This window comes from Oratosquilla oratoria, chromosome 42, assembly GCF_046742065.1.
Source record: "Oratosquilla oratoria isolate Oo_2021 chromosome 42, ASM4674206v1, whole genome shotgun sequence".
In the NCBI taxonomy this organism is placed as follows: Eukaryota; Metazoa; Arthropoda; class Malacostraca; order Stomatopoda; family Squillidae; genus Oratosquilla; species Oratosquilla oratoria.
The window spans coordinates 29,927,860-29,995,359 of record NC_134818.1 but is presented as its reverse complement, the minus strand read 5'-3'; the positions used below and the strand labels follow the sequence as shown (position 1 = coordinate 29,995,359).

Here is a 67,500-nt window from a genome sequence, read left to right as displayed (position 1 = left end):
CCAAGGCACAAAATAAAACAACACTACAGAGCTACCCATAGACAGTATCGTGTGAGGGATAAGAGTGATACAAGGGTGAAAGAAACCCTCAACATCAAAGATAGTTGTAAACTGACTACAACAACTGGAAGGACTTCTGTAGGACATCTCATTGCTGGTAATGTTCAATAAACTTATTCAAATATTTATTGGTGCAGGATCTGTAGTTAATATTATAACTAGTAGAGTTTTAAACCCATTGAAACCGGGAATGAAAATATTAGAACCAATCTATTATTCGTTGCAAGGAGTAACTGGAAATCAGTTAAAAACATTAGGTAAGGTTGAATTAGAAGTTATCTTATATAAAATGAGCATTTGCACATTCCAATGATAGTTGTAGAAGATTATGTTTTCCCAGGAGATTTATTGATAGGTTTTGCAACTATGAGATAATAGAGCATGATCAAATGTCCTGCTGAGTTAGGGATCTTAGTGAAATTACAGTTAATCTCATTTTTAAATCAACCAGACCTAGAGCCAGTGACAGTAGTCAAAGAATCTCTAGAAATAAATAGGAAATATAACAATTATATTTTAAATAGCGGGGCAGAGCATCCAGATCAACAGAAAATAAAGTCTCATAGTGAATCCAACTCAGTATATTCAAGAAATCCCAGAAATTACTAATTCATCAACTTCAAATGAAGCTTTGCTAATTGTGGAAGGTGACATAATAAAGTCGAAGTTATTACATTCCAGAGCAATCAAGAGGGTAGAGATTGCAGTTGAAAGGAGTCACTGTAGACGCTGAAATTTTAACCATCCCAGAATCAATTAGATTAAAAGGTTTAAAATTGGACTCAGGAATTTATGTCAAACAAGAACATGGTAGAAATATTAGTGATTAGTACTTTCAATAAAGACATAGTCTTAAGAAAAGGTACACAAACAGGATATTTTCAAGTTTGTAGAAAACCCATTAAGATTTTAAATGAGAGTACTGAGGAGGTGGAATCACCAATTTCATCAATCTGTTCAGTTCAGGAAGAAACAGAATTGGGAAAGAAATGCAAGAATCAACTAGAACCTACTAGTTGTCCTGAGTTGGATGAAAGCTTAGTTGGAGCACAATAAATCAATTGCTTTGCCGGGGGACGCCTTAGGCAAAACAACTGTTTTAAAACATCAGATAAAGTTAAAATCAGGGATTCAACCTATCTATATACTTGCCTACAGATTACCACATTCCAAACTAGCCGTGGTAGATAAATTGATCACTGAAATATTATCGCAGGATATCATTGAACATAAAAGTGGAATTTCCCTCTCATTCTGGTGCCAAAATCAGATGGTACCATGCGTCCAGTTATTGATTATAGGGAACTAAATAAGCAAGCCATACGAGACCGATTACCATTACCGATGATAGGGGAAATACTTAAAAGTTTGGGAACTGAGGATAGGTACTTTAGCACTATAGATATCAAGTCTGTTTTTTTTTGTTTTTGTTTTTTGTTTTTTGTTTTTTTTAGAGTTGCATGAAGACTCACGAAAATTCACAGCATTTTCTACTCCAACGGGACACTGAGTTCAAACAAATACCATTTGGGTTATGTAATAGTCCATTAACTTACATGATATTAATGAATACAATTCTAGATGGGTTGTTAGGAAACAGTCAGTGTATTTCTAGATATCTTAATAGTTTCCCAAACAGCGGCTGAGCAGTTTAAGAAATTAGAGTTGGTATTCTCAAGACTAGTTGAAGCAGGATTGAAAGTGAAACTTGAAGAATGTATGTTTTTGCAGAACAGTGTTATCTATTTGGGACATAAAATAGATAGGCATGGACTTAGTACAGTAAATTCAAGGTTGAAGCAGTAAAGAATTTTCCAGTTCCAAACAATGTAGAAAAGAACAAAAGTTTATTGGGATTGACAGGATATTATAGAAAATTTATCCAAGGATATGCAGACATAGCTAATCTATCAAATTCTTTGCTGAGGAAAGACTCAAAGTTCATGTGGGGACCTGCACAACAGCAAGATTTTGACGAGTTGAAAAATAAACTTACGGGTTCTTCAGTTTTAATATTTCCAGACTATGATAAAGAATTCATTCTTTGCACTGATGCGTCTGACATAGGGTTAGAGGCATACTGATGGAAGAGAAAAATGGAACTTTTAAACCGATAGCTTACACATCTGGACTTTGTAATAGTGCAGAAACTACTCTATAAAAATATTAAGCTATCATTAATCCTTCACCTTATGAAAATGTCTTTACCATGATGTGGTAATGAACCAAATTAGTTGCTATTGATTATTTTACAAGATTTTGTATTATAAAACCTACTCCAAATAATAAACCTGAAACAATTCCATCAGTAATCTATGATCAGATAATCTGTAATTTCACTACACCTAGGATCTAACTTTCAGATAATGGAGCTGAATTTAATAACAAAATCTTGAAAGAATTATGTAGATTATTCAAGATTCAAAAGATCAACATTTTAGTGAATCATCCTCAGAGCAATGGAGTTGTAGAGAGGTTAAATAAGAAAATTATTACATGTCTTATAGGTATGACAAGTCCTCATAGTATAACTTGGGATACTTGGATTCCTTGTATTACATATACTCTGAACAACCAAATTCACATAGCTACAAAGAAATCTCATTTTATTATTTTTGGGGAGGACAAGATTCTTCCATATGAAATCTTGATTGCAGAGTACAAACCTGTGTATAATATAGATGGTTATATCTTAAATAGGATACATATATTTCAAGCTATATACAAGAGAGTTAGAAAACACTTGCAGGAGTATACACAAAAGATGAAAAAGCAACAACACAAAATAGCACATGGAATAGAATTAAAAATAGGAGATTTACTCATGGTCCATATAGAATAATTGATTTTGCAGGTGGACATAAATACAAGATCTTACACTTAGAAACTAGGGAAGTATCAGTCACTTAGATGATATAAAGAAGGTTACGATATAAGTTGATGATGAGTATGCATGTGACATTAGTTTTTAAGAAACACTAAGTCCAGAAGAGTATAAGGAATATGTTGATATCACACGGAAATTGAATATTAATCTTGATCATTTTTACAGATAGTATTTATATTGTTGAAATGAATTATGCTACTGACATTTACGCATTTTAGAAGGGTTATTTATTTGTTATGTGTGATACACGTTTTGATGACACCACCCACTGAACGATAATACTTTAAACATTTTTGCCAGTTTATGCATGGTGTGTGTGTGTGTGTTTTAAACACTACCTCCTCTCCTCCTGGATGATGGGTCATCCCTGCACCTTGTCCACTGCCCTGGATCAGAAGCAGTGTCGCAAAACACAGCACATCCACAGCAAGGCCGCTTCGTTAAATCGGCGACCCCCCCTCTCCGTCCCCCCATTGCATAAAAGGAGAAGACGGGGAGAAATCCCTTCGGGCTGCGTCAAATTTTAATCACACATACTACCTCACCCCTCATCCAGGAGGTGCTAAGATAAGAAAGAGGTTGGAGGGGTGTGGAGTGTATTCAGGGATGAAATGGGTGGAAATGATTTTATGCCTTTTCCTTTTTGGCTACCTCCCTTGTAAGGGGGAAAAAGCCTTGGTATATGTATGTGTGTATGTATGTACCTCCTCTCCAGTTCCAGGCATTGTTATGTTACTGGATCTCATCATTATATGCTGGGAGGATTGCCCATTCATGCACCTGCATGTTAATTCATAAAACGGTGTGGCCTTCGCTACACACCACTGACCTCGACAAAACCACACAAGAAATCCCATATAAAACAAATACATAGCACAACAAATATTTACGGACTCAATCCCAAACCTTATCGGTAATACTGACAAATATCAGGTTGATGCTAAAGACTTCAGGTGAATAAAGATCTTAGGTTGATACTGTAGGCATGGGAGAGGCTACATCTGTCGATGATGAAAGCTATGTCATCGCTACTAAATAACATTCACATGAGGGTCCTTTGCTACACTATACGAGACAGGAAACTTCCAGCCAACCTAACAATACCTAGGATTTTTTCCCAACAATCTCTCTCCCACTGCCAATTCCATACGACTTGGGTCATGCAAGGCCCAAAGCTTCAGTCTCCTTAAGGATGCGAGGAAGCTTACAAGATTAATCATGAAATGGAATAACTAAGAAGATTTTTTCTTACAAAAAGTATCCTTTATGGGTTGTATTTGAAATAAGACTTCCTGGCCCTATTGTTGTGCTCTTATCTATAACATATTTTTGGATATTTTCAAACCCGGATGCAATGACATATATTTTTCCTATTTCTTGGTCTCTAAAACATTGCTGGACAACAAATTCTATAAGCTTTCTTTAAAAACATGGATGAAAAAACAGGAAACCTTAGTATTAATATGATGTGTAAGCATAGAAATTGAACCATAAGACAAAACATTGGTGTTGGTTTCCTAAAAATGTCAAACCTAAAACAACTATCTTTTCTAATAATAGAAACAATCTAAAAATGGCAATTTGTTACCTTGTTCAATGGGGTAATTGTTACCTTGTATTTCTCCCCCGTAAAGTCCATCTGGTATCGATATGTCGATGACATTATTTATGTATTTGGCCTTACTGATATTAAATTTTGGGACAATTTTCTTATTAATTTTAAATGACTTAGTGCCTTCTATTAAAATTTAAAATTGAGGTTAGTTGAACAAGGTAACAAATTTTGCCATTTTTAGAGTGTTTTCTATTATTAGAAAAGAATAGATGTTTTAGGTTTGACATTTTTTAGGAAACCAACCAAATGTTTTTGTCATATGTTCATATTCTATACTAACACATCTTATTTAATACTAAGGTTTCTGTTTTTTCATCCATGTTTTTGAAGAGCTGTATAGAATTTGAAGTCCAGAATTTTTTTTGAGACCAAGAACTAGGAAAAATATATGAACATTGCAACGGGTTTGAAAATATCCAAAAATATGTTATAGATAAAGCACAACATAGGGCCAGGAAGTCTTATTTCCCAATACAACCCATAAAGATACTTTTTGTAAGAAAAATCTTTTAGTTTATTCCATTTCATGATAATTCTTGTAAGACTTCCTCGCATCCCTTAAGGAGTTTTAATAATTAATGTTATTTTCAAAAACTGTACCATCAAGAACACCGTATTAAAAATTCCCCTTGTAATAATGTCGGATGTGTTCTATAGTATTCCCTGTAAAAAAGTTCTGTAGCTCCTGTTATATTGGCCAAAACATGTAAAAAGAATTGAATATTAGGATGAAACTACATAAGTACAGTATAAGGAATGGGCCAAATGTCCAGTGGGGTTTTATGTACCATGTTTAGAGACACAAAACCACAACATTGACTGGGACAACGTCTAAGAAAATTGTTGATTGATTGTAATTTAGCTTTAGATAGGAACATCATTGAAATCCTGTTTTCATATTAAGAACAATTTTAGATAATAATATTACCATGAGTTTAGGTTTAATTATAAACTAGGACAATTTTAATAATTAATATAGGATAGTAAAACAGTAACCAAATTTCCTAATGGTTACCAAATGTCCTGTCGGAACCTTTTCAGCCACAAGGTTTTGTTTTCTTTTTATGTATTTTTTTGGTTTGGTTTTACTGTTTACCAAGATTAATTTTCCAATGTGTATATGATTGTGTATGTTTTTATTTGCATATACTGTTACCATTAATATTTCTGTGTATATGGAGTGTGTATGATATGAATAACGTCCGAAAGTTTTATGTGGCATAACCTTTCCAGTTTTTTCTATTTCAGTTAAATATTGTTTTTTCTTTTTCTTTTTTTTACAATTTGAATGATAATATTTACATTTGTTTTGGTTTAACAAAAACAATTATCATAGGATAGTAAAGAAGTAAACTAGTTTTCCTAATTGTACCAATTGTCCTATGGACCTTTCGGCCACATGGTTTTTTTGTTCTTTTTTATTTTAATTTATTTTACTTTATTATTATAATTTTTTTCTTGTTACATATCACCATTTCTATGTGCATATGAAATGTATATTTAATTTTATTAACATTAACATTTCCATTTGTAAATTAAAATGTGTTGTATGTATAATGTCCGAAAGGGTTTTATGTGGGCTATGAACCTCTCCCCAGTTTTCTTTCTTCTGCTATAAAATTGTGGTTCTATTTTTTTCTTTCTTTGTACTCCTGATGAATGTCTCATAGACCGAAAACGTTCAGTATTTCCGACTTTGAATTTCATCTGTGGTTTTCTGCAATATTTTTTTCGTCACGCGTTATTTGTGATTATGTTTGCATCATATATATATATATATAAATATGTACATATATACATATATATATACAATCTATATAGATACATTAGATAATCTATATATATATAGATAAATATATATATGTATATATATACATGATATATAAACTACATATAAGTATATATATATACATATAATATATTATACATATCTCTATATATATATAGATAAATAATTATATTATATACATATATTATATAAACAATTATATTATATATATATATAGACATACACATATATATTACATATATACCTATATTATATATATACACATATATATACATTATATATATATAGATATATGTGTGTGTGTGTGTAAACTGTGTATATATATAATATATATCTAAATAGTATAAAAAAAATACTGAACATATATATTATGATACATATATATGATATATATATATATAATTATATATATTATATATGGTGTACATATATATATATTATATGCAAGAAAGAAATCAACAAATACACATTACGTGATGAATAATATTATTTTTGCAGAAACCACCGGGAAATTGAAAAAACGATACCGAACGTTCTTCGTCCTATTTAACATTTTCAAATGTCCAAAAAAGCAATACAGAAAGAAACAAATAAATACATAAGAAGAACAAGGATACTCGGAGAGGTCCCATGTTACATTTTTATCACACACAATTTTGTCAATAATTTTGAAAAAAATTGGTTTCCAATATTAAACATAAACCCAAACTCAAGTTCATGTTATTTCCAAAATTTCTTTTTATAAAAACAAGGATTCAATAAAATTCCTTTTCAATAATATTAAATACCAAGAAGTAATTATCTTAAAAATTTGCCCCAGTCAATATTATGACCATAATCCCTTTGGTGGACAAATGAAAAATAAATAAAAAAAAAAAAAAGAAAAATCCACTGTACACTTGCCCCGTTTCTAATACGGATAATTTATGTTGGCCTGATTCTCTTATTCTTAAGCATTTTGCCTGTTTGGCCCTATATAAATACAATCACAATTTATACATGGGTATATTATAAATTACATTCCTTCTTTACTTCTTGGGGGAATTTTTTAATTTTAACAGACTTCTTTCATGTTGTTATATTTTTAGAATACTAATCTGGATACCAAATTTTTTCAAAAATGCTAGGAAGATGGATTAAATATTTCGTGGTACGTAAATTCGTTAGCATATTTTTATAATTAAATTGGTTTGACCTGCGACGTAATTTATGAAAACATTTCCTAGCTTTGATTTTTGTTTTTATCAATAAGATGTTTTTGGATATTTTATATTTTCTTCCAATGTCATAGATGAATATGAATTTTCTTGGATCCAAGAAGCCTCAGGGTGAACAAATTCCTATAAAGCTGCTCAGGAACCTTGAAGAAAAAACTGTACAGCTTGGATTTTTGACTGATGATACGAGTAAAATTGACTTACGAGAGGACATTTGGGTCGGCTTCCTGTAAACCGTCCAAATTTAAAGTATCTTCCACATCGGTAAATATTTTACATCTAAAAAATTGGTAACTATTATTTTCTTCAACCTTCTACTGTGAATTTAATGGGAAAGTGCACCAAATTATTTAAATCTGACAAAAAAGTTATCCAAATATGTGATCATTAGGCCAAATGCAATTAATATGCCGTCGTCAACATACCTGTACCAAACTGCATTAATTGGAAGAAGGTTTGGTAATAAACTCTCTTTTCAAAAAACTCCATAATACAAATAGGCTAAGAATTGGAGAACAGACAGTTTCCCCACTGGCCATTACTCAACATGTTTGAGTATAAAAAGTTTTCCATTAAATTCCAAACTTAGAGTCTATTACACATAATTTGATTTACAACTAACTAATAGTATGAGCAGGGAGTGTAAAGTCCATGTTTCTTTAATTCTTTTTCTAGAAAATCGTAACAAATCTAAAACCGGACCTCGGGTGAATAAACTTTTAATATTCGAAAACTAACCAAACTTAAAATCAAATGTGATTATTAATGTCCAATCAGCTTTTCGGTTAAGTCAACATAATCTTTGATATGAGAGTGGGAAATTTGTCCCAACAAAGGACTAAGAAGAGAACACTTAACCATTTTGGACAACTTATATGTGCAAGACCCAATAGAACAAGTAATGGGCCTGAACTGGAATTATTAACTTTATGAGTTTTTAATTAGACCATTACATGTATGGAAGTGACGGAGATATGAGTAACACATTTTTTTATCAGTTCGTCGTTTACCTATAAAATTGTTTTAAGCTTCTTATTAAATTCAACTATTAACATTTTCTAGAGGGTTCTTGCTCAATTTAACCACATGTCTCTTCATGCTCTTAGTAAGATTTCCATTTTTTCTAAGTAATCCTGTGTGTGTGTGTGTGTGTGTGTGATGTGTCAGATGGTGTGTGTAGTGTGCGTGTGTACATAATTATATATATATATATATATATATATGTATATATATATACTGGATATCACTGTTGACCAGTTAAGCATTCTCACTTTGCTAACGTGAATAATAAAGTGAGAATGCTTAACGCTGTCAGCAGCGATATCCAGTTCACAGTAGAAGAGGAACAAAATGGACAATTGCCCTTCCTAGATACACTAATACGACGAGTAGGAAAAACTGTGACTTTTTCAGTGTACAGAAAGAAAACAAAGAGGATTTGGTACATTACTTCTCCGCACATGACGATAGGACAAAGAGTGGTATAGTAATAGGCTTTTATCTTAGGGCGCTACGAATATGTAGCAAAGAATACCTAGAAGAATTTGATTATATTATGAAAACCTTTGACAAACTCAGTTACCCAGAGGGAGTGTTGAGGAGAATAAAAAGAAAAACAATAAATATTTATAATCGTGGAAAGAAAGAGAGAAATGATAAAAATACTGCCAATTTTATATCAGTACCTGGCTCAGAAAATTCACCAATAATAGACAAATATTTAACAAAAACAGGTATAAACATAGCCAAAATAACTAATAAGAGGATAGGTGATTTGGTAAAAACTTCCGAAAAGAGAACCAATTCCGAAAACAGTGTCGTATACAAAATCCCGTGCAATGGTTGCACAATGGCATATTATGGCGAATCATCAAGGGGATTAGATAAAAGAATTTATGAACATAAAAACGACATAAAAGCACATAGGACGTCTAATTCTTTAGTAGTTCATGCGGAAAAAATCAATATTTACCAAACTGGGGAGAAGCCGAAGTACTCCATAAAGGTTTTAATAAATTCACTAGAAGAATTGTAGAATCAGCATATATTTCAACTAAGAATTTATGTGTCATATAATGGCCAATCATCGCACATCAGAAACATTAAGAATGGAGTATCACAGAGCTCTGTTCTATCACCCACGCTCTTTAATCTATACATGCATGACTTACCCACACCAGACACCTCAGAAATACAAATCTCTTCCTACGCAGACGACATAACAATCACATGCACACATCGTAACACAGACAAAGCTGCAGAAATAATCCAGCCATGCCTTGATACACTCAACACGTGGTTCATCACAAACAGACTCAAAATAGCTCCAACCAAATCTACAGCACCACTTCTCACCAACTGGACAAAAGAACACAAATACATACCTCATCTCTACATCAACAACACTCTAATACCACACACAAACACACCGAAAATTCTTGGTGTAACATACGATACATCCATGTCTTTCAAACAACACATCACAAACATAAAAAGCAAATGCACACCTAGACTTAACGCACTTAAGTCAATCACTGGAACAATATTTGGACATAACAAAGAAACTAATACAACAATATACAAACAATGCATACGCTCAGTGATGAATTATGGGAGTCCTGCATGGGCTCCTAATCTCAGTGAGACACACCACAACACCCTTCAAATCATACAAAACAAAGCCCTAAAAACAATTACAGGCTGCACAAATACAACACCTACACACCATTTACACCATGAAACAAAAGTCCTCAAAGTCAAGGACCACCTCGACATGAGAGGCACACAAACACTTGCCGCAGGCACCACAAACACATCACACCCGCAACACTATATAGCAGAACACCCACACACACCAAGAAACATTAAAACAACACCCAAAGACCTGTATCACACACAGATACTCTCTTCTCTTCCTCCACAACCACCAAATACCAGCCTCCGGAAACATATTCATAATCATATCACTCACCGCTCCATTAACACACTGAGAGACAACACACTCCTGCATGCCAGACCCCCTGATGTCCACCCTTCTGAATCCTCTCTCCCACGAAAGGACAGAGTCCACCTGGCCAGACTGCGGTGCGGCCACCACCCAGCACTTCTAAGCTACCAGAAGAGGCTGGATGACCGCATTGTAAACAGCTGCCCAGGATGTAACACTTCACCCAATACCATACAGCACATAATGGAAGACTGCATTATACACAATCATGCACGCAAACAACACAACATACACTCTATAAAGGATTTGTGGGAAAACCCAGTTTCGGCTGTGGCATTCCTTGGGGAGACGGGACTGCCCGGACAGACAGTCTAGGGAACGACAACAACAACTAAGAATTCATCGAACCATCGAGGAGGATTTGTCAATTTAGCAAAACATAATAGTATTTTAATTCTAGAACAGACCAAAAAAAACGACCTTTTCCAAGTATCCGACAAGATAACTAAGTTTAGTACATAAACTTCAATTACAGTTTTCCGCACACACTCTGAAGAAGTTCCACGCGAACGAAACGTTAGAGTGTTAAGTGTTCTGTGCCTTCCCCTGTGTTTATGTTCTCCATCATCCAAATCATATTATATATATATATATATATATATTTATATATACTGTATATATAGTGTAAATATGTACATATATATTGTGTATACTGCATATTTATGCATATATATGCATATTGTGTAAATATGTACATATATATTGTGTATATGTACATATATATATACATATATAAATATATATATATATGTGTGTGTGTGTGTGTGTGTGTGTGTGTGTGTGTGTGTGTGTGTGTGTGTGTGTGTGTGTGTGTGTGTGTGTGTGTGTGTGTGTGTGGATGTGTGTGTGTACATATATAAATATACATGTACACACACACAAATATATATATATATATATATATATATATATATATATATATATATATATATATATACACACATAAACGTCGAGGTTAAAATGTCCACATGCCAAAATGTCCACAAGTCAAAACGTGCACATGTCAAAATGTCCACAAGTCAAAACGGCCACAGATGCAAACGTCCACAATTCAAAACGTCCACATGTCAAAATGTCCACACGCCAAAACGTCCACAGCTCTGGACAAAAGGTCCATTATTTTTACTGCCTGTTATGCCTGTGGCCTCTTTTATTAGAATAATGTTCTTGATGATGTAATGAAAACATGTTGCAGGAATAGACCGTTTCCGCCTGGGCGAAGGACTTCGTGCAAATGAGAAACGTAAGAAGGCCTAGATTACACTTTTACATCATTTAGTTTGAACCCTAATTTACTTTATGCTATTACTTTACATAGCCGGTACTTGATTTTATTTGAATTGATAGGCCTACTATAAACCCAAAAGATGGTCACCAAGACCAACGAAATACGAAAAAATTCAACTCGCAATCAGTTCACAGAGATGAGTTAATTAAAGCAAATTAAATAGAACTCACAATCTGGCCACCAAGTTCAAAGAAGTGTGGGCAAAAATTTGGTCACCAAGATCAAAGAAGTATGAACAAAATGAACGAAAAAGCTGATCACCAAAACAAAAGAAGTATGAACAAAATCCAACTGGAATCAGATCACTATCGATCTGGTCTACCTATGTGACCGAAGGTCAGATCAGATATGTCAGATATGTAACATCCTCACGTCAATGGAATGATGTGGACGACATAGACATTTTGACCGGTGGCTGTGAACATGTGGACGTTTTGACTGTGGACATATGTATGTTTTGACTGTGACCATGCGGACGTTTTGACTGTGGACATGTGGACGTTTTGCCTGTGGAAATCTGGACATTTTGGCTGTGGACATGTGGACGTTTGACTGTGGACGTGAACGTTTTGACCATGGACATGTGGACGTTTTGACTGTGGAAATGTGGCCGTTTTGACTGTGGAAACATGGACGTTTTGATTGTGGACATGTGGACGTTTTGACTGTGGACATGTGGACGTTTTGACCGTGGAAATGTGGCCGTTTTGACTGTAGAAACGTGACCGTTTTGACTGTGGACATGTGAACGTTTTGACTGTGTACACTGTGGACGTTTTGATCGGTCACCCAGAAGAGCACATATTGTAACAGCACACTGGAACATGGCTCTGCATAATGCCGAGGCGAGGCAGTAGAAAAAGAAAGTATGAATATTGTTTGGTAACCTGAAGCGAATTAGTCTTTCGGCAGGTGGAGAGGAGGAATGTCTGCCTTGTCCTTGCTCTGAAATCCTCGCCACTCCGAGGTTTGCTACCGACGAAGCCTAGAAGTGAGGCAAGATTCGGTTGGTGTTCATTGGTGGGGCAAGTAGTGTGGAGCATAAAGGCACGATACAGAACCAAGGCTTACAACTGATTTGTTCCTTTCACCGCAGATCCATGGAGACCAAACGCATGTTATTCAACAATGGCGTAAGTACCCTGGCCCCTAACCCCTCATCCTCTTTCTCCCCCCCCCCCCCACACGGATCCGGGACATTATCCCTCCCGGACACAATCCCCCCGGACAATATCCCTCCTGGACAGAATCCCTCCACAAAAGTGAGCGGGCTGGACAAAATCCCCCCGCATCGTACAAAATCTTCGTTCACCTTCTTATCATCAGTTGAGTAAAAGGATCACAAGGGTGATGCGAACAAGGTTATCATATTAAAACAACAAGACAGAACTCGCAATAATGGTTAGAAACTGGACAAATTTAAATTTAAAAAGGAAATAGGCAAGAATTAGTTTACTAATAGGGTGGTCGACGAATTGAATAAACTTAGTAAGCGCTGAAACTATCAGTTGTTTTTACAAAGGCGGAGCATGCCGACAGGAGACCTTTTGGTCCATATCTAGGTCGGATGCGAAAAAAATCATAATAATAATAAAACAATAAATAAAAACTATAATAAAGTAAATAACAAATAAAATACATAAATAAATGCATAGGTATAGTTCAATAATAAACAAAGAGGTAAATAGTAAATAATAATAAATTGACATATAACTAATAATAAATGAAAATCAGACAGACAAATGATAACAAAACAAAAACAAATAATATGAAATAAATTCTAATCATTACAGCATCTTGCTTAGGTGTTTATCTAAATGATTCTAAGCTTCGAACTGAACTACATTGCACTACCTGTGCAGGAAGTTTATTCCATTCATTAACTACACGGTTGGCAAAGTTGTTTCTACCTACTTCCAAACTGAATCTATTTCCGGACAGTTTGAGACCATTGTTTCTTGTCTGATTCTCATTCAATGTGAAAAGTTTGCCACTTTTGATGTCAATTCCATTTAAAATCTTAAAGACCTGTATCAAGTCACCTCTGAGTCTACGCTTTTTTAGGGAAAACAGATTCATATGTTTTAGTCGATTTTCGTATGATTTATTTTTTATATTTGGAATCAGTTTTATGGCTCGCCGTTGTACTTTTTCCAGTCTGTCAATGTCTTTAATGAGATTCGGTGACGATACAGAAACAGCATATTCCAAATGTGGACGAACTAACGATTTATATAGCTTGTTAATGAGTGATGGACTTTTGAAATCAAAAGATCGTGCAATCAGTCCTAGAAATTTATTTGCTTTCTCAGAGGCTGAAAAACACTGCTTGGATGATTTGAGATCGTTACTGATGATTACGCCGAGATCTTTTTTACTATCCACTTTTGTTAACGAATTTCCAAATAACTTGTAATCGTACTAACTGTTATTTTTACCTATGTGCATTACCTTGCATTTACTTGTGTTAAATTTCATTAGCCACTTTTCAGACTATTGCTGTAAGTTATCTAAATCTTCTTCAATATCTAATTGGTTTAAGTGATCATTTGCCATTCCGCACAGTTTTGTATCATCAGCAAATTTGGAAACAGTAGATTTTAGTTCATGGTCTATATCATTTATATATACTATGAATAGAAGTGGCCCAAGAACGGAACCCTGAGGAACTCCACTTGTAACATTTTTCCATCTAGAAGTTTTTCCATTTGAAACAACTCTCTGTTTTCGATCATTCAACCAATTACTAGTCCAACTTAATAGGCTACCAATTATTCCGTGCGAAGCTAATTTAGTAAGTAGTCTTTCGTGTGGGACGGTATCAAAAACTTTTGCAAAGTCTAGATATATTAAATCTATATTGTTTCTTTTGTCATAATTCGAGATAACTGTGTTGTAGAATTCGAGTAAGTTAGTCACGCAAGAACGTTTCCGTCTGAAACCATGCTGGCTATCATTTATCAAACGGTTACTTTCCAAATGATGTTCGATAGCATCTCTGATGATAGTTTCCATTATTTTTCCTACGATTGAAGTCAAACTTATAGGCCTATAATTATTTGGTTTCTTTTGGTCACCTTTTTTGAATATGGGAGTAACGTTAGCTAGCTTCCATTCTCTTGGGACATCTCCGGATATGATGGATTTCTTGAAAATTTCTAATGGAACAACAATCTCATTTTTCATTTCCTTTAAGATTCTTGGATGCCAACCGTCAGGCCCTGGTGTTTTATTAACTTTGAGTTTCTCTATACACTTTTTCATTTTTTCTTTTGTTATATTTACCGTAGTAAGTTTACCCTAGACTTTTCACAGGTTTCAGTTTGGAGTTCACTTTGAGGTGTTTTGTTTACGAATACCGAGCTAAAATAATTGTTTAAAATATTACACATCCCTTCATTTGAATATTCAAGTTGACCGTCAGCAGATAATAGTGGAGCAGTGTGATTCCTAACAACCTTTTTATCTCTAATGTAACTATAGAATTCTTTGGGATTCTCTTTGGATTTATCAGCGATGTTCATTTCGTATTGTCGTTTTCTCTTTTTTTATTGTCTTTTTTTAAATCTCTCTGTATTGATACATAACTTTCATAGTCATTAGATGCACCCGAGCACTTATATTTCTTATAAGCCTGTCTCTTTTTAGCAATACTTTTTCAGTTTCTTTGTCGAGCCACTTTGGGCGAGCCTGATTTGGGGGACGTCTGTCCTTAAAAGGAATGTAAGTATGAATCATCTTAGTGAGCGTATTTTGAAATATTTCCCACATCTGATCTACAGGTCTTTCGCTTAATTTTGCCTCCCAATCTGTAAGCTGAAGCTCCTGACGTAGTCCTATGAACTGAGCTTTACTGAAATCAGGTATTAGAAACACAAGTATCTATTCTAATTTTTTAGAAGTTTGAATCTAACTAAGTTGTGATGGCTAGTTGCAACAGTTTCACCGACTTCTACATCAGTTGCCATGCTTTTGCGGCTAGTGATCAATAGATCGAGTAAGTTTCCATATCTTGTGGGCTCTTTTACATGCTGAATTAAGTAATTGTCACCAAGAAAATCAATCAAGCGACTACCTATATGGCCACGTTCAAGGGTCATCCAATCAATGTCAGTAAAATTGAAATCACCCATTATCAATAAATCCCGGTTGCAGAAACTAGACAGTTCTTGAAATAACATTTTGTCGTCTGCTAATGATAATGTCTTTGGCCTATATATTACACCTACATTATTGTTTTTGTCCATTTGTTTGGGTTAACTCAACCCACAAACTATCATATGCATCCTGTTTCACTTTCTCTAAAACACAAGCATGAACATTGTTTTTAACGTACAACAGAACGTGGTTTCTCCCACAATATCAAATTTAGCTTCGAACTCTGTACAATTTAACCATGCCTCGGTTATTCCTATCATATCGAGATTTTTGCTTTTGACATACGCCTGTATTTCTTGAAATTTGTTCCTAATACTACGAGCATTAAAGTACATGGTCTTAAGAAACTCGTGATTATTTCTTTTTGACACATTTTGAGTTTCAATATCATGTCTTACATTATTATTTTGTTTTTCATTTATACCTTGCTCTATATTATTATTTGGTCCTTCATTGACATTCAATGCCTCATTAACATTTCTCCCATCAGAATTAACATTTCCCCCATCACGGTCATCCGATCTCTTTTGTACACTTTGACATTCTGTCCGGCATCCCTTCCTAAAATTATATTTTGTCCTCCAGTGACATTATATCCTACCGTGATATTTTTTCCTCCACTATAATTACATCCCATCGCGATCTTTTGTCTTCCACTGTCATTACATACCATCGTGATATTTTGGCCTTCATTGACATTCTGTCCGGCACCCCTTCCTAAAATTATATTTTGTCCTTCACTGACATTATATCCTACCGTGATATTTTCTCCTCCAGTATATTACATCCTATCGTGATATTTTGTCCTCCACTATCATTACATCCCATCGTAATCTTTTGTCCTCCACTGTCATTACATCACATCGTGACATTTTGTCCTTTGACATTACATCCTAATGTAACATTTCGTCCTCTACCGACATTATATCCTAAAATTATATTTTGTCCTATACTAGCATATATTTTTACATTAATGCTATACTCTACACTGTTTTCCCAAGTACACTCTTTTTCCCCTTCCTTTTGGGCTTCTACCCCAAAAAAGGAACTAGTTCATTACAAACTCCCACAATGAGGTTTGTAAGAACATCTTTGCCTCTGCGGGTAAGGTGGATCCCATCAGAAGCGATTAGACAACTTTATGGATGGGGATGACAGGTGGTGATGGATACGGAGCTGCCTAGTGTAGGCCTTATGGTCTCTTGCAGTCTCCTTCATTCTTATGTTCTCTCCCTCCCTCTCTCTCTTTCTCTCACACACTCACATACACATAATTTATAAGTATCTACTGTCAAGTGCAAAACCTTCTTGTTTATATCTCTAACGCCCAAATTTTTTCACGATGCAAACATAATGCTTCATGCGCATTTGTATGTACCCGGAAACACACTGTCTTATAAAATACTAGAGACAATATACAGAAATAATCAGCAATAAATAGTGCACTCTTTGGCTACAACGGAGCACTTTAAACATTTTGTTCTGACTGACACCAAGCGACTTTATTTAGTGGAAGTTCTTGTGCTGAAGAGAGTTGAGGACCATTTCGGTGTAGTCACCACCACACAGCCCCCCCCCCCTTTTTTTTTTTTACCACAGTTAACATGAGGTTCATGCCTCCAGGTGTTCTAGGTTGGGGACCTTATGGATAGCCATTGCCTAGTGCCCTAGCCTATGATTGGGAAATAAACCCAGCCTATATATGGGCCCGTCTGTACAATCGCCAACATCTGTACCGATTTTTTTTTCCAGAATATTTGATAGCAGTGGGAGAAGCTCAGTGTTGAGCCGCATGTACGTGCGCACTTTTGTCGTATCATGGAGTGACGTGACGGCGGTCCGGGTAGGTTAAGGGTGACGCGTGTCATACATCACAGAAAACTCGCCACGTGACGTCACCTGACAGCTGCCCTGACGTGACACTGGGCATGTCCTCCGTGACGTGACACTGGGCATGTCCTCCGCGACGTGACACTGGGCATGTCTTCCGTGAAGTGACACTGGCTGTGTCTTCCGTGATGTGACACTGGTTGTGTCTTCCGTGACGTGACACTGGCTGTCTTCCGTGACGTGACACTGGTTGTGTCCTCCGTGACGTGACACTGGCTGTGTCCTCCGTGACGTGACACTGGTTGTGTTCTCCGTGACGGACGGACGGACGGGCAATCCGCCGAATGAGTGACGACCTGTTTCTTCCCCGGACCACAGGTGATCGCCGGGGTCGCCATAGTCGTGGTCCTGGTCGTGGCGGTCTGTGTCCTGATGTCTCCGGATCAGGCAGAGCCCTGGCCAGGTCTCCCAGATCGGCTGGACCCAGCGTCGTGTCCGGCCGACTACCAGAAGGACGGCGGGCGACCACTGGTGTTGGTCAGTATGGACGGCTTTCGGGCGGACTACCTCTCCCGGGGGCTGACGCCGACGCTCCGACAGCTGCACGAGCGAGGCATCGTGGCGCCGCTCATGAAGCCCAGTTTTCCGACTAAGACCTTCCCCAACCACTATACTATTGTCACGGTGAGTATGTACTCGGAGCGGGCGCATGTTTACTTGCATGGCTTATGCGGCGCTGTTGGCTGTTCGCAGGTCCTCCGCTCTCCGTCGCTAAAAAGATGTTATCTCTTTCTCTCCCTTAACCCTCCAGTGCAATGGTGTCCTCAGGAACAGAAACTCTCTATCCCCACCCCCTGCTAGATCCTACCCTTTCATCCTCTTTCCCTCTTTTCCTTCCACTCATGTTTCTCTCCTCTCTCCTATTCCCCCTTTCTTCCTGCGCTTCCACGTCTCCTTTTTCTCTGGCATTTCCTCCAGATTTGCCTTCTCCTTCCTCCTTCTTTCTATCTCCCTATTCCCCAACCCGGAATATGCCACAACCAATTGATGAAATCTGGCGCCAACTTTAACCATTTTGTTCTGGCCAACACTAGATGACTGATTCATTAGGGAGACCCACTTATGGTTCTTGGGAGATTAAAAGTTCTCAGCCCTCTAACGACCCTGGCGCTGGCTGGCTGGCGCCACACGATTTCATTCCTCGAAACACTAATTAGCTCTCCCTCTTCCTCCTCCTCTTTCTCCGGGGGACAACGACGCCTTCCCCGCCACAGGGTCTGTACCCGGAGAGCCACGGCATCGTGGGCAACAAATTCTTCGACCCGGAGTTCAACGCCACCTTCAAGCTGGGCTCCGACGAGTCCTGCAAGCCCAGGTGGTGGGGCGGCGACCCCATCTGGAACACCGTCATGAAACAGGTGGGTCCCCGGGCCAAGTGGCTCTTGTCGCAGTGTCAGATGGACGGGTCCTTCCCGACCAATGTCGGGACCACCCTCTCTCTCTCTCTGTGTGTGTGTGTGTGTGTGTGTGTGTGTGTGTGTGTGTGTGTGTGTGTGTGTGTGTGTGTGTGTGTGTGTGTGTGTGTGTGTGTGTGTGTGCGTGCGTGCGTGCGTGTGTGTGTGATATTTTTGAAGGTGTATTCTGGTTGGTTTTATTCGCACGGGGAAAGCTGCTGCTTTCTGATGGATGAGCCCACTTTCCGTGAGGACCAAGCCGCGTCCTGTTCCTTCACTCAATTAACTGACGAAGCTCCTCCTCCTCCGCAGGGGAAGAGGAGCGCGACGTACTTCTGGCCCGGGTCGGACGTGGCCATCGAGGGGTTCTACCCGACCTACTACTATAACTACAGCGACCACACGCCCTTCGAGGACCGGGTCGACCAGGTAAGTTCCCTCCGAAAGCGTCTGCGGTCGTCGACTCGGTCGGGCCGACTCGCCACTGTTGCCGTCGTTACCCGACTTTGCGTAGAGGCCCCGCCCCTCGCAGGGATCTCAAAAACTCGGGAGTCTTGGTACTTTTCAGCTTCTCTGCTCCTTTAGACGGGAGACAGTCGGAGTCCATCGACTGACTGACTTCCATCGGGTCCACTACTACTCTCCTCTCACTGATCCCATGCGATTTCACGCTTCGGGAATTATTTCATTATGTATTTAGTTACATATCTATGTATCTCTTTATTCATTCATATATTTATTTATCTACATTGTCATTTGTGTATTTATCTACACATTTCTTTACTTGTGTAATTTTTTGTTTATAAGTGAAGATGTCCTGTCAACGTGAGTAGGGACTAAGATAAAGAAATAAAGGAGATTTTATTCGCCTTGAGGGAAGAGCCCCTTCTCGTGTCTCCTCCACCTCCTTTTCCTCCTTCTCCTCCTCCTCTTGCAGGTGCTGGAGTGGCTGAGTCTTCCGAAGGAGGAGCGGCCGTCATGGATCTGCATGTACCTCAACGAACCTGACCAGACGGGTCATGACAAAGGACCTGAATCCCTCGAGGTAGGGAGAACGACGAGTAGTTTGTGTATTTATTTACCTAGTTGTGTGTGTGTGTGTGTGTGTGTGTGTGTGTGTGTGTGTGTGTGTGTGTGTGTGTGTGTGTGTGTGTGTGTGTGTGTGTGTGTGTGTGTTTTACCTAGTTATATTTTACGGGACGGGAGCTACGCTCTTGTGTCCCGCCTTTGTATCTCGCAGTGTCTAGTTTGCTCTTAAATTCATGAATGTTTTTTGCACACATTATTTTTTCGTCCAGTTTGTTCCAAGTGTCCACCACTCTGTGGAAAATTGTTCTTCTTCAGATCTCTTTTACAACTATGTTTTTTGAGTTTCTTTCCATGTCCTCTTGTGTTTCTCGTCCCAATTTAATAAGTCCTCTCTATCGAGTATTTCTGTGCCCTCCATGATTCTATAAATGGTCAGTAGGTCGCCTCTCTCTCTTCTTTGTACCAGAGTCGATAACTCCAATTTAGCCAGTCTCTCCTCATATGACAAGTTTGAAAGTGCAGGAGCCATTTTTGTGGCTGCTCTCTGGATTCTTTCGATTTTCTTTATATTCTTTTTGGTACTGGGTGACCACAATATCGCCGCATATTCTAGTCTAGGCCTTATCAGTGTGACTAATATTTTTTTAATAATTTCTTCGTCCAAATATGTAAATGCCACTTTTATTGATCTTAGCAAGTTATAGGATTCTCTGACAATTTTGTTTATTTGTTTATCAGAGGACAAGTCGTTTGAGATAATTACTCCCAGATCTTTTTCAGATCCCACTTTCTTTACCTCCTTAGTTCCAATTTTATATTGTCCTGATATTCTATTTTTACTTTTTCCAAGCCCCATTACGTTACACTCCTTAATATTGAAGTCTACTTCCCATTTCTAACTCCACTTCCAAACTTTATTGAGGTCTTCCTGTAGTAATTCGTAATCCGTTTCGGTTTTTACTTTCCTTAACAATTTAGCGTCGTCTGCAAAGAAGTTCATGTAACATTGAACATCATCATCCATGTCATTCACAAAAATAGCAAACATTACTGGAGCCAATACAGACCCTTGCGGAACTCCACTAATCACCTCCTTCCAATCTGAATATTTTTCTGAGTGCTACTCTCACCTTTCTACCATTCAGGAAGTCTCCCATCCATTTTGGCATGTTGTTTTGTATCCCTCCTATATGTTCCATTTTTTTTTTTAATAATCTTGTATGTGGTATCTTGTCGAAAGCTTTTTGTAAGTCCAAGCACAATCAGCCCATCCATCCCTTTCTTGTACTATATCTATTAGTCTTGAGTAAAAACATATTAAGTTTATGGTACATGATCTTCCCTGTCTGAACCCAAATTGTCTCGGGTTTATTATATTATTTTCTTCCAGGTGTTTTACCCATCTATTCTTGATAATTACCTCACAAGTTTTGGCTATAGTGCTTGATAGTGAGACCGGACTATAGTTAGTTGGTTCTTTCTTATTTCCTCCTCTATACATTGGTACAAATTTTTGTTAGCATTTTCCAGTCTTTTGGCATTTTTCCTTTTTTAAGTGAGCAACTTATTATGTTACCGTTATATATTTTGTCCATTAGTTCTTCTTTGCATTCTTTTAGAATCCAATTTGCAATTCCGTCCGGGCCATGCGATTTCCAAACATCAAGGTTTGATAGATGTTCCATTATTTCTTTTTGTGTTATTATTATTTCGCTCATGGGGGGAGATCGCACTTCATTTCCTTTGTCCCAATATTGTGCCTTCTCCCTAGTGAAAACCGACTTGAAGTGATTATTCATGGCTTCGGCCATTTCAAGATCTTCTGTGTATTTTATGTTTCCCTGGCGTAGTTTCACCATTTCCTGTTTATTTTTAAGTTTACCATTCACATATCTATAGAATAGTTTGGGTTGCTCCTTGCATTTTTCTATAATGTCTTTTTCATAGTTCCTTTTTTCCTCTCTTCGCACTTTTACATACTCATTTCTATAGTTTATATATATTTGCCATTTTCCATTTTTTTTAATATTTTCTCCATCTTTTCCAAGCTCTGTCTCTTCTATCTTTTGCCTCACTGCATCTTCTGTTGAACCAGCATTTAATGTACACTCTCTCTTGCTTCTGTCTTGGTACGTGCCTATTCACTCCTTCATTATAATTATCCATCAATATGTAACATTTCTCTTCCACTTTTGTCTCTTCCATGTAGAATTTTTCCCAATTTGCATTCTGGAAGAATTTCTTTAATTTTCCAAAGTACGTTTTGTTATACATCAATCTTCCTTTCCTATGCTTTTCATTTATCTCCATGTATATTTCTTCTTTTAGTTCAGTCTCAGTAAATATATGATCACTCTTTCCAAGTGGTGTCTTGTATTCAATTTCATCCACAATTTTAGGTTCCGTTGTAAATATTAAATCCAGGCTCGACGGCTCCTCATTACATCTGTATCTGATGTTTTCACTGACCCATTGTGCCATTGTATATTCCATGGTCATGTCCAGTAATACATTACCCCACAAGTCTTCTCCGCCTTTTACTGTCATGTCCTCCCAACAAATTTCTCCGCAGTTAAAGTCCCCCATAATTACCAGGTTACCTCCGCCCATTAGTATCTAAGTTAATGAATGCCTTGTATCGTCTAGCATTTTCATATGCTCGTTCTCTTTCCAAGCGCTCGTTTTTGGGGGCACATAAATCACCACAATCTTTCTACTCTTCATGTTCTTGTCTTCGACTTTTATCATGATCAGTTCTACATTGCTTTTGCCCGCCGTAATTTTTGTCATATTCAAGCTTTTCTTGGCCAAGAACATGATTCCTTCTCCCTGTTTCTCGTCTCTGTTTTTAATCCAGTAACTGTACAGCCCTTGTCCAACATTGATGGGTGGTATTGAACCCCTTAATTTAGTTTCCATAATTCCCATTATGTCTGTTTTTTCTTCTAACAGGTAATCATTATATTCATTCAGTCCTGAAATTAATCCGTCAATGTTAGTATAGGCCACTTTTAATTTTTTTCCTTTCTCCATTTTATTTTATTTTTTTCTGTTTTTGCTTCGCCCATTCTGATGTACCATTTTCTCAGTCTCATGTCGATTACCCTCCAATAGAATTCCTTGCCTTCGGTCTCCGTTTTCTTTGCGTTTTTTTTTTTTTTTTTTTTAGCTTCATTTCTTAGTATCTTCTCTTTTTATAATTCCTCAATACTCATTTCTCTTTTTATCCATATCTTATTGTAATGTTCACTCCTTGTCAACTTAGCTACTTTTTCAAATATGTCTTCTACTACCATTTGTGATCTTAGTTTTATCTTTAGGGCTCGATTTCTTTCCTTAGAATAATGCCCTATTCTATACACATCGTCTATGTCTTTCTCTACTTCCTGGTCCCCATCCTTAATTTCTTTTAGGATTTATATTGCTGTTTCTTTTTCTTTTTCTATTTTAGCTCGCCAGACCATATACCACAATACATTTTTTTATCCACTGTATCTCTGACCCAATTTGTCTTTTCTTTAATTACTTGAATGACTGTATCTTTTGCATTTTCCTGCATTTGTTGCTGGACTATTTCTTTAAAGGAAATTTCTTCATTTTCTGTTTCCCTTCAATTTCTTAATCTTTTGGATACTTTCCTCATCTAACTTTCCTTCAATTCTTTCAGTCATTTCTTGTATTTTGTTATTTACCTCTTCTTTTAGGTTTTCACTATTGGTAGTATCATTAATTTTCCTCTTTTCATTTTCACGCTTCACCTCTATTATATAATTTTTCATTACCTTAAGTTCGGTTCTTAGTTCTGAGTTAGTTTTTCTTAGGTCGGAAATTTCAATGTTAGCTTGCGCTAAGCAATCCATTAGTTCTACAATTTCTTTCCTTAGGTCCATGATTTCGTTCTCCCACCATTTTCTATTTTTGCTCATTTCCCTTTCTATGTCTAAGATTCGACTTAAATTCCTTCTTTCGTACTTACCAAATCCTGAGAACGATTTTCATTATATATTCGTCTAGCCGCTGGAGTTTGGTATCGTCTGTTTACATCGTATTTCGGCGTGGCGCCTCTAGATGTCTCTGCTGTCAAGTCGTCATTCGAGTCAAACTTATTGTTGTTTTCCTTCATTTTTACTTATTACGTCTAACTAGCACTGCAGAGACTTAATTGTGGATACCCACAATTGCTCCCCTCCCATTCAATACAAACCAGGTTTCCTTCTTTTGTTGTATAACCAAGAATTTTCCTCTTCTCTGGAGCACAAACGACGAAGATTTTTACGGTTCCGTTGCTTCCAAGCGCGCGCGCGCGTGTGTGTGTGTACGTGCGTCCTTATACATGTATCGATTTTACTATACCTGGCACTTCCTGCTGGCACATCCTCCTCTCAGTTTTCTCTCAACTGCTCTTGACATACCCCCTTGCCGGTATTCTCGCACCCCGCCCACGTTCCTTTTCATTTCCAGTAATCTCCATCGAAGGCTCCCCCCTTACTCTCAACTCACCAGCTGGCACTCCTCCTCCTCCTGGCACTCTTCCTTACTGGCATTCTTCCTCTGCTCCCCCCCCCCAACCCGCCCGCGCCCTGGCACTGCCGGTCCGTGTAGACGAAAGAGATGCTGGTGACGGTGGACCTGGCCATCCAGAGGCTCATCTGGGGCCTTCAGGAGAGGAACCTCCTCAGCTGCGTCAACCTGATCCTGCTGGCCGACCACGGCATGGCCGAGGCCGGCGAAGAACGCATCATCAATCTCGAGTCCTACGTTCCCGATCTCAACAAATTCAACTACTTCGGCGGTGCCTTCGCCCGAATCCAACACACGGACGATGACCCAGGTAGGTCACACGAGATCTTGTGCGTGTTATTGCAAAGATCATACATTCTTAGAGGTGGCAGCACACAAGGCTAGCATACTACTTACTTTTGCTACTTTGAGTAAAAACGACTTCGGTTACAATATTTTAGATTTCTGTAAGAACATCTCAATAATGTGTCTAACCTTCGTGTAGGTTTAACTTCTCTTAGTTCGTCATTCAGCTTTTAAAAAACAAAATACCGTAACCGAAGTCGTTTCTACTCAAACGAAGTAGCAAAAGCAAGTAGCATGCTAGCGAGAAAAGTCTAGTGTGCCACCACCTTAAGTTACCGAAATGGGAGGTGATTGGTGAAATGTAGGTTTTACTAGTCTGTGTGGGAGAGGAACCGTCAAGAATGTCCGGGTGGCGAAGGACTAAGGACCTTTTCTTATTATGCGGTTTCGCATAGTTCGGTTAAACCGCAGAGTGTGAAAGGGTCCTTACGAAAGGTGAGTGTTATTACAGACCACTCGAAGTCGAGGAGAAGGTTAGACGTGCCTAACTCTTGTCACTAACACTTAAACTCACCATCTCACTCCCACGAAGTGGAAAGTAAGAAACACCTGCAAGCCCTGTCAGTTACCTCTTTTTTTTTCCTTTCTTTTTTTTCTGCCAATGTTTGGGTCGCCTCCCCGCCTGACCAGAACTATCGGGGACCAAATAAAAGCAGGTCCCAGGAATCGAACTCACGACCACCTGCTCATGAGTTCGACCCGGTATCCACTGAAAGAGAATGGAAGGGAACTAATGATAACCACCCCATAACTACAGAAACTCTGAAGAACCTTCTGAGGAACCTCACATGCCGTCGCCCGGAGCTACGCGCTTACACGAAGAAGGGCCGTCCGTCCCGGTTCCATTACACCAACAACCGACGCATCGAGGAGGTCGTCTTTGACCTTGATCCGGGGTACACCATCAGCTACTCCTCGAACTCGGCCGACGAGGGCGAGCACGGCTACGATAACTACGCGAAAGAGATGAACGTAGGTGATGGGTATTTCGTAGAGAACGATTTTTTTTAAAGTAATGATTTATTCTTTCTCGCTGCTGCCTCATTCCTCCTTGCCCCCACCAGGCGGTCTTCTTAGCCTACGGCCCAGACTTCAAAGACGGCTTCGAGGTGGAGCCTTTCCAGAACATCGAGCTGTACAACCTCATGTGCCACCTGGTGGGCGTCGACCCCGCCCCCAACAACGGGACCTGGGGCTCTCTCCACCACCTCCTCGTCGACCCACCGCAGGATCCCATCCTATCCCCCGTAAGTTGGGGGGCCCTTCTTCCCCTCAAAGGACTAATTTTCTTGTCCCTTCATTACCATTTTTTTTTCAATCAGTCGAGAAGAAGGTGGGGATGGGGGAGCTGGTCTTGGTGGGGTCTCGACCCTCCTTAAGGCCTCTGTTTGAACAGCCGCCACAGTATTGAAGGGGTGACATGTAGGTTTACTAGCCTGTGTGGGAGAGGAACTGTCAAGATTGTCCGGGTGGCGGAGGACTAAAGACTTTGTCACATTATGGATTTATTACACAATGATCTCAGATTCTTCTACCGCTAACGATCTTTTCTTCCTCCCGTGTGCGTGTGTGCGCGCGTGTGTGTGTGTGTGTGTGTGTGTGTGTGTGTGTGTGTGTGTGTGTGTGTGTGTGTGTGTGTGTGTGTGTGTGTGTGTGTGTGTGTGTGTACGTACTTGCGTACACAGGCGGTCTCGCCCCCCACGGCCGAGTTCCCAGACGCTAACCAGCTTCCGGATCGCCTCGTCGAGTCCGGATGTCCGGGAGACCTGCACGAGTTGGAGGTAAGTCGAGGAGGAGGAGGAGGAGGAGGAGGAGGAGGAGGAGGAGGTTGTTATTGGCGTCCCGGACACCGAGAGGTTCCGGTGCTCGTAACTAGACAGTTGTCTCCGTTATTGGCAGTCTCTCTAATATTCGCAAGCCTAGTATTGGGAACGAGAAGGCCTTCTCCCTCGCCCCCCAAAGGCACACCCCCCAAAGTGCTCGAACGTGAATCCGGTGCCCGGAGCGCCACTCTTCCGAATACCGGGGACTTCCGTCTTCTGGGGACTCCCAACAGCGAGAGTTGTCCGTCTGTATGTACATCTGTTCCCCACATGGGTCTTCAGCTCTTCTTTGGTAGTTGCCAGATGTCACCACTCATGTAAACATCTAATCCCATTAAAGATAATCAATCAAATAAAGGTGAAAAAAGTAGACGAATAGATAAATGGGTAGATGAATAGAGGTCTACCGAATAGCGCAGAGTATCTTGTATTAGACACAAGAGTTCGACAGTGCTGCTTCGCCCCTGGCCGGCCGTTCTCTTCCTCGCCTCCCACCGGCGAGGCGGGACTCGAACCTTGACCGAGGGCCGCAAGGCGAATGCATTGTGAGCAGAGGTACCACTCCCGAAGTGGACATCCCGCGCCGTGCTCCATTTCTGCCCCCCCCCCCTCCCTGTGACCACCCCTTCTATCTCATCCTTCCCTTTCAACTTGCCCTATCTTCTTTCTCTCATCATCGTCTCTTTCCCTTCCCACCTCCTCCTCTATTCCTCTCTCCCCTCCCTTCACCTGGCCTTTCCTTTCCTTTCGTTCTTTTCCCAGTCTCCCTTCCCCAGCTCTCTCCCCCCTACCCTCCCCCCCACATTGCCTTCCCTTGCTTCTCCCCACAGCCGCCCCTTCGCCCCGTCCCATCCCCCCCCCCTGGTCCCTCTCCGTTCCCCTCCCTCGCGCTAGGCGGCAGGACCTCCGGCTCCTCGACTCAGCCGTCCCTCTCTCTCTCTCTCCGCCTTCAGCCCTGGATGCAGTTCCTGAACGTCACAAACGAGCAGCAGAGGGACATCGAGGCCGCCCACCTCCCGTGGGGCCTCCCTCGACACCACCTCGAGGACGACCTCGTCCTCCTCCACCACGAGGACCACGTCACCGGTAGGTCCCAAGTGCCGAGAGAAGGTGTTTGACCTTGTCTGACTCATACTCCGCCCCACGTCTGTCTGTTTGTCTGTGTGTCTATGTGGGTCCTTCCGCCGCCGCACTGTTGAACCGTCTCTCTCTCTCTCCCCCTCCTTCTACAGGATACTCGACCAAGCTCCATATGCCCCTGTGGACCTCCTTCACCCTCAGGGGCGGCGACGAGGCCCCGCCCGGAACCCCGGACTCGGAGTGGAGCAGCGACGTCCGCCTCGAGGCCAACGACAGCGCCACCTGCAGCCAGTTCCAACAACTCCTCACTACAAACGCCTCCATGGAGCCCCTCTTCCCCCCAAGTGAGCACCCCTTGTCCGTGCGTGCGTGCATGCGTGCGTGCATGCGTGCGTGTGTGCGTGTGTGTGTGTGTGTGTGTGTGTGTGTATGTGTGTGTGTACACGGATTGAGTATATACACTGCGTGAGAACGCATGTATGTACGAGTGAGTGTGGATATGCATGAATGCATAATTATAAGGTGGCGAATGTGAAGGAGGATGTGATAGCACACGCATGTGCGTGTGTATACATAGTGTGCGCGCGCGCGCGCGTGTGTGTGTGTGTAAGCCAAGCGCGTCTGCCAAAGCGTGATGCCACATCATCAAGTCCAGCGGCACCCTTGACGACCCTCTCCCCGTCCCGTTCCAGTGTTCTCGCAGAAGGCGCGCGCCCCCCGGGTGCCCTTCCTCGTGTCCAACGCGGTGCCCGTCACCCACCGCCTGCGGGAGCGCTGGCACTGGCTCCTCAACGTGTCACTGCCGGCCTGGGCCGCCACCTCCAACAACGTCAACGTCCTCGCCGGGCCCGTCTTTGACCACAACGCAGACTCCTTCGCCGACTCCGGCGTCGTCTTCACGTAAGCCAAAGACTGACACGGAAACGATAAGTAAATGAATGCACAACTAGGTAAAGAAGTGGATTAATGTCAATGCATGCAGAAAAAATCTTGTATATTTTTTTCCTCGATTTGTAACAGGAGATGTGGCAACGCTGCACTGTGAATGATCATTGTATTCAAATCGACATAATTTCCTTTCTGCTTCTGTCCGTGTAAGTTATGCGACCTGAGCACTGCACTGTGTGCGGATGAGCTTCCCCTGTAGTTACCACAGCACGGGTGGATCTGACCATTCTACATCCTATTACCACAATGTAAACAAACATAGTTATGCCACATCTCACAATGAAAACGACTGTATGTTAGCGTTGGGACTTGTGCCATATTAGGCTCATCCTCCCACCTCACCCTGAATCTATCTTACCCCTACCTTTGCTCCCTCATCCCACACCCTCCTGCACTTAATCCCTTGTTTCCTCATCTCCCTTCTCCACCCTCACATCTCCAAATGTCTCTACTTTTCCTGTAATGTCTCTCGCGAGTCTTAGCCTAAATACAAACTGAGACGCAGGCGACACAGGCGACGCAGCACAGAGCAAAGGCAGACTTCCCGTTGCTGAATTGAAATACAGCTTGAACTTTTTTCTCACTTGAACTGTTTCTAGATGTACTACCTGAGCATATTAAGTGAAAGAGAAGTTCAAATTCATCATCAGGAAATCTGCCTTTGCACTGTGCTTCGTCGCCTATGTCGCCTGCGTCGCAGTTTGCGCTTAGGCTATTTTTGCTATTACCTTACACGAACAAACCCAACAACACAAAATTTCAAGTTTATCTAAACCCAAAACTCTCAACTGCTCACAAACTCCAAACGCCAACACCATCCATTCCCTTCACTCCTTTCATATCACTCATTGCCTCTATTCCCCTTTCCTTCCCCTTCCATCCCCTTTACTTTCCCTTCCATCCCCTTTACTTTCCCTTCCCTTTCCTTCGCTTCCCCTGCCTTCCCTTCCCATTCTTTCCTACTACCATCTTTCTCTTACACCTGTTCCCTCAACTCTCACTCATTTCCTCCACTTTCTTCACCCCACTCCCTCCTCAACATTCCTATCTCCCTCTCCATCTCTCTCTCTCTCTCTCTCTGGGGGTCGGCCATTGCTGGCTCTAAACATACCATCAACTGACCTACTTTTTCGAAGAAATTATAAAGGATCTAGCGAGATAACGTCTTCCAGCCTTAGCAAAGCACAACAGTGAGTACTAGTCTTGTGGTATAAGGGGTTTTGAGGGCTATAGGACTTAGTCAATATTTGCCATAAGAAAATCCTATCCTTGGCCCAAACCCCACTGTCCAGTGCTTCGTCCGTCTGTGCATGCGCAGTGCGAGGAGTATGGTATGTCATATCATCATACCCACGTCACTACCTCCACTGGCACTGATTAACTACATTCTGGACCTGCCACCCTCACCGATATTGATGCCGACCTCGCTCTTAGTGACGACAAGGACATCACTGATCAGTATTGGCCTCCAGTGATTATACTTGAGCAACATGTTGGTACCACACCCTAGCAGCCACTGCTCCCTTCTACCCAGTCTATCACCGCCACCGACGCTACCGACGCCACCACCGCCACCGCAGCCGTTTCCATCAACCCGCCATCAAACGACCCGTGGACCAGACTTCGAACATAAGAGAACCCTATGCTCCAGCTTATAAGTCATTCAGGCACGACGAGAACTCCCACCCCACAGCTTCCAATAATTCCCTTCCCCAGTTTCACCCTCTATTTACTTCCCCTTGTTGTCAATACCTACCCTGCTTTAGCTCCTAGAATTGCTTATGTTCAACTCATATTCCGTGAGAACCCGACCGTGGATACGAAATTTCGCTGGGTTGTTGAAATCCGGAGTTGGCCGAGTTGAAAATGTCTGCAGTCACATTCCGGTATGTCTATAGTTCACAAAGACGTACCGAGGTCATAGAGAGTGCCACGAAAGGCGATTTCTTATCCTTGAAGCCTGATGTTCAAGACTCGATTGATTGGCCACGTAAACCCTCCATGTATCTCGTCAACCGCTACCTTGTGGGCGACGACCCATCCTTCGCAAAAACCCTTCCGGGCGTATACAGCGTGTGCTGCTTCTACAACCACGGCACGCCCACCAACCGTCTTGTTATCATCTAGAGCCTCCCCCACCCACCGACTACAGAATATCACTTCAGCTTCCTTACTTGCCTACCACCGTGTGAGTTTCGAAGGATGAAAGATGAACAGCATTGTTGTTTCAAATACTAGGGTGTGGGACACCTATCTCAGTACTCTTCTGCTTCCATTGACAAGTGTGGCTCGTGCGCAGGCACTCACCCCTCCCGTACTTGCCCACACCGCACACCCTCTAAACCCACCATCACTAATGATGCTTCTACAGTTGACCAGCCTCATACTTCTACTCCAAACTCATTCATGTGGGAGTACTCCCCGCTGTCACGAACCCGGGGTCAATGTATGGCACGGGTGTAAGAAACGCGCCACCACCACCTCGGTTGCACCCAAGAGCCGTCCCAACGTTGTCACCTTCAAACCTACCTGACTGGCCGCAATTGCCCTCCTCGAGGTCGTTGTCAACCTAACGGCACGTTGCATAGCCATTACAACGCATTTTGACGCAATAAAAGCTCACATCGATAGTCTTGCCGCACAGCAAGCCTCCACTGAGTGCACCCTCGTACCGCTTGTCGAATCCCACCAATTTGTCATTACAATTGTCACCACCTTCTCCGAAAAACTGGAGGCCCTCACAAGCTGGTCCGAGAGATTCAGTACCCAAATACCTATCAGTCCACAAAGACATGAGCCTCAGAGCTGCACCACTTCTATGTCTTCATCTCCGCCAGCCACCTGTAAACCCAAAGGCAGACTAATCTAGCGAGATGAAACTTCAAAACATTTCTTGGAATACCTGTGGCATCAAGAATTATCCGATAATTATTTCTCTCAAGACTTATGTAGGTCACCACCAACCACAAGTTATATTTATCCAAGAAGCTTTAGTTGGCCGCCATGTTCCTGGGACAGAGGCACCCTCGCTCTGAGGCTACTTCTCGTATGTCCACCAGGTCAGGAGTGACCTTCTGAGTTAAATTCACTCTTCCATCCCCCATCAACTCCTGCGCTGCTTTACCAATAATGCCATGACATATCAGTTCTGAGATATCCATAGGCAATGGGAAGCTGGGACTCTACGTTTACTCTGATACAGGAAAAATCAATCTATGCTCTCCCCTCACCCACGTCTCACAGCATGATCTACGTGGAAGACTTCAACGCCCGGCACCATGACCTACTCGGGTAGATGTCTCCCCCTCCCCGAACCGTAGTGGGCTACCTCTCCTCGAGTACATCCACCGCCACTGCCTCATTGGACCACTGGGGGTGCCACGCACTCCTGGGGAGGCACGCTCGACTACATTTTATCTGGTCCAGTAGCAACACACATTAAGTGTTTTCCCCTACAGACACTCTTGTCTGACCACATCGCATTTAGACTCCTGTACTCTCTACTAAGTAGACCTTCCCCTCTTCACACCGGCCTCCGCATTGCCACCCCTCCGAAGTACTGCCCCAACTACGTCTTTGACATCTCCACTCTCCTACCAACATTTTATTTCCAGTCACCTGAGAACCTGAACTCCTCCCTCGTTGCTTCAACACTATTTTTACACCCGTTACGTCACAATGCCACATATCAAAATATGCCGCGAACTCCAAACCTGGATGCTGGACCAATGCATCCTACAGGCGGAAAAGAAGTCTGAAAGAGATGGTCTCGTCTTTCAAAGGCAGCCAACACATACTAATCTCTTTCAGTACCAGACATCCAGAGATGACCTCGTTGCCCTGCAGCACTGTGCCCATACCGAGTCGTGGAAGAAATATATCGACAACATCAACCACCAGACCAGCGTTGGGTCCATGTGGCACGTGATAAACAAAGTCATCAAAAAGAAAACATCGAGTGCTTTCCACCACAGCCCAGCCCAATATGCACAGGACTCGCTAAGTAATTGGTTTGAATAAGCACAGGCAAACAATCTTCCCGCCCCCATTCAAGAGGCACTCTCCACCCATAAGAATATCCATACCCTGCGTCTAATGGCTGCATTATTACGGACGGGTGAAGATGACGTGCCCATCACTGAGGACGAACTGCGTCGTGCTCTTGTCACAAGCAAAACAACAGCTCTCGGAGATGATGGCCTCACCTATACAGTCCTCCGCCTACTCCTTAACGTCCCTCGTAATCCTTTGTTGCAACTCTATAAACATTTGCTTTAGCAAGGGATATGTACCTCGTGCCTGAACATCTAGTACCGTTGTGCCTAGTGCCTATCCCCAAGCTTGCCACAGACAAATTAAACCCCATGTCACTCACCTCCTGTTTCTGCAAAGTCCTTGAACGTATATTTCTCACTCGCGTTACGTTTCGACTACAGGACAAGCTATCACTGCAGCTGTATGGCTTCCTACCACAGAGGAGCACACACCATTGCCTAATGGACCTATATGCCCGCCTCTCCCTGCCAGTGTGGTAGCATTTCTTGATCTCAAAAGTGCTCTTGGCTTGACCAACAGGGAGGTTATTCTCGACCAGCTCGTTGTATTTGACGTCCAATGCAATCTTATGAGGTGGATTCGTGGCTATTCCTCCAACAGGACCTCAGGTGTGCTATTCCAGGGAAAATGCAGTACCTCCAGGGAATTCGAACTTGGTATCTTATAGGACGGGGTTTTAAGTCCCTTCCTCTTTAACATCTTGATGTACCTTCGCTCGACATTTCCGGCTTAACTATCACCTGCTACGCTGACGATATCTGTGTGGACTCCACCTCTGCTACCGACATACAGCGCTTCCTTCACGCCCTCTACGAGTCGACATCCACCTGTGGCCTCATCCTTTCCCGAGAAAAGATTCGAGTATTCTCTCCATAGGGCCCCGAAACTCCTCCAGTGTTTACTGCAGGACATTGTCATCCCGCCCTACGCACAGTACCTGTATCTGGGAGCGCCGGTACGCATCACTTCAGCCATACCTGCTCGGCAGCGCATCTACCCAATCATCCAAAAATTCCTCCACCGGCTACAACAACGCTTTATTCTTTTTGAATAATTCACCAACAATGCCGCTGGACTATCCATCCCTTTGGCGAGAACCATCAATGTTGCCTTCATTCGGTCAGTCATAGACTCTCTCAACAGCCCTTAGTCAACTCTTCAAGACCTCCTTGGTGCCCTTAGAAATATTCCGGAACACTGATGGGGTACATTCTTGGATGTTCCACCTCCACTAGAGTAGCAAACATGCAGAATTAACTTAATCTTCATTCAATTATTGAGAGAATACATGCCAACATCTCCTCCTTCGGCGCCAAGTGCCTCCACTCACCCTATATGGCCCCGCATTATTCCCATGACCTAAAAGCCTCACTATACCACGCCGCACCCCACCCTCCGCTGCGTTCCGGCGTCCACACCCTCGTTAACATAGTGGTCCACCCTGCAGCGCCTTCACATCGACGTCCCTATGGCCGGGGTTGATCACGGACCAACTCCATGGAGGATTCCACAACCTCATGTCACTTTCACACCTACTTCAAAGAGATACCCATCGCTCCTCCAGAAACAATTAGCCCTGGAGCACACAGCCGCAGCGTCCTCCATCCCTGCCGCGCGCCATCTCTACGTGGACGGGTCCTTACAGCCAAATGGTAGTGCGGGGTGCGCCGTCTACTCACTGGATGTAGAGCCACCTGAAGGAGGCTGGGTTGGTCGCAGGTTACCCAACTCGTCCAACTCTACATACTACGAACTACGGGCACTCCTACTGGCTATCAGTCTATTCTCTCAGCAGCGACTGAATGGTGCGGTAATGTGTGACTCCTAATCAGTCCTTAAGGCCCCCTCGTCTCCACGGCCCACACACCGCCCCATCATCCACATCTTACAACAGTTAGTCGCAGCTCAAGAACACTCTTAGCGTAAGCTTTTTGTGGATTCCCTCCCACGTTAGTATCGCTGCCAATGAAAAGGCAGATCTCTCCAATAATGTCTGTGAACTGCGGCTGCCCGACGATGCCACACCCTCCATCCTTTGCTACAGGAAGATCATGCACTATGCCGTTTTTCTCTCCACACTCCACTGCATGAATGCAGAAAGTGCACAGAGCGTATCAATACAACACTACGACCACTTCCGTCTCTCTCTCCCGAGGCATCGCAAGCACGGACTCATCGTTCGCAGACACAATATTGTGACTGCACGGCTTCACCTGGGTTACAGACCGCTGTGACAAGTCTGTGAGGCGGGGGACGTACCACATTACTCCACCTGCAAGCATGACGACCGTCCCATCGTCAACAGTCTCCACTACTACTGCCTCGAACAGTCTCCACCACTACTCCCTCGATAAAAGACCTGTTGCCCGAAGGCCAAGATTTAATACATGCGTCACTTTCTCATGACAATAACCTAGAAACCATGTTAATTCGACACCCTCACTTTGGTGTTCATTATTTCCGTAGAGCTTCAGTGTACGTAGCAACGTTCCTGCGTGTCACACATACTATATATGCATAGAGAAAGTATTCATTGTAATAAGCTTGTAGCTCTTCGAGCGTAATGAAACTATACAAAGAAATATCTCCCTTTCCTCCTTCCCTCCACTCCTGTATTACCTTTTCACCTCTTCTCCCAGCCAGCCATCCCGCCTAACTCCCTCCACCTCCTCCTCCCTTATTCCCTCTACTTCAGGGCTCCCTCCACCGCTATTCCCTCTGAGCGACAGCGCCGCATCCGTGTTGCGACGCACTACATAGCAGGAGTAGAGTAACCAACCTCGCCTCTCCCTCCTGCCACAGGATGCCCTCGCACCTGTTCCTGGTGGTGACGCGGTGCACCCTGCCCGTAGCCGATCTTAGCGTCTGCCCCCACAAGAACCTCGACGCCATCGCCTTCGTCATACCCGAGCCCCAGGAGGTCGCCAACTGCTTCCAGGTGAGTTCTCCAGGCCCCTCTGGAGGAGTAGAAAAAGGAGGAGAGGCTGGAGGAGCTTTCACTCTCGGGAGGGAAAGACGTAGAGTGTAAGGTGATCTGATAGAGGTATTCAAGTGGGTCAAGAGTTTTCACAGGGGTGATACAGACAAGGTCATCACATTAAGACAGCAGGGTAGGACTTGCAGTAATGGACTTAAATTGGACAATTTTAGATTTAAGAAGGAAATTGGCAACAGCTGGTTTATAAATAGAGCAGACAACGAATGGAACAGAATTTGTAACCATGTAGTGAGTGCTGAAATTATTGGTTGCTTAAAGAGAATGTTAGATAACTTTATGGATAGAGATGATAGGTGGTAATGAACATGGAACTGCCTAGTGTAGGTCTTATGGTCTCTTGCAGTCTCCTCCATTCCTGTGTTCTTGTGAGCTCACAAGGTTATAAGAAGAACAGAATGCTCATCGACCCTCTCTGTCGATGCTGGGAACATAAATAGACAAAATGTTCTGTGGAAGGCACAGAAAGTACAAAACGTGCTTCCATTCCTCGAGCTCCTGGTGAGAGCCACTTGCCCTGGCTGTCCCAACACATGGCCGGGGGGGGGGACGGTTTTGGTCATAGTTAAGCGACCCCTTACTCCTCGTTCTCGGGAGAAAGTTGAAGAACTACAGTAAATGGTTAAGCTGGCCCTACTCGATCAATGTTATTGCGCAATATACCTTATAGTACAATATTATTGACGGTGTAGGGAGGGTATTGAAGAGGCACATGTGTCTGGCTTGTACATTTGATGTCTTCAATATATTGTGTTATTCTTCAATACCATCCCTATACCGTCAATATTATTGTACGATACGGAATATTGCGCAATAATATTAATCGTGCAGGTCCCGCTTTACAGCTGTAGCTGTCACCTTGTCACTGTGCCCAAACAGCAAAGGCAAGAGGCAGTCATAAACACCTGCAGTCGGTGGAAATAACATTACCCGTTGGCCGAGCGGGCTAGAGCGTCGCTACTTGCGACGGGGGTCGAGGTGACAGTTCATACCCTGCCGCGAGTGAGTTGGACCAAGGGAATGATTCATTGAATTCCATGTTACAAAGTTCTCTGCAAGGGCACCTTTCTAGCCTCCTGATGGGGAAGTTCGTGACGTTAAACTGAATCGTTTATTTTTGTATCTATTTATTTATTACTATTATTACTATCATTATTATTATTATCATTTTTATTACATATTTTTTTCATGTTCCTCGTACTCCTAACGGCGACCAGACCGATGACCAGTACGCCCTCGAATTCAGCGCCAAGGTCCACGACGTCGAGAAGGTGACGGGGCTCACGCTCTTCCCCGACTTGCCCTTCAGGGACAGGACCCGCCTCCTCCTCCGCATCCACGACAAACTCTGGCCCAGGGACTTCGGGTCCTCAGAGTCCGTGCCTCCTTCAGTACAGTCCTCACCATAGTCTGCCGCACAATCACTCTGACTCCTCACCACTGTCTCCACATTAGTCATTGTTCCTTTACGTCAAGAAACCTCGCTGGCCGAGCGGGTTAGGGCGTCAGTACTTGCGGCGAAGGTCGAGGGGGGTTGGTGGTTCGAACCCTGCCACCGGCGAAGTTGAACCAAGGGCACAGTTAATTAGATTTTACGCTACAAAACTCCTCTGTAAATGGCACAGTTCTAGCCTCCCGATTGGGGGGGGGGGGAGAGTTTGTGACGTTAAACCATATCATCATAAGATTTCGTCAGCTATTCTTAACACAGAGGTGCCACTGCGAAAGTAGAGGTAACAGGGCATAACGAATATTACCAGGATGGTTACAAACAAAAGTGCAGATGCAGTTATCAAACTCTAATCTGGTGATAGTTAGACCCATCCTTGACTATAAGGCACGGTTTTGGTCCCAGTCCTATAGAATGGATATCAATTCACTAGAATTAGTGCAGAGGAGAATGGCCAAAATTATATCTGGGCTTAGAAATTTACCTTACGAAGACAGCCTTAAACACCTTAACTTTCACTCTCTGGAAAGACGCAGAGTGCAGAGTGATCTAATAGAGGTATTCAAATTGGTCAAGGACTTTAAAAAGGTTAGTGCAGATATGGTCATCATATTAAGACGGCAGGACAGGTCTCATAGTGATGGACTTAAATTGGAAAAAGTTACATTTACGAAGGAAGTAAACAAGAATTGGTTTACCGATAGAGTTGTCAACGAATGGAATAGACTGAGTAACCATGTAGTCAGCGCTGAAACTATAGGTTGTTTCAAAAGAAGGTTAGGTAACTTTATGGATGTTGATGATAGAGAGTAATGGACATAGTACTACCTAGTGTAGGCCTTATGGCCTCTTGTAGTATCTTCCATTTTTATGTTCTTACGCCATTGTTAACCCATTAAACTCCGATGCCAATATTCTTGTCATTTGGTCAAATAAAACAAAAAATTATAAAACACCAAAATGTTTGATCCAACACCAGAAAAATATGACGTCAGTCCTCGCTGCGAGCGAAGCGAGGACTGACGTCATATTTTTCTGGTGTTGGATCAAACATTTTGGTGTTTTATAATTTTTTTTATTTATTTGACCAAATGACAAGACATCTTGTCATCGGAGTTTAATGGGTTAAGGCCTGTCCAGACGAGCGGGCCTGGTCGGTGGTCATGCCCGTTAACGGGCACATTTGACGGACAAACGGTCAAATTGCCCGAGTGCTCGTCGAGCGAAACCACTAAGGCGGTGCTCGGTAGCTGGAGCTTCGACCCTGCCAGACGCAAGTTAATATCGTGAACCCACACCAGGCTTCCCTCCCACATTCCACGTCATTGTAACACAGTTCACATTATACCATGTCAAGCATATCATGATGTACAATATCTTCTTGACAATGCTAGGCGCCATGCTTGTCGTACCGCACTCCACACGGCACGCCCAGCTATTCATCAACTCGGTCGTGTGGACAACATTCACGGGCAGACCCGGCAGAATTTGCCCGCCAACCGCGCTGCCCGACGGGCACGCCCGATCGTTTGGACACGGTTTTAGATTTCGTCAGCAATTCTTAGCCTTCCTTCTAACTTAACCACCACCGGTTCGACGATTAAGTGGTCGTTCTCGACCACTATTTCGGCGATCTGAGTTCGAGTCCTGACCAGGACTATAAAATAAAAAATCACCATTGCTGCACTGCCAGCCGGCACTCCAGTACTGATGCTTAAGGTGTGTGTGTGTGTGTGTGTGTGTGTGTGTGTGTGTGTGTGTGTGTGTGTGTGTGTGTACAGAATTACCAACAAATAGGCCATGTGTGAGCTGATCTCTCATCCGAGAGGGTAATAGCTGTCGGTCACAAGTCCAACCCCTGATCCAAGACAATAGTGGTGAACCACGTGCTGGTACCCGTGCGTTGATTTGGTAACGTTTGTGTTGGTAAATACCACAACCCATTTACTCAATATTAAGATGAAATTTTAAAATTGTCGCATAGAAACAGATGAATAAATAAATAAAATTTGAAAATTGCCTCGTTTGTGTTAAACGTATACAGCAATATCTTAATTTCATCAAATTAATAAAAAAAAATGTCAAAAAAAATTCAAAGCTTCAGGGTTGCCAACTTTTCCGAGAACAGATATCACTTTCTTCGATGTTTGCTGTCCGGGCGGGCTAGAGCGTCGCAACTTGTGGCGGAGGTCGAGGTGACGGCAGTTCGTACCCTACCGCGAGCGAGTTGGACCAAGGGCATGATTGATTAAATTCCATGTTACAAAGTCCTCCGTAAGAGGCACCGTTCAAGCCTCCTGACAGGGAGTTCACGGCGTTAAACCATTAAACCGAAAATTACATACTTAAATGTATCCGTTTAAAACACACAAGATATAATACCAACGTATTAATTCACAATATTCTACTAAATATACCTTACAGAACACCTGAATAGAATCGCCCATGACGGCGATGTCAATCAAATAATTCCGACAGGCATCCCCGGACTCGAACCGAGGTCTTGCGAAATGCAAAGCCAACTCTCTATCAATTGAGCTACTGTAACTTAAATTTCTCTAACTTGAGTCTCAGTAGCTCAATGGGTACAGTGTCAACTTTGTATTTCAAAGACCTCGGTTCGAGTCCGGGGACGACTGTCGGAATAACCTTATAGAATACGTTTTAATGAGGGTCTTGGTTGCGTAATCATTAACTTGCTGGTCTTGCATTCGCCTAATTGTGGGTTTGAGTCTCGCACTCCTCTCATAGGGCAAAGGTAGAATCCTCGCCAGAAGCTACTCAGGGCCTCCTGGCGTAAGCTCCTTACCTTCTTAGTTCTCGGAAATACGATTGGAAGCAGTACAACCACACTAAATAGTTAACAAATAGGTATCCATAGCTACTGCAGCTTTTCACTACAGCCAGTCGGCTCTAACTTCAACCCTTGGACGTAGGCCTGGGAAACCCCCATTGTTTACACAACTAGCGATGACCTCAGCCTGGCGCCCGGTCTAACTCTTAGTCTGTTCTTTATGTCTTTACGGAATATATATATTCATAATACAACTGCATGGTGTTTGGAACGGCTTGGGATTTGAGGGAAAGACAATGAATGTGTACACTTTCCATTTCACTTGACGACGTGACTCAATCGACATTGCTGCCCGAAATATATATACTGCATGCATATATATATATATATATATATTATATATATATACATATATATATATATATATATATATATATATATATATACATATATATATATTTATATACACATATATATACAATATATATACAGGTATATATATATTTATATACACATATATATACTATACACACACACACACACACACATATATATATATATATATATATATATATATATATACATATATATATACATATATACATATATATATATGTTTATATATATATATATACAGGTATATATATATATATATATATATATATATATATATATATATATATATAGAGAGAGAGAGAGAGAGAGAGAGAGAGAGAGAGAGAGAGAGAGAGAGCCCCTGTGAAGAGAGTGATGTGGTAGAAGCGAGGTCTCATTGAACCGCGCCTTAGGGCTCAAACTAAAATCGATAGAGTATAGTATATATGCATACCGGATATTTGACCTCCACAATATTTTGTTTTTATCTATACATAATGGTGTCTGTGTAGTGGATGTATCATTACTGTCAGACGCAGCAGATATCTTAATCATGAAAGGCAATCTTGAAAATATATATATATTATATATAATATGTGTGTGTGTGTGTGTGTGTGTGTGTGTGTGTGTGTGTGTGTGTGTGTGTGTGTGTGTGTGTGTGTAATAACTTCAAAGTGAAATTTGATTAATGGCTGGTAAGTTAGAACAAAAACAATTACCTCATCCATATGTAATTAATTATTGCAAGCCAACTATAACACTTCAAGAGTTAACTGGTAACTGCTACGGGACATACCTGGGGAAGAAGTTGCTAAGGCGGGGAAGGGGGGAGTGAGGGAGGGGTAAGGGGTAGGGGATGTCCTCCCGACCTCCCCTCCCCCCCCCCCCTGTGCCCCCTCTGGCTGCATCACTGACAAATCAATTCACATCCAATTAATCTTCAATTCATAGTTGTAAAAGGCATTTGATGTCCAGACTGCCTAGAAAAGAAGAAAAAATCATTAGCTAGACAAGTTTTACGCTGCAAAGCGCAGTGTACCTTTTTTTGAGGGTAATTTTTTTTCTATTTTTGGCTTCCATTTTCCCGACATCCCTTTGTGGCATAGGTTTCATTATATATATATATATATATATATATATATATATATATATATATATATATATATATATATATATATATATATATATATATATATATATATATATTGGTGAAGCGTGGCAGGAGATTCTTTCTTATGCATATTCTTTCGTTTTTAACAGAATATATATATATATATATATATATATATATATATATATAATACTTTCTTTTTTCAAATTCAAGTAAATCTATGCACACAAATACACACACACACACACATTCTGATCTTAGTTCTTCAGCTCGAATATCGACATCGCCATGCACTCTGGAAGAATGAGCCCATAACACCAAGAGCCATGCCAATCCTTCGAAAGATTTCCTAACAACCCTTATTAACCCATTCAACTCCGATGACAAGATGTCTTGTCATTTGGTCAAATAAAAAAAAAATCATAAAACACCAAAATGTTTGATCAAACACCAGAAAAATATGACGTCAATCCTCGCTTCGCTCGCAGCGAAGCGAGGACTGACGTCATATTTTTCTGGTGTTTGATCAAACATTTTGGTGTTTTATGATTTTTTTTTTTATTTGACCAAATGACAAGACATCTTGTCATCGGAGTTGAATGGGTTAAGACTAACATCGGCGCTCCACAAGAACACGAAGCGCAAGGATCCGATCCGTTGTTGACTTACCGGCGTAAACTCTATAGATTTTAATTTGATCCCTGAAACGCGGTTCAATGAGATCGCGTTTCTGCCACATCACTACATCACTCTCCTCAAAGCTAGCTACGTCTTTCTCTCTCTCTCTCTCTCTATATATATATATATATATATATATATATATATATATATATATATATATATATATATATATATGTACATGTGTGTATGTGTGTGTGTAGTATATATATATATATATATACATATATATATATATATATACACATATATACATCGGGCGGCAACGTCACATGAGGCACGTTGCAAAGTGAAATGGAAATTTTATAGTCGTTGTCTTTCCCTCAAACCCCAAGCCATTCCTAACACTATACAATTATATTATGAATGTATACTCCATAGATAACGTACAGACTAACATTAAGGCAGATCGCCACATACAGGTCATCGCTAGATACGTAAAAAATGGGATTTTCTCTGGGCTACGCCAAAGGGCTCAAGTTAAAGTCGATAGGGTATCGCTCATCGAAAGCGAACCAGTGTCATCAATAGGTAGACAAACAACCGGTATGCTGACCCATACAATGTGGAAATTTCTGCAGTCCTATTGGTTCCCTTGTAGATACGAACGACCACCTCCTTTTCAAGTCCCGGGCTGATAAACAGCAAACAGCACCTCATGCATTCCACGGATTCAACCCTGGGCAATTACTAAGTATTTCAGCGGCTTTGACCCATCGTTTTTCGCTCATATTTCCGAAATAACCATTCACATCAGTATGATATATTAGCACAGCCTAACTCACACCCTGCTCTAATTTTTGACGTTATAGTGCATTCACAAGTGTATTTAATTACGGCGTTTACTCTTGATATTGTGTCGTAGCCGACACCCGTAAAGTAAATCGAACAGGTGAAGTCGTGACGTCATCACAAACTACCTCGTGTATCCCAACTTCACTTGTTCGATTTACTTCACGGGTGTCGGCTACGACACTTAATATCAAGAGTAAACACCGTAATTAAATACACCTGTGAATGCACTATAACGTCAAAAATTAGGGCAGTGTGAATTAGACTGTGCTAATATACCGTGCTGATGTGAATGATTATTTCGGAAATATGAGCGACAAACGATGGGTCAAAGCCACTGAAATACTTAGTAGGTAGGTGCTACTTGTCCCTTACAGAGAGTTGCGACAACTTTGAAGAATGGCCACAAAATGGCGGCGTGTCCGGTGTTGTCGCAACTCTCTCTATAAAGGGACTCTGTATAAGGGGACTGTTGCTGTATCCGAATGCACAACAACCCAGAATATTCAACGAACAAACACAACAGGTTCGAAGAATCAACAGCAGAAACAAAAGGCAAGTGTGAGCGAAAATTATTCAGCCAGAAAACGAGTCCCAGGGTCATTTATCGTATCATCTCACAACTCACTGTAAATAACTTCTCATCCAACCCCTAAAGCACGTAAATTGTACTTCAAGGAAATACTGATGCCAACACATGTAAGCATGGATTTGCAATTTCACTAAGAACCGAGGACTGGCAGGTTCTTTGGTTATTATGATCTTGTCGAGGTATTCAAATGGGCCAAGAATTTTAACAAGAGTGATGCAGACAAGGTCATCATATTAAGTCAGCAGGATACGACTCGTAGTAATGGATTTAAACCGGACAAGTTATATCTTAGAAGGAAATAGTTTTAAGAAAAAGTTAGACAATTTTATGGATAGAGATGATACTTGTTAATGGATATGGAACTGCCTAGTATATGCCTTGTGGTCTCTTGTAGTCTCCAACTTTTTATGTACATATTTTCCAAAGGCTAGCGAATTTCAAACTTCACATCGCATATATCCTGAGCCCTACCCTCTACTTCAAAGGTTCCATCTTCAACTTTATTTAACGAGCCCTCTGATGGAAGGTTAATTAGATAACCTTCGATTTTCAACCAATATGCCTCGAAGCTTCCGTAGGTGTGGCGCAATTTTGAGAAGGGTCGATTTTAAAACTGCCAGAGTGTAACGGTCACCTAAGCGAAACAGGACCTCTACCAGTTACCAAGTCGAGCTTGGTTTCTCTGGCCGGTGCCGTCGTTGCAGCTTGTTATTGGCTATAACATAGTCTCCCTTACGTATTATAACCAGGGGGTGATGGTGGTTATTATATAAAGAACTGGCTATCGCCAAGTGGTTTTATTAAGCTAAATGAACTTGTCCATAATCTGGACGCACCCGGCGCCGTGCCGCCACACAGGTTGCTGCCGCCTATATCCCAGCCTTCTGAAACTATCTGCTTCGAGTCCTTATGTATCACTACAGGACCATATTGCTTGAGCTGGTCGTGCTCCAACGTTCCCTGGTTAACAATACTTCGGCTTGGAGCGTAGATAAGTCAGTGACTCATGAATATATGTAAAAAGAGTACAACACCTGGCGTTTTGTCGTTCTTAATTAACTGTAACTACCTTGCCCGCCAAGGCTTTTGCTTACGTAATTGTCGTCACATTTTAATTGCATTCATGAGCAATGAATTAATGAAACCTTATTAGAAAAAAAATCTGAAACAATATTGAATGAGAGCATTAATAAAAGATTGTGAAAATAATCTGAAACAATAATGAATTATAATATACAAAGCAAATCAAAATATTTGCACATTTCTTCAAATGCACGTTGCTAAATAGCGCTGCACTAATACTTGATATGAACCTGCAGATCCCACGTGAATTCCCACGTACATTCTTTAGAAAATTGCACGAAGGTTAGTAATATTGCGGATTTTCGTATACAGACTTAAATAATAAATTCCTTTGTTTAGGCCTTTAGGGGATCAATTCTAATTCCCAGTAAATGGAGACTGGAGGGCTTGTTTCTTGCCAAAATGGGCGTTATCGTACATGATGCCATTACATGATTTTATCGCATTCACGAGGATTGGATAACACAATCTAACGATATCTGAAGTGAATCGCTAGTGACAGTAACAGTCGGATATTATTTGTAATCTAACGATATATTGCAAAAATACATAACATCACTGCATGATAATATTTTACAAAAGAGAATAAATTTTTATTATTTTCATTTCCATGAGGTAGTTGCCAAGCACTACTGGAACAACAATGAACTTGCACAATTCATATGAATAGAGGCACGTTTCCTTTGTGAATTGAACGCGTGTTGGAAACACGAAGCTTAGTACAAAAAGTTAGATAACAAAGCGTTACAGAAAAAAAAACAATGACTATGAATGTAGATGAAACAAAGGAAACTAGTAATTTCCCCGAAACTACATTGTAATTGTACAGTGCATATTTTCTGGTATATTAGTATATTTGGGACAAAGAATGATATTTGCGAAGAAAATATGGATTATTCTGGAACGATACTGCACAAGAAAAAATACCCTACATTGTGGTCAAAATGTGCTTTCTACAATTCATTCTCACAACCACGTCCACAGCAATTTCAACATCCCATAGAATATTTCACATCCACTTCTCAACATACAATAGGCGACGGATTCCCAGACAGACCATGGTGTACCAAAACTACAATACAATGGAAGTCTCGTTGCATTCGATGCCAGATACTGCCAAAACGAATCTGTACAAGCTAAGCATTACATCTCCTTGAATTGGTCACGTATTAGCAATGTGATGAAATATCATATTGAGATTTATATGTCATAGAGCTGTGGAAGCAAATTCATGACCGCTCCAATAAATATATACTGTTACAAAGGTGATATAAGGTTATGCAGGCATGTATATACATGCTGGATCAGTTGATCGTTTGTTATAAAGTATATTCACATTCATTCTTTTTTATTTTCCGGATATAAATTGCTAATATGAACAAACAATTCTTCATTAATATGCTGCCTTCATTGCAATAATACAATTCGTTTTATAGGCCGCACTATTGATGCTTTGATATGTTAAATGTGGATAATTGATCTTAACTTACCTAGACTCCGTTGCTGCGTGTAATACGCACGATAGTAAGACACTACAGTGAACCTGCAGCAGCGAAGACGTGCGTATGTGGCAGTTAACCAAAACATATTGTTCCAGTTTATGATGAAGTGGAAACAACTTGCATATAATACTGAAGAAGTTGAAAATAAAATAAATTGAGGGCATTTGGAGAAAGTTAAACTGATTTTGCAAGATGGTCTTATACACTGATTTTCATTTCAAAATGAACGACTACAAGAAGGACAAAATATAGACGACAGAAAAAAAAAATAGAATGTTTTATGATGAAACAAACCTCACCAATGTTTTCATTATCATTCTTATAATTAATCTATTGATTAGTTAGAACATTTGCTTTAAATAATGTAACGGATATGTCACTGATTACAGACATTATATATTTGTGACAGAACGATATTACATTTTAGTGTTTTCTCGATTAGTTGATTTTTTTAAGGCTATCGACTCATAAGGTGGTCATTAAGCCTGGTTTGAATTTGTACAGTTTCGACTTTGTGAGTGATTAGATTAGTTGATTCAGATGGTCCAATGTATGTTGGAGTAGTGTTTTCTAAAGCCTACCTGTTTTCTTGATTGTTTTTCACCAAAAGCTTTGGTACGTCTATTTGAAATAATCTTGGAAAATAGTTTGTGTATAATTGATAACAAACTAAGGTCGGCAATTACTAAGGTTTTTCTAGTCTCCCTTCATGTGAAGTAAAATAACAAGTATTGTAGCAGGATTCAAAGATATGTTCCTTACCTATACACTGGGTAGATAGTTGAGCTTGGTACCTATAGGTCGGTACGATTGTCGCTCAACGATGGCGTGATGTTGATCGTCAAGCTATTGTTCAAAGCAATAATTCTTTATTTTTGAATGGAGCTGTATTGTTTCAAGCCGTACAGCAGTAAGCTGATAATTTTAACCGCATCAACCAACTCATTTACCCAAATGTAATGCCGGGAGGAAGGATGCGCATCACCCGCCATTGGCTGTGATAGTAGACAATGAGCAAAAAATACCTTCACAGATGTTTCTCTTCGTTTCATACTTCCTAATGTGAATTTAACTTCTTCATTTATAACTTCTTGTAAACAATTACTGTCTACAGATATATTCACTAAAGAAACAGGGATATTTGAGGAGTACTTATAATAAGAAGAGATGAGGAGTTTGAATGTGTTTGAGATGAGGTGCCTGAGAAGTATTATAGGGGTTACTAGGCTGGATAGAGTGAGAAACGAGGTGAGGAGGAGAACGGGGATGGAAAGGGAGTTGGGAGATAGGGTTGATGAAAGAGTATAGGGATGGTTTGGACACAGAAAAAAAATGAGTGAAGAAAGATTAGTAAAAAAAAAAAAAAGTGTGGAATGCAGAAGTGGAAGGAGTGAACATGAGGGGTCGACCAAGGATGAGATGGATGGATGGGGTAAAAGGGGCATTAGGAAAGAGGGATTTGTTTGTTGAGGAAGGACGGGAGAGGACAAAGGACAGGGGTGAATGGAGAATGGTTGTGTATGGATGATGCTGTGATGCATGAAAAGGAGTGAGTGGGGGATGGGGGTGAGGGAGTATGTGTGAAAAGTAAACTGACGCAGCTCGAATGGATTTCTACCCGTCTTCTCCATTTCTGCATGAGGGGACGGAGAGGAGGGGGGGGGTCGCCGATTTAATGAAACGGCCTTGCTGTGGATGTGCTGTGTCTTGCGACACTGCTTCTGACCCAGAGCATTGGGCGAGATGCTAGGATGATCCGTCATCCACGGGGAGCTAAGATAAGAGAGAGGGATGGGGTGGATGGGAGTGGAGAATGTGGGGATGGAATGGATGGTACTGGTTTTTATGCCTTTGTTTTTTGGCTACCTCCCTTGTAAGGGGGGAAAAGCCTTTGATATATGTATGTATGTACTCTTAATAAAATACTTCTACTCTAATACCCTGTTTCTTTGATATTATTTTTATTTTTATATTCTACAATAATCATCCACTTTCCTCAAGATAGTTTCCACTGCAACTATTTTTTACTATTACCCTTCCGAATAGTTCCCTCTATGTGATCCATTTTTCTCTTTATTTGTCAAAACTACCATTACAAGGTAAATAGGTGTATATATACGGCACAGATTCAAACACACACACACACGCACGCACGCACACACACGACCTTCATTTGTCACCTTTCCAGTGTGACATTTGAATCTTGATTGGCCGATGAGTCTTTGTATTCCAGCCTCCATTTGAATAATAAGAATATGATTTCGCTTACAGATATCTAGACGTTTCTATGAACATCTCAACAGTGTCTAACATTCGTATAAGTTTACAATATTTTAGTTCATCTCTCAGCTTTGCTAAATATAACGGGAAGATAATTTGATCATTGGAGATTTGAAAAATGAAATATTGCAACCTAAGTCGTTTTCAATGAAACGAATTCTCAACGGTTGGCGCCGGTGAAACCTGTGGAAGACCAGTGTAACTCTTGTACAGGTATCACACTTGCCAATCGTACGTGTGGTTGACCGTTTCAAGGGTCCTTTGTGAACATGTGTAGTTTCAGACCCTGGAACGCTCTTATAGCGTCGCCAGACGATTTTATTCACCTAAGGCAAACATCGCCCCCGTCCCGTCCACTGTCAGTGTCGTCATCTTCGTCTCCATCGTCGTCGTCGTCTTCGTCGTCGTTTTTAAGTTCTTCAAGTGAGCATTGAGACTCGGTGACATTTGGAGAATTGTGAATAAAAAATCATGCAGGCACATAATGGTCAAATACCTCACATATTATTGTCAATATTTCGGGAGGAGTTGAAGGGGGAGAGAAAGAGGAGGAGGGGGCAAGAAGCCCCGTGACTGAAGCCCAACTATCATAACCCACCTCAGACCTGAGGGCAGTTAGATTTCACACACACACACACACACATACATACACACATGCACACATACACACACACACACACACATACACACACACATGCACACATACACACACACACACACCCACACCTAACCCCCCACCCCCACCCACCCCACACACAAATATATATACATATATATATATATATATATGTATATATATATATATATATGTGTGTGTGTGTGTGTGTGTATACATATGTATATACACACACACAGATATATATATATATATACACATACATATACATACACATATATGTATGTATATATGTATGTATATTCAATTAATATTTGCCGTGTCGGTGAAGGTAACCAATTCGTTTGCCAATTTTGGTAAAAATGAGTAAATAAACGATTGTAACAACGACAACGACGATGATGTCATACAGGAATAAAACAACAACAATTTCACCAAAGAATATGTGTGCTAAGACGATGATGTAGGGAAAATTATGGGAAGGTTTCAGGCATAAGCATGAAAAAATAAGTAAATAAATATATAAATAGATAAATAAATGAATAAATAAATAAGCAAACACCAGAACAGTGAAAAAAGATAATAATCAATAGACCGCCATTACATTACATCGTTTAACTACGTTTATCTAACAAATCTCAACTTCCGCAAGGATAGAAATGTTGGTAAATCATAACTCATAACGTCAACAGAAACACTACTTTCTGTTGCCTCTATGGGAAGTTAAATCACTAATGGGATGTTTAAATAAAATAAATCATAACATCACAATTTATTAATAAACTAAGGTAAATGTGTACTGTTGTTTGCAATGTCTATACACTTCAACATTCATATTTCCAAACATGGTAATGTTGTCGACATTATGAAATAAGAAAATAAACGAGGCTATGCAACTTTTCCTTGTGAATTCAACGAACACAATGAAGTAAGTGACATATTGTTCCTTTTTTTTTTTTTTTTTTTTTTTTTTTTTTGCCTGTTTTGAGATATCTTAATCACCTTCTTGATCCACTTTTCAGTTTTAATAAAGAACCATTAAGTAATTAATTTTACTACACTTATTTTTAAGCAAGTTTAACCAATTACTACAGCATCGATAAGGGGCTCCCCCAGCTTTGATTATCGGTGACTGTAGTTTAGAGTCCTGAGTTATTTCCTCAGTAATATAAAACGAAGACTTTCGTTCATGTATACAAACATATATCCTTGCATGTATACATGCGTGTACATACTGTATATACATACATGCATACCTACCTATCTATATATATATACATAAATACATACATGCTATCACGCATATACATTGATATGAAAAATATGTACAAATATATTATCATAAAGTATAATTCATTTCTGCTCGCATACACAAACAATATTTTCCACCCAAGATTACCAACCCTTCTCAAACACAATACCCACCACATTCTGGAAGTGTTGGTACCACTGGTTGCTGCCAGGGTTCCCCGACCCTTCGTATCCCTAACAACTATAAAAGTGACCCCAAATGTAAACCTTGAAATATATAATAAAAAGATTAAAACAATAATTCAAAGATACTGAAGAACTGCACACCAACTCCACATTCCAAGAGAGATCAAACATTGATGCTTTAATGTTCATTAGAAACAATTAGAATAAAATAAATTACTATGAAGTAGTACAATATAAAATAAAATTAAATAAAAATCGAGACGTTTGTAATGATGACATACAGCGTCTATTTATCGTTATACAATAAATATGCATCACTACGATTGAAATATTTGTCACCAAATATGATTTACTTCAGTACCGATGGACTGATTATAAAAAGTCTAAAAAGCTCCCACCTAATATATATATATATATCTATATATATATATATATATATATATATATACATATATATATATATATATATACACACACATATATATATATATATATATATATATATATATATATATATATATATGGCGAGTGTCAACAGGCCGATCGGTCACTCATGTGACGTCATTATTTATTCCTATGACGTCACGATCTCGCAACTCTGACGTCAACGTCTCTTCCTATGACGTCATGATTTCCCGACTCTGACGCCATAGTTTTCCTTCCAGGGTTATTAACGTCATTACCTGCAATCGAAGATTGACGTCATCCAAGCGACTATTGCCCACCGAATTATCACAATAATGGTCAGGAACTTCACTGTCCTTGTATTATTAACATTATTTTTCATTTATTCATTTATTTTTTGTCTATTTTTTTTCTACATCGGCTGGAACACCGAAGTGGGTAACTAGACTCTTAGGTAGGCGTCGGGTTAGCCATCAGGTAAAGAGTACAGAGAGCGAGAGAGAAATAGAGAGTAGAAAGAGAGCAAAATAGAGGCCAAAACGAAAAGCAAAAAAGAGACAGCAAAATAGAGAGCAAAAAAAGGCCAAAAGAGAAAGAGAAAAAAGAGAGAAAAAAATGACCAAAGGAGAAAGAGAACAAGAAAGAGACGGGGAGAGAAAGCAAGACAGAAAGAGATAGATAGACAGACAGATAGATAGATAGATAGAGAGAGAGAACAAAAGACAGAAAAAGCGAGATAGATAGAGAGAGAGAGAGAGACAGCAAGAGCCAGAGAAAGAGAGAGAACAAGAGAGATAGATAGAGAGAAAGAGCAAATAAGATCTCAAACATGGCAACCTCCTACCCTACCGTCTGTGTGTTCCCATACTCAGAGGAACTCTGCCATGACCTGCTGACGACGTCTTTGGCAACTTCGCCTTGGGTTTGGAAGACCCGAAGTCCCTGGGCCAGAGTTTGTCGTGGATGCGGAGGAGGAGACGGGTTCTGTCCCTGAAGGGTAATTCGGGGAAGAGCGTAAGCCCCGTCACCTTCTCGACGTCGCGGACCTTCGCGCTGAACTCGAGGTCGTACGTGTCATCGGACTGGTCGCCGTCAGGAGTACGAGGAACATGAAAAAAATTAGATGAAAATAAATAAATAATAATCGTATAGGATACAAATTATAATATTTTGCAGAAATAATCGAAATCTGAAAATGATGCATGACGACACAACTGAAGACCAGCCAATGAGAAGAAGAAACATGACATGACAACTGTGGGCCTGCCAATCAGAAGAGGCGATATTTCGTCATGACTGAGGACCAGCCAATTAGAAGAAGAGACGACATGGTGTGAGCATGAAACAGCCAATCAGAAGAAAAGGCTACAACAGGGAAGAATTGTCGAAGACAGTTGAACAGAATGTTAAATTATTAACGATGAGCAGAGACGGGCACAGCTGGGAGGGACTTGTAATAGAAAAATAAATAGAATAAAATGAAATAATAATAATGTTGATAATGATAATAATAGTGGTAGTAATAATAATAATAATAATGATAAGGGATAAGTAAAGCAATGTATTATTCAGTTTAACGTCGCGAACCCCCTTCCCCCAATCAGGAGGCTAGGACGGTGTCCCTTACAGAGAACTTTGTTGCATAAAGTTCAATGAGCCATTCCCTTGGTCCAGCTCACTCGCGGCAGGGTACCAACTACCGTCACCTCGACTCCCTTCGCAAGTAGCGACGCTCTAGCCCGCTCGGCCGACGGGTTGTAATGCTGGTTTAGTGGGTGAGGTAAAGTCTCTCCTGGACTTTGTTGACTTTATTCAGGAACGAAGATTTTCTACAACTAGGTCCTTGACCTAAGCACTCCTCGTGCTGGGCCTTAACCTCGGCACTGCCTCCTGCCAGGTACGTGACCTGGACAGTCCTCTCTCTGGCGGCACAGCCGTCGTTATAAAGGGGGATGGTGAGTTACCGTATATGAGAGGTGTTAGTTATCAAATATAGGCATGGGTGTTAGTTCCATTATATAAGGGTTAGTTGTATCGTTGGTGGGCGTGGCTAGACATGGTGTATATACATTACGTTACGGTAATGTAACTGGGGTAGGTACGAAAAATAATTCAATGGGTTTGTCTGGTGACATTAGGCATCTTGTGTAGTGACACTGTGGGAGCATTCTGTTATGACCTTACGTAGCGTTTAGTCAGGTGTTTTGGATTGGGAGAGTGGTGAAGTTTGCAAAGATTGGAGGTCTTGCCAAAGACGAGTACCATGTTGCATGTGTGTGGGTCACGTGCGTGATTGGTGATGGTTAGTGACGGTTACACGGGTAATGTTATTTCCACCGACTGCACATGTTTATGACTGCCTCTTGCCTTTCCTGTCTGAACACACAGTGACAAGGTAACAAGTACAGTTGTAAAGTGGGACCTACACGATCAATATTATTGCGCAATATTCCGTATCGTACAATAATATTGACGTAATAGGGATGGTATTGAAGAATGACACAATATATTGAAGATATCAAATGTACAGGCCAGACACGTGTGCCTCTTCAATGCCATCCCTACACCGTCAGTAGTACTGTAAGATAAAGAACATTGCGCAATAACATTGATCGAGTAGGGCCAGCTTAACCATTTCCTGTAGTTTTTCAGTTTTTCCCGAGAACGAGGAGCAAGGAGTCGCTTAACTATGACCAAAACCGTCACATCCCCCCCCCCCCGGCCATGTGTTGGGATAGCCAGAGCAAGTGGCTCTCACCAGAAGCTCGAGGAATGGAAGCACGTTTTATACTTTCTTTCTGTTCCTTCCACAAAACATTTTGTCTATTTATGTTACCAGCATCGACAGAGGGTCGATGAGCATTCTGTTCTTATAACCTTGTGAGCTCACAAGAACACAGGAATGGAGGAGACTAGGCAGTTCCATGTCCATTACCACCTACCGTCCCCATCAATAAGATTATCTAACATTCTCTTAAAACAACCAATAGTTTCAGCACTCACTATATGGTTACCAATTCTATTCCATTCGTTGTCCGCTCTATTTATAAACCAGCTGTTGCCAATTTCCTTCTTAAATCTAAATTTGTCCAATTTAAATCCATTACTGCAAGTCCTACCCTGCTGTCTTAATGTGATGACCTTGTCTATATCACCCGTGTTAAAACCCTTGACCCACTTGAATAACTCTATGAGATCACCCCACACTGCGTCTTTCCCGAGAGTGAAAGCTCCTCCAGCTTCTCCTCTTTTTTCTACTCCTCCAGAGGGACCTGGAGAACTCACCTGGAAACAGTTGGGGACCTCCTGGGGCTCGGGCATGACGAAGGCGATGGCGTCGAGGTTCTTGTGGGGGCAGACGCTAAGATCGGCCACGGGCAGAGTGCACCGCGTCACCACCAGGAACAAGTGCGAGGGCGTCCTGCGGCAGGAGGGAGAGGCGAGGTTGGTTACTCTACTCCTGCTATGTAGTGCGTCGCAACACGTATGCGGCGCTACCGCTCAGAGGGAGTGACGGAGAAGGAAGTGAAGGAAGGAAATGGGAAGCAAATGGAAGAAGGTGATGAGCCTACGCCAGGAGGCGCTGATTACCTAAGGCCGAAACCGTCACCTTTACCCTCTTATGTGCTTTAGGGACAGTCGGGAGCAGGCAACAGTCACTGCTGGAAAGAGCGCGGGATTCGAACGCACAATTAAGCAAATCCGAGGCCTGCAAGCTTCCTATTATGCCACCAGCGGATGTGGATGACGCAGAGGGAATCGGTGAGGTGAAGAGGGTGGAAGGAATGGGTGTGGAATTGGGATGGAAGGAACAGGTGGAGAGGGGAGATCGAGGAGGGAAGGGAAGGGATATAGGCCACGTTAAAGCCAGAGCTATCATCCGGGAGGGTAGGAGGTGTCGAGTCTAGCACGTGATTCAAGACCAAAGACGCTACAAATGAAGGCAACTGTACAACTACTTTTTCCGTATTTCTTGACATTTATCCATTTCTTCATTTACCGTTTTTTGATATTTATGTATTCTTATATATTAATTCATTTATCTATTTTTTCATTTATCATTTTCGTATGAGTCTTTGACTTACCTGAAGACGACGTCGGAGTCCGCGAAGGAGTCTGCGTCGTGGTCGAAGACGGGCCCGGCGAGGACGTTGACGTTGTTGGAGGTTGCGGCCCAGGCCGGCAGCGACGCGTTGAGGAGCCAGTGCCAGCGCTTCCGCAGGCGGTGGGTGATGGGCACCGCGTTGGACACGAGGAAGGGCACCCGGGGAGAGCTCGCGTTCTGCGAGAACACTGGAACGGGACGGGGAGAGGGTCGTCAAGGGCGCGGCGGGACTTGATGATGGGGCATTACGCTTTGACAGATGCGCTTGGCGCGCGCGCACACACACACACACACACACACACACACACACACACACACACACACACACACACACACACACACACACACACACACACACACGTATGTATACACACGCACGTGCGTGCACTATTACATCCCCCTTCACACTCGCCACCTTGTAATTATGCATTTATGCATATCCACACTCACTCATGCATACATGCGTTCTTACGCAGTGTATATACTCAATCCGTGTACACACACACACACACACACACACACACACACACACACACACACACACACACACACACTCGCACACGTATGTATACACACGCACGTGCGTGCACTATTACATCCCCCTTCACACTCGCCACCTTGTAATTATGGATTTATGCATATCTACACTCACTCATGCATACATGCGTTCTTACGCACAGTGTATATACTCAATCCGTGTACACACACACACACACGCACACACGCACGGACAAGGGGTGCTCACTTGGGGGGAAGAGGGGCTCCATGGAGGCGTTTGTAGTGAGGAGTTGTTGGAACTGGCTGCAGGTGGCGCTGTCGTTGGCCTCGAGGCGGACATCGCTGCTCCACTCCGAGTCCGGGGTTCCGGGCGGGCCCTCGTCGCCGCCCCTGAGGGTGAAGGAGGTCCACAGGGGCATATGGAGCTTGGTCGAGTATCCTGTAGAAGGAGGGAGAGAGAGAGAGAGGGACGGTTCAACAGTGCGGCGGCGGAAGGACCCACATAGACACACAGACAAACAGACAGACGTGGGGCGGGGTATGAATCAGACAAGGTCAAACACCTTCTCGCGGCACTTGGGACCTACCGGTGATGTGGTCCTCGTGGTGGAGAAGGACGAGGTCGTCCTCAAAGAGGTGTCGAGGGAGGCCCCACGGGAGGTGGGCGGCCTCGATGTCCGCCTGCTGCTCGACTGTGACGTTCAGGAACTTCATCCAGGGCTGAGGGCGGAGAGAGAGAGAGAGGAGGGGACGGCTGAGTCGAGGAGACGGCACGAGGGAGGGGAACGGAGAGAGACCAAGGGGGGGGGGAGAGAAATGGGACGGGGCGAGGGGGGCGGCTTTGGGGAGAAGCAAGGGGAGGCAACGGGGGGGGAGGGTAGAGGGGAGAGAAAGTTGGGGAAGGAACGAAGGGAAAGGAGGGGCGAGGTGAAGGGAAGGGAGGCTGGGAAAGGAACGAAAGGAAAGGAGATGCGAGGTGAAGGGAGGGGAGAGAGGAAAAGAGGAGGAGGTGGGAAGGGAAAGAGACGATGATGAGAGAAAGAGGGGTGAGGGCAGGTTGAAAGGGAGGGATAAGATAAGAGGGGGGGGGTCACAGGTGAGGGAGGGGGCTAGGGAGGGAGGGGAGAGAGGCGGCGCCAGAAAGGGAGCGCGGCGCGGGATGCCCACTTCGGGAGTGGTACCTCTGCTCACAATGCATTCGCCTCGCGGCCCTCGGGCAAGGTTCGAGTCCCGCCTCGCCGGTGGGAGGCGAAGGGGAGAACGGCTGGCCACGGGCGAAGAAGCATTGTCGAACTCTTGTGTCTACTACAAGATACTCTGCGCTGTTTAGTAGACCTCTATTTATCTACCCATTTATCTATTCATCTACTTTTTCATCTTTATTTGATTGATTAATTATCTTTAATGGGATTAGATGTTTACATGACTGGCGACATCTGGCAACTACCAAAGAAGAGCTGAAGACCCAAGTGGGGAACAAATGTACATACAGACGGACAGCTCTCGCTGTTGGGAGTCCCCAGAAGACGGAAGTCCCCGGTATTCGGAAGAGTGGGGCTCCGGGTACCGGGAGCACGTTCGAGCACTTTGGCTCTGTTGTGCCTCTGGGAGGGAGAAGGCCTTCTCGTTCCCAATACTGGAGACTTACGAATATTAGAGAGACTCCCAATAACGGAGACAACTCTCTGGTTACGAGCACCGGAACCTCTCGGTGTCCGGGAGGCCAATAGCCTCCTCCTCCTCCTCCTCCTACTCCTCCTCCTCCTACTCCTCCTCCTTAACTTACCTCCACCTCGTCCAGGTCTCCCGGACATCCGGACTCGACGAGGCGATCCGGAAGCTGGTCAGCGTCTGGGAACTCGGCCGCAGGGGGCGTGACCGCCTGTGTACACAAACACACACACACACACGGGAGGAAGAGAAGAAGTTCGTTAGCGGTTGAAGAGTTTGAGATCATTGCGATGGTCCATCTTGTGCAGTGTATCTAACAACTAACCCTTTCAATACTATGGCGACTGTTCAAACGGTGGGCAACGAGAATGATGGGTCAAGACTCCCACTAAGACCAGCGACCCCAACCCCCTCCCACTCATTTGATTAAATCTGCCTGCTTAATATATATATATATATATATATATATATATATATATATATATATATATGTATGTATCACAATTCACTTTCATTATGCGCCATCAACATCAAGACACTCGAGAAGGCATACGTCCAGAAATTGAAACATGGTACAGCCAAGGACTCGAACCTGCGCTAGCACGTGAAAACTGATAGTGACTTAACCGATTGCGCCATCAAGAGATATATATATGTGTGTGTGTATATATATATATATATATATATATATATATATATATATATATATATATATATATATATATATGGGGCACAGTGATTAGAGATACATTATAACAACCACAATGCACTTTAATTCTAACCCACCAACATCGGGAGACCCAATGGAGGCCGACATGCAGAAATTGAAATGCGGTATTGCCAAAGACTCGAACCAGGCAATCACATGACAAGTGCTCTAGTGACTTACCAACTACGCTAACAAGAGAGATATAAGTTGAGCGCAACTTTTCTTATATATCTGTATGCTCGAGTTACATACACATACACGAAATTTTGCGTTCAACCTATCTCCACTATGATAGTACAATTTGAAGTATACGAACGCGGGAAAGTATTTGTACAACACTGAATGGGTCTCAGTGATTTGAAATACATTTTAACAATCACAATGCACTTTAATTCTAAGCCATCAACATCGGGAGACCCAATGGAGGCCGACATGCAGAAATTGAAATACGGTACTGGCAAGGACTCGGGCCAGGCAATCACATGACAAGTGCTCTAGTGACTTACCAACTTGTCATGTGATTGCTTGGTTATATCTCTCTTGATAGCGTAGTTGGTAAGTCACTAGAGCACTTGTCATGTGATTGCCTGGTTCGAGTCCTTGGCAGTACCACATTTCAATTTCTGCATGTGGCTCCATTAGGTCTCCCGATGTTGATGACTTAGAATTAAAGTGCATTGTGGTTGTTAATATATGTATATGAATATATATATATATATATATATATATATATATATATATACTGTATATATATATATATATATATCCACTCTATTGCAGGGGCAAGAAAAGTAGTCCTTCGAGGGAAAGAGGGTCCCCCCAAACTTACGGGAGGTAGGATGGGTTCCTGCGGGGGATTGACGAGGAGGTGATTGAGGGCGCCCCAGGTGCCGTTGTTGGGGGCAGGGTCGACGCCCACCAGGTGGCACATGAGGTTGTACAGTTCGATGTTCTGGAAAGGCTCCACCTCGAAGCCGTCCTTGAGGTCCGGGCCATAGGCCATGAAGACCGCCTGATGGGGGGCGAGGAAGAAATAAAAAAAATACAATGATAATCAAATAGATATTTAAATCAATCAATGAATCAATAAACCAATAAATAAGTAGATAAGTGAATATATGAATAAGTAAATAGATAGATAAATTAATGTATAAGTAAATATATATATAAAAGAGGAGAGGGGAGGGGGAAAGAGGAGGGGAAAGGAAGGAGTAAGATGTTCTTCAGTACTTACATCCATTTGGCTGAAGTAGTTATCATACCCATGCTGGCCCTCGAGGAACCAGTTGGAGGAGTAGCTGACGGTGTACCCCGGGTCCAGATCGAGGACGACCTCCTCGATGCGTCGGTTGTTTGTGAAGTGGAACCGGGTCGGGAGACCCGTCCTCGGGTAGGCCCGCATCTCCGACCGCTGACAGGTCAGATTCTTCAGGATCCCGTTGACTACGGCTAGAACATAAGAACGAAGGAGACTGAAAGAAACCGTAAAGCCTACACTAGGCAGTTCCATGTCCTTTACCACCTGCCATCCCGATCCATAGATTTATTTGACCTCTTAAAACAACCAATGCTATCAACGCTCACTGTATGGTTACTAAGTATAGTCCATTCATAAATCATTCTATTGGTAAACCAGTTCTTACATATTTCCTTCTTAAGCCTAAAATTGTCCAATCTAAACCCATTACTACGAGTCCTACCCTGCTTTCTTAATATGATGACCTTGTGAGCATCACCCTTTGACCCATTTGAGCATTTCTATTACATCACCCCTCACTCTTCGTCTTTGCAGAGAATATATGTTAAGATGCCTAAGCCTGTCTTCATAAGGTAAATTCCTAACCCTTTGTATCACTTTGGTCATTCTTCTCTGAGGAAAACGGAGGCGTGGGTCGATCGTTAGAGGTCATCAGCAGGTATTTGGGGGTCATCCGTAATAAGAAGTCGTTGGGGAGAGTCCACCGATTAATACTGTCAAGTCCTTAGCGTGAACAGAATCCTGTGGTTGTGCTGTGTTACGCCCTTGCGTTAATAAAGTCTCCTGTTTGTATTATTAAGGCACGCCTTGCGTGAATATGCGTTGTGTATTATCATTGATGTATGTTATAAAATTTATGCTATAAACTAAACCATTATTCAATACCCGTTTGTTGGGGAGTGTTTCGAGCACGTTCTGTCAGATAACGCCAATTTCAGAAAAACGTTACATAATTTGGCCCAAAAACATGTTCTTCTTTCCCATTGGTTAGAATTGGCTGAACTACCTACTTTAAGTACGTATCGACATCCAGGAAACATAATCACCAATTCCCGGGCTATATAAGGCCAGGCAGAGAGAGACTACAGAGAGAATCAGAGACAGACCACGAGAGGAGATCCAAGGAGAGAGCGATGACAGAAGAGAGCAGAAGACAAGAAAGGAAGCAGACGCCCACGGCTCATCTGAATCTACGTGGACTTTTTTCTACATTCGTCGATTACGACAACTCAACTAAACAAGTCTTCTGGAGCTCTACGATTGCACAACGCAATCTTCACGCAAAGTGCAAAGCCTTTTTTTTTTTTTTTTTTTATACATCTTCCAGACTGCTGCTGGACTACAGCTAAGTGCGGCTCTACATTCTGTTATTCCTAGATTACGAAACATCAACAAATATCATACGCGTTCCCGACTACCAGAAGATTCCCCTACCAGAAGCTGACGTGCATCAGTCTCTCCTCAAAACAATTCATTTGCTCCCGAGACTTGAAGATCGGACCAGACGACTTTCCGTTGGTGCGACTTCTAACAACAAGAATCAAGACTCATCTACACCATAATCAAGACTTCATTTCACCCACCTGTTCTTACGTCCTGCATACAAGCGCACACCTAGCTACTCTACCTGGTAATTGTTTAAGTACTCATTTATGATTCACGAAACATATATATGTTTAATATTTTATTATCAATGTATGTGGCTATTTTTTTCTTACTCTATGACCATTTGTGTTGTTTGTTTCTAGTTTACTATTGTAAATAATAATTACTTATAACGAAGAGTTTGATTATCCTGCCTGAATATATGTCACTCGCCCGAACTGCGCACGGCCTTAACTTTTTTTTTTTTTTTTTTTTTTTTTTTGCGACTAGCCTGGCCCACAGTTGGGTCGTGACAATACTCATTGTCATAACTGTTGATATGAAATACTATCAACGCATCAGCATTCATGGTAGCATTATCATTATTGTTATGGTTTTGTTGTAAATAACCATTATTTTCATTATCATTGTTGTCACAATATGAACCTGGTCTCATCGCAAACAATATCATTAGTAACAACATAATTTTAGTAATCTTACCATTAACTATTATTGCCAGTGGTATCTGTTATCAGCCCGTCTACCCATACCCACATCCACCCACACCCACATCCACCCACACTCCTTCACGTACACCCACACGCACGTGATTCCCACGTATGTGACCTACCTGGGTCATGGTCATCGGGTTGGATTCGGGCGAAGGCGCCGGCGAAGACGTTGCCGATGTCATAGATTCCGGGGACGTAGGGCTTGATCTTGATGATGCGTTCTTCGCCGGCCTCGGCCATGCCGTGGTCGGCCAGCAGGATCAGGTTGACGCAGCTGAGGAGGTTCCTATCCTGAAGGCCCCAGATGAGCCTCTGGATGGTCAGGTCCACCATCACCAGCATCTCGTTCACCTGTGCGGACCGGCAGTGCCAGGGCGTGGGCGGGTTGGGGGGGAAGGAGAGGAAGAGTCCCAGTAAGGAAGAGTACCAGAAGGAGGAGTGGCAACTGGTGAGTTGCGAGTAAGTATGGTATGAGGGGACTAATGAAGGTGAGGGTGGGTGGAGGGGGCGAGAATGCTAACAAGGGGAATGTCAAGAGAAGTTGAGGGAATACTAAGGGGAGGAAAGGCCAAATAGAGTAAAGTCGATATATGTATAAGGACTCGTGTACACACACACACATACATACACACACATACACACAGACACACGCACAGACCTCTCGTCGCTCGCCTTACCTCGAGGGAGTCGGGCCCCTTGTCGTGACCCGTGTGGTCGGGTTCGTTGAGGTACATGGAGACCCACGACGGCCGCTCCTCCTTCGGGAGGCTCAGCCACTCCAGCACCTGCAAGAGGAGGAGGAATGGAGGTGGAGCAGACACGAAGAAGGGCTCCTCCCTTGAGCCGAATGAAATCCTTCCTCTTTGACAGCAGGAGATCGGGGGATTTTTTTTTCTGAGTGGTCCCTACTTAGCGATGCAAATAAAAAACATGCCGTAAAAAAAAAAAAAAAAAAAAAAATATATATATATATATATATATATATATACTGTATATATATATATATATATATATATATATATATACTATATATATATATATAAAAATATATATATATTTATATATATATATAATGTATATATATATATATATATATATATATATATATATATATATAAAGTACTTTTTCGTTTCTTTTTTAATATTCTATCTTAAATATCTCTACAAGAAAAAAAAACATTACAATTGTTTCTAGACTACCAAATAAAACAGTATACCCCTCTAACATTTTTTTTTTTTTTTGTGATTTTAGGTCATTTCTCATTTTCTGTGTGTCATGTTCTTTATGTATTTTATTGATTTTACAATGAACATGTTGAATCTTTAACTCTCAAACATATGTGTGTTAATAATATGCCTTTGATGGTGGTGATATATAAGCGTTTTCTGCCTATTTGGTGTAGTTTCTGGAATTTTGTCTCATAATAGGTTTGGCACCACTGTGACTGAGATTTGGCAACATTGCAAGTTGTTCGTGTTTGTTATCAGTCCTGTACTCTGTTGTTGTGTGTGTAGTGTGAGTAAAACCTACAATGTCAGGCAGGAAGAATACTCCAGTTGCCAAATTATTCAAAGATGTCCCAAGTGATAGGAAAGTGGCAAAAGTGAAATCCTTATTTTGCTCGACATTACTGTCAAAAAACGGAAGTCGGATGGTAAACCATACAGTTAGTGTAAGAAATGTGGTGAAAAAATCAAGAAGTATTTGACACGTGGTAAAGGCCAAAAAACAGTTCTTACTGATGCTGAAACAACTCAGGGAAGATCACAAGGCATAGACAGTGACTCAGACATGGAACTGCAGTTGCTCTCGTATGATACAAGTCCAACAAGCACAAGCATTCATACAAGGCAAAGGACATTAGATGATTCATTTTTCACAAGTCCGATTCCGATGGCTCTGCCCAGACCTGACACAGCCACAGGCACAACAAATAGACCTGGATCATCTGTCTATGTCAGTTCTGGAATCACTCCAGTGACTTACACTCCTGCCAAAGCCAAAAAGTTAACACAGCAGAAGATTGCTTCACACACATATGTTGACAAAATTACAGAAACACAAACAGTAAGTATATGCTATGTTATAGTTATATACGTATTGTATATACTAATGTGTCTCCAATATCAACATTCAGTAATCTGTCTAGCAGTATCATGATTAATGGAAACCAAATGCATTACAGGAAGAAGCTCAGTTGCAGTTAGCCAGGGCTATCTATGCAAGTGGCTGTCCACTAAGCATGGTGGGTAATAAGTTGTGGGTAAAGTTCCTTAAGACTCTGAGGCCATCTTTCAAGATTCCGAGCCGGGACTCAATCTCAAACAATCTTCTTGAGAGAGTCTACCAGGAGTGTTCTGTAACTGTTAAAGAACTAGTAGCATCTGCTTCTAGTGTTGCAGTAATGTGTGAGAGTTGGACTAATGTCAGGTAAGAACTGTAGGAATATGTAACATCATTATGTCACTTATTATTCCTAATAAATTGTTATAAATTATTATTGCCCTAATTGATCCTAAAATACTGGATAATTACAGGAAAGAGGGGATCATAAACTTCATTGTGACAGTGCCAAGGCCCATATTTTGGAGCAACATTGCACTCACACTCTGCAGTTAATATTCACAGACCTAAAAACGATCAAGTCTGCAGAAATTATCCAATCTGAATGCATAAAGGTTTGCAAAGTAGTCAAACAGTCCCAAAAACTCACTGCTCTACTCAAACAACATCAACAGCAGTTACCACAGGGGCAACAGCAGACACTAAAACTGCCTGTTAAAACAAGGTAAGAATTGTTAGTATATTACTCATTGCTAAAGATCACAACTCGCAAAATAGTATTTGAAATCTCATTCTTATGCCAGTAAACTTGCTCTGAATTCTTTATTAATGGTACATTTAATTTAATGTTTCACATGGCTGAGCTGTTTTGAATTGAGAATTCATATTGGTACTAATATTGTTGTCCTCCTTTGTTTCAGATGGGGATCTATTATCCAGTGTCTGAAGAGTGTATGCATTAACAAACATACACTTCAGGCTCTTGCAATCAATGATGATGCCAAGCCATCTTTGGATTTGTCCATTTGGAAGCTCCTACTTTCAGAAGTATTTTGGGATCGGACTGAGGCTATTCTCAAACTCCTAAGGCCAGTGGCAGATGCCATCACTGCCATAGAAGGAGACAATAAAAACCTCTCTCTGGTAATCAAAGTGTTCAGTGATTTAAAGCTGTCCTTTGAAGAGAATCTCTCCTCATCCCAAATCCTCAAGAGTGAAGAAGATGCCTTCAAGGGAATAATTCGTGAAAGGAAAATATTCCTGGTGAAAATTATTCACCTTGCAGCCAACTTGGTGGATCGTTGTTACTGTGGATGTCACCTTTCGGGTGAAGAAGCGGTAAGTAGTTTTTATTTCTATTTTGTAATAATATGTTCTTATTACCCCCAAAATCCAGTCTTGCCCGTATGCCACTGCATATGCCTCCAAGTCTTACTTGACCTGAATTCACCTGACCTAAATTGCTAGTAGTATCTCTTTAAAATTATACAAGTTGCGGTATCATATACTTATACAAAAAAAATATTGTTGATTTTCAGGTGGATGCAATGCAGGCCATTTATGAAATTGCTGCACAACTGCCAAATGTCGATGAGACCCAAGTAATAGCCGAGTTGGCAGATTACAGGTCCAAATCAAACTTTTTTTTCAAAGCCATTTGTTTGGAGTGCTGTTGATAAGACATCAGCATCTAGTTGGTGGAACGGGATCTGTTGCTCAACTCAGCTGTCCCGTGTTGCCTTAAACATCCTGCAACTGCCCCCATCCAGTACATCTGTCGAGCGATCCTTTAGCAGACATGCATTGGTACATTCTTGGAGAAGGAATCGTTTGATCATCGACAAAGCTGCCAAGTTGGTGTTTATTGGGCAAAACTTGACACTGGGCAAGATGGACGATGCCCATGAATATCCTCGCCATGCAGCTCATACCAGTAATCCACCACCACCACAGCCATCAACCAGCAGGGATTGATGATCTGCCCAGCCCCGGCTATAGAGTTATGATTTCATCTGATATAGAGGAGCCTGAGGAGGAGCGGCAGGAGCCACATGACATGGAGTGATGTAGTAAGGAAATTCTGTAAGATTGTGCTAAGACTAGAGTGGATCTTAGAGGACTATGATGGATATACATGGAGGAAACCATTTATAGCAGTCCATCAAACACATGTGCAGCACATGGCTATATTGTATAAAGGCACATAAACTGATCAATGATTGTTTGTTTTCAGGTTAATGACATTGCTGGTGTATGCAGACACAATATGTTGGCAAATAGCTTCATGCTTATTTAGATTTTGTAAGGTTGCCATATTGGAACATATACAGCATCTGACAAAAAAGTCAATTACTTATGCTTATTTTATATATTGTCTGAAGATAGGTACATATGTGTGGAGGGATGAATCAAGTACTTACACCTGTTTTTATATACTCAATATTAATATCTGAGCAACTTTGGCAGTGTAAAAAGACGTAAAAAACATGTGTGTTTTTTATACTCCGATAAAAAAAAGAAATAATAATTTGCATCACTATCCCTACTCATGTTGACAGGACACCCCCACTTATAGATAAACAAGTACACACGTAAATAAATCCATAGATAGATAGATAGATAGATAGATAAACGGATAAGTAAATACACAAATAAATGGGGGAGAAGCTTAGGTTCGGGAGGGGCGGGGCTTCTGCGCAAAGTCGCGCGACGACGGCGACAGTGGCGAGTCGGCCCAACCGAATCGACGACCGCCGACGCTTTCGGAAGGAACTTACCTGGTCGACCCGTTCCTCGAAGGGCGTGTGGTCGCTGTAGTTGTAGTAGTAGGTCGGGTGGAGCCCCTCGATGGCCACGTCCGACCCGGGCCAGAAGAACGTCGCGCTCTTCTTCCCCTGCGGAGAAGGAGTTTCGTCAGTTAATTGGGTGAAGGAACAGGAAGCGGCTTGGTCCGCGCGGGAAAGTGGGCTCGTCCGGCAGAGGGCAGCAACCCCACCCCCCCCGTGCGAATAAAACCAACTGGCGGCAACCAGAATAGACCCCAAAAATATCATACACACGCACACACACACACACACACACACACACACACACACACACACACACACACACACACACACACACACACACACACACACTTACAACGGGCTACTTGTGGCAGCCAGCGGCCACGAGATCGGTCGGGAAGGACCCGTCCATCTGAGAAGGCGACAAGAGCCAGTTGGCCGGGGAACCCACCTGTTTCCTGACGGTGTTCCAGATGGGGTCGCCGCCCCACCACCTGGGCTTGCGGGACTCGTCAGACCCTAGCTTGAAGGTGGCGTTGAACTCCGGGTCGAAGAACTTGTTGCCCACGATGCCGTGGCTCTCCGGGTACAGACCCTGTGGCGGGGAAGGCGGCGTCGTGCCCCGGAAAAAGAAGAGGGGGAGGAGGATAAAGAAGGAGACTTAATTAGTATTTCGAGGAATGAAGTCGCGTGGCGCCAGCGGACTGGTATTGGACGGTGGACTCGTCGAGGGAGCTTTTAATCACTCAAGAACCATGGATGGATCTCTCTAATGAATCAATCATCTGGTGTTGAACAGAACAAAATGGTTAAAGCTGGCGCTAGATTTTATCAAGATGTTGTGACTTATTCCAGGGTGGGAAATCTGGAGATGGAAAGAAGGTATAAAGATAAAGCTAAAACAGAAGGAAATGTCTTAGAAAAAGAGGACGGGGAGGCACAGGAGAGAGATGGGGAATATGAAGGGCGAGAGAAACATGAGTAGGAAGAATAAGGGGAAAAGGGTGAAGGGATAGGATCTAGCTGGAGGGTGTGGGGAGAACAGAGTCCCTGAGGACATCATTAAACTGAAGACGTATAAGAGGCAGAATGCTC

General features: G+C 41.8%; 2 protein-coding genes across 3 annotated transcripts in view; one reads left to right on the top strand and one right to left on the bottom strand.

Annotated features, from left to right (window-relative positions):
* The first annotated feature begins 18,283 nt into the window (after nucleotides 1-18,283).
* Nucleotides 18,284-38,292, top strand: LOC143021604 (venom phosphodiesterase-like). The gene is made up of 13 exons (XM_076179205.1): nucleotides 18,284-18,535; nucleotides 19,126-19,269; nucleotides 19,618-19,734; nucleotides 20,243-20,350; nucleotides 24,937-25,165; nucleotides 25,958-26,172; nucleotides 26,265-26,447; nucleotides 27,458-27,568; nucleotides 27,977-28,109; nucleotides 28,256-28,447; nucleotides 28,796-29,003; nucleotides 35,910-36,045; nucleotides 37,320-38,292. Exons 1-13 carry the CDS (start codon nucleotides 18,284-18,286, stop codon nucleotides 37,509-37,511), a joined length of 2,220 nt encoding a protein of 739 aa, XP_076035320.1. The 3' UTR covers nucleotides 37,512-38,292.
* A 13,006-nt stretch (nucleotides 38,293-51,298) lies between these two features.
* Nucleotides 51,299-67,500, bottom strand: part of LOC143021704 (venom phosphodiesterase-like) — a 37,694-nt gene continuing 21,492 nt past the window's right edge. The window contains exons 4-16 of one of the 2 annotated variants that reach the window (XM_076179349.1): nucleotides 66,857-67,000; nucleotides 66,397-66,513; nucleotides 62,232-62,339; nucleotides 61,674-61,905; nucleotides 59,435-59,649; nucleotides 59,030-59,212; nucleotides 57,607-57,702; nucleotides 56,408-56,540; nucleotides 56,068-56,259; nucleotides 55,303-55,510; nucleotides 54,503-54,638; nucleotides 52,067-52,299; nucleotides 51,302-51,495 (exon numbers count right to left, since the gene is read on the bottom strand). In XM_076179349.1, coding sequence (XP_076035464.1) covers nucleotides 51,492-51,495; nucleotides 52,067-52,299; nucleotides 54,503-54,638; nucleotides 55,303-55,510; nucleotides 56,068-56,259; nucleotides 56,408-56,540; nucleotides 57,607-57,702; nucleotides 59,030-59,212; nucleotides 59,435-59,649; nucleotides 61,674-61,905; nucleotides 62,232-62,339; nucleotides 66,397-66,513; nucleotides 66,857-67,000 — 2,001 coding nt within the window. In that variant the 3' untranslated portion in view covers nucleotides 51,302-51,491. Of the gene's footprint in view, nucleotides 52,300-54,502; nucleotides 54,639-55,302; nucleotides 55,511-56,067; nucleotides 56,260-56,407; nucleotides 56,541-57,606; nucleotides 57,703-59,029; nucleotides 59,213-59,434; nucleotides 59,650-61,673; nucleotides 61,906-62,231; nucleotides 62,340-66,396; nucleotides 66,514-66,856; nucleotides 67,001-67,500 lie in introns of both variants that reach the window. The other variant, XM_076179350.1, reaches the window with a different exon arrangement.

Bases quoted from the DNA above. Each gene is read 5' to 3' on its own strand.
- LOC143021604 (XM_076179205.1), top strand. From the start codon at position 18,284: ATGTCTCCGGATCAGGCAGAGCCCTGGCCAGGTCTCCCAGATCGGCTG. The intron at 19,735-20,242 runs GTAAGTTCCCTC...CTCCTCTTGCAG, and splicing joins TCGAGGACCGGGTCGACCAG to GTGCTGGAGTGGCTGAGTCT. The intron at 20,351-24,936 runs GTAGGGAGAACG...CGGTCCGTGTAG, and splicing joins AAGGACCTGAATCCCTCGAG to ACGAAAGAGATGCTGGTGAC.